Consider the following 60,948-nt stretch of genomic DNA (forward strand, 5'->3'; position numbering starts at 1 on the left):
TCCATCTTGCACTTAGACAAGGGATGCACATTGAGAGGAACTTTTGTGAAACTGACTGGATCACTCTATTTTATCTAGAGATGGATGAAACTTTACATCAGCTATTACAGAACTGGATGGCTGATTTCCAGAACTGACTTTGATTCAAATTTAAACATCTCTAAGATTCACACAAGTTAAACCTCTGAAAGCTTTTTGCTTATTAAGTGTTTTAAACATGTATGAGCACACTCTCCATTTTCTAGCCAAAGCCAGATTGGACATCAGGAGGATTTTCTTCACTGAAAGGGTGGTCAGGCATTGGAAGGCTCTGCTCAAGGAGGAGGTTGGAGTCACCGTCCCTGGAAGTGTTCAAGAAATTACTGTATATGATATTTAGTGCTATGGTTTAGTTGACACGGTGATGTTTGGCCAAAGGGTGGAGTCGATGATCTTGGAGGTCTTTTCCAATTTAATGATTCTATGATTCTATGAAATAACCAACATTTTGTCTCGCAGAACAAATGAAAATATTATACTTAGCATGTACACGTTAAAAATATTCATCAGTTAGAAATAAACATCAGTTTGAAGTGAAAAATCAAAAATTTCTGGTTAGAAACTGGAAATATATTTTGAGTTTCTGTTCTTTTTCCTGCCTTTTTTGACCATAGATATTAGTCTGGTTCAACAAAGATTCTTGAAGCATTGTGGTTAAATTGTAGTTTTGACAAATCAATTTATTATTTGAATTTATGAAAACATGTCACTCAGCCTAATTAGTTGTTAAGATCCATTGTTTTGGAGTCCTTTCACTAGAAAAAATTGCTCATTAAGCTAATCTGCCAAATTCTTGGCTGATGCAAATATCAGCTTGTCTACTAGTGTTCCTGGCAAGATCTCTGTGGTCACCACCATTGCATCACTGCAAAAGCGGGCATATTCCATGTGTAAGGACTATGAGATTAAGCATCATGTAGTAGGTGAGAAGCTGGTTAATAAAGAGCTGGGACAATAAATTATATTAATAACTTGAATTTTAGCTAATTTTTTCTCTGCGACGTATTATTCCATTTTATTTTGTCTGCGTTTTTATTTTCAGCACTAAGACATGACAAGCTGTGAATTATGATCTATTCATTCACACCCAGTTTCAACACAACTGGGTGTGAATTAATACTCCATAATTCATATAGTGGAGCGTCTTATTACAATTATAAAATTTTATTAGAAAATGTTTTTTAATATTTATATTGTTAATTAAATGATGATGAGTCTCATAAATTCTGAACAATGAATTAGGTTGTATTAGGCACTATTCAGATTTCATCTGTTAGCCAATCAAGGTACACAGACTTCTCTATTATTTAATGTGCTTTATAATAGTGTTAGGCTATGAGATTTTTCTTTAGAATGTGGAATTTCTTATTCAAATGAACTTTATCAGAAAATTGTCATTAGTAATTTCTAGACATAAGGATCAGTATGGACATACTGTTTCCTTTTACAGATGTTGATTCATGGACTATAGGAAAGAGCATTTAACTCTTCTTTTGAAAGTTAACCAAACTTCAGATCACATAAGCCTTGTGCAGTTAATCAGTGTTGGTTTTGAGGGTAACAGCAGTCTCTCCTGTCTGCTAACTTTCATAAAGCACTTTAGTCTTCTATATTTTGGATCTAACTCTGCATTTCGTCTCCTCATTGTGAAAGTCTCACTCCAGGTCTGTTTGTGAAAGCATTTAAACATGTATTTAAACTCAAACATATGCTTCAATGTGTCCTAAAAAGCTGAGATCTGCAGTACTCTCAGGCAGATGGAAATTGAAGATGAGGTGCAGTGGGAATTGCAAATCAAGATAGATGTGGATTACATGGCATTACTGGGATAAAGATATCCCAATTCTGATCATTATTTCTGAAATCAGAACCATGCCATCTACATAAATGATGTGGAAAAATGCAGCAGCCTGAGTGAGTTAGATAAAAAAGATTCCTTGTTCAGTAAAAAAAAGTAACCACCTTTACTCATAAAATATTTTTTGATATACACAATGAGAAATAATTTAAATCCATCTGTATCTAGGTAAACATTTTTTAGATTCTCACACATTTTTCTAACTGGTTTCTATGAGAATTTTCATTTGAATTTAACTGTACAAGGTTGCAGATGGATTTAATGCCCACAGAAGCTAAATTACTTTGAGTTAGGTAAAGTGAAGACCTGTAGAGATATATCAATAATTTACCTCCTCTCCAGCCTTTTGATTACATATGGCATAAGGGCCTAATCCCAGACAGAGATTCACTGTGCAAGGAATTCAGGGCTGAGTCCTTTAAAGCAAGGATTATCTGTGGCAACATTCTTCCCCCTCAGGTGTTGCTGTTGCAAGAGTGCAGCCACGGTTGCCTAGTGCTGCTTTATTAATAATGAAACATTCACAGAAATTCCATGCAAAATTGATTTTTTAACAATATATAAGAGTCTAATATGAAGTCTTAAAATGTCATTGAAAAATCTGTTTGTCATTTACTTTGCTGCTAAGAACTTACTACCCCACTATAAACAATTTTACTGTATTTCTTCCCATTAAACAGCAATTTTTTGCATATATGTTCAGCCTTCTTGCTGTGACATGCCACTGTGAGCTGATAGATAGATATTTAAAACCATACATGGGCTATGTTTCTTGTGTTGCCTATTCAAATAGCAAGTGGAGACATCATTTTCATTGCAGTGCAGGTAAGTGGTGTTAATGGTTCATTATCTAATGCAGAATGTTAACTGATGAATTGCAAATGTACTGTTTGGAGAAGAGTGAACATGCTTCTGTGGCTGCAGAAAGGGTTCTTTTTTTAAGCTCTGAAAAAAAAGACTGTCAAGTATAGAGCAAAGATTCCTGGGGCTGAGGCCCAGGGCAGGGGCCTCATTGTTTTGGTTCCGGAGTTTTCTTTGTGTGTTGAAGTATTTTACTAAGCACTCGATTTAACCTTCCATTCACTGACCCAAAACTTTATCTATATAATTGCAAGTGTAACTTTACATGCAACTTTTAATCTTGCCACTGATTAATAATATGCATGTACAAATACACTGTAGAAACTCTTAGCAGTTTTAAAAGGTTGAAGATATTTTTGTGACTAATTTCTTTATCTCAAAAATAGACCAGAAAATATGTTCACTGTTTGCACAGATTCCACAAGTATTCCGCAAATATGTGGCATTGTTATTTTCAGTATGGGTAATTGAAACTTTTTAGATGACAGATCCCCAAGGGAATGGCCTCATTGCTTAATATGGTGTTTCTAGTACTAAAGCATTGAGGAACAGCATCCTTTGAACTTGTTTGTATAGCTGTTCACTCCTCTGTAGCTGAGCTCTGGCTTTTGACTTCATCGGATCCAACAAACCTGTTAGGATTATGAAATTCCAGAACCCCTCCACATTAAAAGATCACAGACATGGTTCTATCAATTAAACCTACTGGTTTTGTAGGAGTATCAAAAAAATTTTGATGGCCCTGTCCAATATTTGCTACTATTTGTATGACTTGGGAGATAGAGATTTAGTTGGAGAGTTGCATGAATGGAGATGTAGAATAAGTTATTTCATATTTTCTGAAGTGTTTCCAACAGAAGGGTTGAAATGTAATAGCTTGGGAAAATATAGGAATTGTAGGAAAAGCTAGCTGGCTTTATATGCTACCTAACCATAGGTTCTTGATCAGCTGGAGGAAGTTGTTTATACAGTAGGAAGTTGTTTGTACTTTTGGATTAATAGCAGAACTTGAACTGGATAAACTTGTGCATGGATATCCAGTTGTTTGCCTTCCAAGGGTAGGCTTTGACACTTGACCTGAAAAGAATATTTCAGAATTATACAATTTTGAAGCTTCACTTCAAAATGGCTTTATTCTGGGTATAAGCAGAAAAAACAGCAAGCCCCTCCACAAACAATTAAAGTATACCTCCAAAACTAGCAGCTTCTAACTGGAAGAGCAAGGCTTATCTTCCAGAAAATGTTTACTACAGGAAACCTCCCCTAGTAGGTTTTGTAGTTTTTACTATAATTATTTTGCAACTTATATTATAAGCTCTTGAATAATGGCTGAGCAACCACTCAGCCTCTCTGATTGCTCCCACATCTGATCACACCTTCCAATCATGGAAGTACATTCAAAGGCCTCTAAAGCAAAAAGAAGTCTAAATTTTCCCAACTGGGGGTTGTTGCTGAGGCACATACCTGACAATGAGGAGTGGTGGTTGCTTTTAACAGGAGGTTGGGTTGTTGGTTACCAACCAGCTAGTTAGCAATGAGTTCAGGAAAGCTATGAGAGAATACATGGATGGCAGAGTAGTTTGCTGAGCAGCATTTCTCTAGGGACAGTGAGGTAGTCAAGTAGATGTGAGGCCTATGAGGGTGACAGGGGTTGAAGAGGGAAATATTGTATGAGAGCATCAGAACTACCGGGTAGCTTAGTAGAAATCCATAGCTATATATGTTTCATAAAGTAATATCTATTACATAAAGACGACCAAAATTTGGAGACACTGCCTGTACGCATTGGTGCTGAATATGAAAATGAAGCAGTACATAAGGAGTTCTGTCTGAAATGGCCTCTATGAACCTACTGTCTGTGCTGCTATATAATCCTTTCTCTGACATGTGTGCCAGGACAATGAGCTTGGTTTCTGTTTCTTCATCAACATTTAGTGCTAGTTATAATGAAATAGGAGTGGGAATGCTACACCTTCGGGATAAATGTCATTTCAGACTTCTAACAAAACTTGGGGGTATGCTTGATAATCAGAGATTAAGGTTTAGTATTTTCTACAAACAGCTATGTCATGCAGAACTGTTTCTTGAGTTTCTGTAATACAACAGGATTTGTTTGTGAAACACAAAAATGACCCTTCATAATGTGTTGTTTCCCCTACCTTTTCACTGAGTTCATTCCTGTCTGTCAGAGAAACCTCTTAATATTTCACACTCTTCCCATTCCTTTACTAGTATAATCTAGGGAAAAACTTACAATGCACTGGACTGGATCTCAGGAGACTTGAGCTCCATTTGAGTGTCTCCCACAGTCTTTTTTGACCTGGGCAAGTCACCCTCCTACACCCACTTCTCACCTGTGTGTTTGGGATAGTAACTATTTGCCTTAATTGCCTAACTAGACCAGGAGCTTGGAATCCAAGCTGTATGTAGACAGTAGCCAATGGAATCTTTATTTTAGTAGACATTTTTAACATCTCCCGTACATAAAAATATGTAACGAAAATGCGAAGCTCTTGTAGAAATGAGGGACTCTTTTCTGTCCTGTGTGAACAGTTCCATAAGAAACATATGGAAGGTACGAGGGGAAAATATTATGGAGTTCCGCTACAAAACCCTGAAAACATAGCTTAGAGTTGAGTCTTACTGTTTTTTTTTTACCTTTCTTCCCTGTTCATGAAAGCAGTAGCTGTTTTTGATGAGTATTAAGAAGTGCTTAGAAGGGATGACTGTATGAATCTGCCTTGTATGCATACTGTTTCTTTCAAGAGTAGGACCAAAAGTCTGAAACTTGACAGGAAAAATACAAGCCATGGCTAGCCTCATGCATATCTTGGCTTCCTGCACTAAAAGATTTGGTGAAACTGAGCAGACCTCTTTTGTTTCCTACAATATTTGATGAGCAAGAAAACCACTAATGTTTGGCTAATCTTTCAAAAACTTTATTGTGCTTTCACTGTTTAGGGAAATTTTTAAGTTAGCATTAGCATGAAAACCTACAGATGTTAGCTGTTTATCCTTTGTCTAAGATCAGATTTATCTGAGTAACCAACATTAAAAATGTGTAAATTTGTGGCAAACACAATGAATCTTGAATATATTAAAGAAACAAACAGATGAACCATCTGGAAACAAGACGTAGATCTGAAATAACTATGCCAGTGGCACAACCCACGCATAATCCCTGGCATAATTTACATAGAGCAACTGTATCAAGAGCTAGAAACTATTCTTTTAGAAGGCTGAGTTTAATAATGACTGCACATTATCATTCCACTTGCTGGGTAAATATTGACAAAGGAGAGACACATGCTGTAGAAATGTATCTACATCCTGAATTCCCTCTAGGGAAACTTCTGCATTCTGAATTTTCAATAAGATTTTTTTTCCTTTTGTTTTTGCTACCCTTCTCTCATCTAAAATGACTGCAGTATGTATAGCTCTGCAACTAAGGGAATCAGTTTATTAACTCTGAAATTATTTTTGATAACTCATATGCACACATTATAGTACATAATTGATTATGCCCACAAATGTTTAATGTTATGTAAAATAGGAACATTTGATAATTGGAGAAAATTTGGACATCAGCATAAAGTAGACCTTGATTTTGCCATATACCATTAAAGATTCACACCTAATGCATCAGCTTTTCTCCTTCTGTTATCACCTGAAAAGATTTCACATTCTCACATAATCCCCGTGCAAACTACTCATGATGGAAAGCAGTAGATTTTACTGTTATGTGACTAACTAATGTGTTTCAGCTGGGTGTGTTTTCCCGTGGCACTGGAATGTTTTGGCAGCCTCCAATTTCATTGGTCGTGATCATGGAACAACACAAATTAGATCTTGTATTCTTTACATCTTTACATTGCTGGCAAAGGTGAAACACCTCAACAAACAATGCATCTTGAAAAATGTTTTCAGGGTATTTTAATGGTGAATGTATTGCAAACCTGCATAGAAACTAGGTTGCAGTATATCTTCGGTGACTGATTTAAACCTATACCTAATGTATCTTGTAGGTTAGCATTAATTTGACTTGCTGAGTGGATGGAATTTATGGGTATAATGCATTGCACTAGGCAAATAAAATCGTCTTCCTTCAGTAATAAAGGTGAAGGCAGGCTCCATACTGGCAATCCAGGCAGTCTTCAAAGCTTTAGCTGTGTAATATCCATCTTCTGTGGCACAGTGATGCAACACATTGCAAACAACCCATCAGGAAATACCATTCTGCAATTTGACTTCAAGCTTAGATTATTTTTATTTTTTTTTTAAAATCTCCACTCAGCACTTGTCTCTTCAATACCATTCCCATTTTCCTCATCTTTTTCTGCTCCCAACTTTTTTACTGTTCCTAGCATCTTAGCTTTCTACTCCCTCAGGTATTTCAAATTACCTTATTTCAGAAGGTTTGATCACCTTCCTCACTTTTGTTCTGGTCTGGCTTAGTTCTATAACATATAACAGCAAGCAACACTAAAATATTTGTGCTAGTACTTACTAGAAGGTCATGCAAATACCATCACAGCAAGTACGGACTTTGCTCTGGAAAACTTACAGTATTAATTAGGCTTGCAATTTTAATTAGATTTCCAGAACAAACCTTGGAAATAAACATGGAGAAAAGGAAGAGATTTTCCACATTGGTAACAGGGATAGAAATAGAACCTGTCTATATCTTTTGACTTATTACAGTACTTTGTCATTCTACTGGTACTTCTTTTGCCTCTATTCTTGCCATAAAGAAATTGCCTTTACTTTGTCTTTTAGGAAAAGATGATGTGTTGACTGTGAAATCTCTTCTACAAAGGCAAGGGCTTGACTTACTGAAACTGAGGCTCCATTACACTTGGAGCTGAGCCTCTACCAAAGACCTAGTCGGGACTGTATTCAAATTATGAAGTCTTTGCCTGAAATCTAACCTATTGTGTAGTTTGATCCTTCTCTTGAACAGGAGTTTGAGAACGCAGTTAAATAATCAAGATAAAGTTGTTTCAGTCTGTACAAACAGATTGGATGATGGTTTAAACAGGTAGATGAGATTTTTCTTCGTTTGTGAAGAAGCTGTATGAGTCTATTCAAATATTAAAGATGTGTTGAGTATTTTTCTCCCCCTCCCCACCTCCTTTTGTTTTGTTTTTTTTCACTTTCAGAATTATTTTTTAGAGGCTGGCAAGTGTTTGCTCTTTCCAAAATCTGTGGAAATTATGATCTCTGTCTGTCCCTTTGCCTGTGAGGTCAGCCAAAGGATTTTGCCATTGCTGAGACAGATTTTTTTTTTAAGCTCTAAATATTCTACGTCCTAACAAATTAAAAAAACCTTATATCTTGCAAGAATGACCTAGTGCTCTGTGAATCAAAACAGTGCCTTCCTTCACTACCAATGGAAAACCTTTGAGGTTTTGGCAGCTGAGTTTTGTTTGCTTGTTGTTTTGACCCTGAACACTCTTAAGTCTAAACAATTACATCTACTCAAGTGAGCTAAACGAACATACTCAAGCGAATAAAGTTCCACAAAACCTTAAGAGCTTGCTGGCTGACTTTTTGAAAGATATGCTCCAGTTCAGCCACAAATTACTTGGCTAGACACTGGAATTGCTGGGTGAAATTCTATGGTCTGTGTTTTGCAGCACTGCAGACCAGATGATCACAGTGGTCCCTCCTGGCCTTGAAATACGTGATTGGGTGTTAACCTGTGTTAGCAAAGCCAGAGTGAGGAACATAGGAATTGAGGCTTTAGCATATGAAAACTTGTTTGGTCTCTAATTTTACTTTTAGCAAATCCCCTAGTCAAAAGAAACAGGTTTGGAAATAGAAAAATCCTAAAATGTAAGTAATTTAATTAATCCAGAAGTGATAACTGTTGGTGCACCTCTGGTGCTAGTTGCTGTTGCTGATACTGGTGACTATTGTGTGATGTCAGCTCACAATGAAATTTAAAAGCAGTCTAAAAAGCAGTCTGCATAAAACACTTCTGACATCTTATGTCTTCCAGTTGGATGATTGGCTCACTTAAAGGTTGGTCTTGATGTGAATTGTATTTCTGCAACATGAAAGACTTAGTGCTTTTTTCAAATTTTACAATTTTTGTCAAGTAGGTTTTGGTGAAAAGGAAGTATTGGTGATTGTACAGTGATATACAGAAAGATAAAAAGGATGAGGTGTTATATTTTTACCTGCTGACTGTGGTGAGAAATGATAGATAGGTGAGCTCATGGTCTGCATGTTGCTTCACTGTAGCTCATCCCAATACAGGAATACTATGTCTTAGGCTACAGGAGAGCTCTCTAAATCAAGATGCTGTAGTCAAGAACATAAACCGTGTACTTATTGATCAAAACCACACAGAACTGCTTTAAAAGTCTGTCCCTGCATGCACTGAAGTCTTCTTCCTTGATAATTTCAAAGTCCTATTCAACATACTAAAAAAGATTGTGCCTAAATGGAACAGTAATCTAAAAGCTCAGTCTAGATATAGTTGTTAGTTCCAGTAGGAAACAGCTGTCATTAACCCTAAAATAGTGCTTGTGATATTTGTTTTCTTGATTCTTTCATCCTATCCCATTTTCTATTTAAAGTATGAAGCTGTTGCAATCTTAGCCACTTTAACATCATGTAGCAAATGGTACAACTTACACACTTAAAATCTGCTGTACAAAATGGTGTATGAAGTGAAACTCCACCAAAGTCCATAAAAATGGTAATAGAAACTGTGCCGGGTTGATGCTTCTGCTTGATACATTTTATTTGGTCAATGTACTTGAACACTGTGTCAGTGTTTAGTTGCCACAGCCCATTCATACAAAAAAATATTTCCAAGCTGTAGGAGAGCTACCTGTTCTACAAATGAACACAAAATTTTCATGTACACCACTCTTGCAGAAAACAGTAGGGCAGTCATTGCACTCTACTTTCTGCAACATGTTCAGTAGCAAACCATTTCTGCATTTTATTAACCATATTTTTTAAAGAGTGTCCTTGGACACTTTCATACAACTCTTACAACAGTTCTTCATCAAGCAGGAAACTGAATGACTTCTGCAGATGCAATGGGAAGTTCCCATTACCCTTGATCAATACTAGGCTTGAAAGGCACTTATTACTTCTTTTTTCTTCTCTTTGATAAGCAGAAAGAGAGGATTCCCTAAAAGCTTTTAGGTTGCTACAATTGGTCCTCCAATGACAAGGTAGTTACATGTGTTCCACTGCCTTTCAGTTTGCCGGTTCCAGTATAACATGTGCCTGCTCTGGATTGTATATCAGCCAACCAGTTTCATCCAGGCCTCAATCTTGGCTAGACATTGAGGTAAACAGGAAACAACGCAGTCTGAACCTAATGAATAAAAGATGGGGGAGCTGCCAGTGTGTCCTGGTGACATCACAGATTGATCCTTCTGACCCTTTTTGAGGAGACAGTGACAAAGAAGTTAAATGAGAATAGTGACAAACTGAGGATCTTACTATGCTCAGAAATGATTGTTCATTTTCTCTTCATTCCCTCTAGCTTTTGCATTTAGGTCTTGCTGAGTTTGGAAGCTTCTCCCTCTCTTTTTTGGAGGTGAGAAAAGGAATATTCTCAATTCCTTGTGAATTTGTCTATTTAGCATCCCTAATAGTTAGATCCCATTTTCCCACTGATGTACTAAAAGAAGAATGTAATTAACTGCATTATCTCTGTGTAGGAGTTACATATATCTACTTTGGAGAAGACGACTCAATGAGGGGATAATTTCCTCCTTTGATATGTCTGACTCCTATTGATTTGAATGAAAATGTATGTGCATCTGAGGCACAATTTACATAGAAAAGCACCTGAAATAAAATTTCTGGGTTGACCTACTAAATTAGGTAAAAGAGCAGGAGACAAACTTTGCTTCCCATAAAACCTGATTTTGCAAATAGCTGGAAAGTACAAGTAAGTGTTTTTTGAAGTGCATCATGTTAACAGGCTAATTCTGTGATTACTCATGAATTGATACAATTAGGCAGATCAAATACAGTAAATTCTTTATTACTGTAAAACTACTGTAGGGACAAAAGTAGTGATAAATTGTAGGCGTGTGTGTGTGATGTTTTTAAAACTAAGAAGCAAGTAATCTCTTCAATCTGCAACCCTTCACAATCAATGAAGAAGAAACATTCTTAGAAAACATCATTCTCTTGACATTCTCAGTGTTATTACTCATCACAAATTCTTAATTAATCCTGAGATTGGCCATTTTTGCCATTTAACATGCAATACCCCTTCCTTCCCCTCACCCCATGCCTTATCTGTTTTCATAAAGGAAAGCAAGTGACATGAAAACTTTCCTTATCATCTCTGAAATGTGAGAGTGCCCTGGTGCAGGGACTGTGTGTGAGAAGTGTAAATGGCTCTTAGTGCCATTTGAGGAACACACACACTTTATGGAGGCTTTTCCATTTCGCTGCTGACAGAACTGGGAGAGGAGCCCATCGTTCTGCTGTGTGGAACAGCGAGTGCCTCACTGCTCTCCTTACTGCTCTGCACTGTCTGCTCTTCTGCAAGAATCACCTTATCTGCTGGGCCAATGAGACCATTAATGGAAACCCTGTACTGTGCCATCAGAGCTCCACTTCTTGATCAATAGTTATTTACTTCTGAGAGGTCAGAGCTTGGCTAATATAGCTGAATAATTTTATTGATAGATAACATAACAATGAAAAATAAAGTTTAAAATAGAAGATGAATGAATTCAGCACTTTCTTTGGGGATGAATATTATTATTTGAAAATTTTAATAGCTGGTGGAATGCTGAAAGGGCAGACAACAAAAGCTTTGAATAATTGTCCTAGGACTATAATCAGACTTCCATTATTGACCTCTGCTAATATTCTACTGTAACTGTCTGCTAAATTGGTTCCTTGGGGCTTGAAATATACAGTGATGTTATGAGTTCCTATTGTAAATTGCCACACAGAAAAGTAGCAAGTCTCTGAAATAGTGCTGCCCCTAGTTTGATCAATACTCAATTCTAAGCAGTGCAAGAGGCAACTGTTGCCATAGAAACATTGATGTCACCGAGGTTGAACAGTGGCTCTTACAACAAATCATTTCCTTTGAGCAGTTGTAATTGACTATATGTACAGTTTGCTGTCACCTGAGACTATTTACATCAAGACAGTAACAGAGCTGCATTAGTTATTCTGGGAGTAAGAGGGTTAGCTCTTCTTTTTGTGACCTTACAAATACCTAGGAGGATATTGCCATGGCAACCAGAGATATAACAGGATGAACATTAAGGTAGCTACATAATGCAGTGGCATTCTTTTGAAGCATGAGCAGTAGTTTTAATAAACTTTATCTAGCCATTGCATAATATAAACCTTACAATAGATACATCTCTGTCAAAATTTTTGACTTCTAAAAATTTTACCTTTGACATAGACAAAATCAAGAATTTTTGAAACTGACTGCAGAACTTTAACACTATCTGTTTTGTACTGAGATCTTACAGAAACATATTTTTACAGAATTAAGCCATGACTTCAGGATGGAGGGTCTTTTTCTGCTTTCAGATTTAATGGTGCATGTTGATCTTCAGGTAGCGCTTGTTTCAGAATTTGTCTGAATTGTTAAGGTCCACTTTCTCGATTAGCTGGGTATTATCTACAAGTATTTTTTAAACACTAAATCAGCCAGGTGCTTAAATACTTTTGTGTCCTCATATCACAGTCTTTTACCTCAAGGGAGGTTTTAAAGTAGGCACTGTGTAAGTTCCTTTAGTACTTTACCTATTGCATTTGCCTTTGTTCTCTGAATGATTCCTCCAGAGCCAGTGGAACATCATCATACCCTGCATTGATGTGTCATTCCATGGAAGGATGAGATTGGATTTTAAAGTACCTGCAGTGTTCAGCAGCATCCAGGCAGTTAAAAGAAAAACCTCAGTAATGCCTCATTTAGAAGCTTTAAATGCAGATCTATTAGCTTGCCATGAAAGTACATATTATAACACTCCTAAAAGGAATGGTATCTGATATGATAACATAATTACACAAACCTGCTATATTTTACAGTGTAAATACAAATTTAGTCACCTCTCAGTCACATAGACCAACATTCTCTTGTGTATCAATAATAAAAATACTGTGCATATATAAGCTACCAAGTTTCATACACAAATAGCTAGCCTCCATATACCTAAAATTGCATGTATATACACTGTTTTCATACTTCATACTTCATACTGTAAAAATGTAAAATCAATGTGATTGTTTTTTCTAATGGTATGATATAAGGACGTAATAGCCTATATTGTATTGAGGAAATAGATTGTTATGTGGCTTTTTAAAATGCAATGCAAATGAAATCTCCTAGCATTTCAGACCTTCTTTCACAAAATACCACATGCATATGTGAGCTCCTCCTTATGATAATGCATGGCTCATTCATGGAAATTTATATCCACAAGAGATTGAGGCCTCCAAGACCTTTCTAAAAAAACAGGAGCAACAATGCAACAGACAAGGGCTGGTTTTAAAAGTAACATTTATATAAACAGTATATATATAATGAAAAGGGTTTCATATTCTAGGGCATATCTATCTGATGAGAGGGAAGAAACTCTCCTTTGCCTACCGAGAAAGCAATTCAGGTTTTCTTGGATCTTTTTCTGAAATTTCTATTAGTGCTTGCTGTTGTGGACAAAATCCAGGGGAATTTCAGCAGTATGCATTCTGGAATGGTTTAGAATGATATTAGGCCATAGATGTTGTCCATGTCTTCAGGTGGAAGTGTTGTGAAATTTTCTGCTATTTAGAAATACACTTTGTGGAAATGTATTTTACACGAAATCACTGCTGTGCAGTATACAATATGTAAAAGTAACTGAAAATAAAATCCCTGCTGAATTTTTTATTTAGTTACAATAAAATTAATTTGCAGGGAAGTACTAAGGATGCTGCATTTTTTCTTTCCTTCAGTTTCAAACACAGGCTTCTTTCCCTACTCACCCATCTTTTTTTCTAAGGAAGGCTGTGTAACTTTCCTGGGATAAAGAGAACAATCACTAATGCAAGACTATCATTCTTGCTTAGATGAGACTGCCCTTCCTGAAGTGCTTATGATTGGTTTTGAATAGTTTGGAGGAAAAAAGGTGAATAAGAATGATAGATGAGATCAAGAGGGCATTTGTGTTTGGACATTCTAATACTGTGGAAATCCTTGAATTCTGCAAAACATGGTCAAATTATGAACTATAAGCACTGTGATAGCAGCATCAGACACAAAGGAGATTAAAAAACTATTCATGTAACAGGCATGCTTAATGACACAGCCACTGTTTTGGTAACTGAAAGGCTGCTGGTCCTTTGTGTGATCAGAGCAACATATTAGTGGAGACAAATATATGGGGTGCTGAGAGGTTGGCAGAGCAGTGGACATAGAAAAGCAACACAAGTACAAAAAGTTTGAGATTCTGCTGTCTCCTTCTGTACCCTTCCTGATTCACTAACAGTGAAATGCAGACACAGTACTAATAAGCTCTCCGACAAAGCTCAGGGTTTGGGGCAGGAAGAAGTATTTTGTACTTCAGATGTGCTAATGCAGGCCAGGACTGTGAGCTCTGAGTGCAGTATAGCCAAGGGATGGCTCTTGGAGCTTGATGAGCTCTACAAATGTGTGTGTGAAATACTCACTGAAAGTCTCAGGTTGCCAGTAGTCTTTGGCCAGCATTGTATATAAACTTTCCATGACCCACAGAGACAGCTATGCGCAGTGAGAACACAGAAGAGGTTGAAACTGAGGGGAGGATTCTCAGGAGATGGAGGCCTAGAGAAGGAGAGCTAAATTCTCAAAGCTGAATCTTACAGTCTGTAAGATTCCCACAGGTCGAGTAAAATGAACCCAAACCAAAATTTGATCAGCATTGTGTCCTCTGTTCTGGAACAGGAATGTGGCAGATCAATTTTGTTCCTCTCCTTATCATGCCTCTTTTTGCAGTGGATATGCTTCATTGCAACAACTGATTCTTACTGGTTGCTCTATTAAGTGTTGAAAATGTAACACATTTGACCAAATACTTTATCTTTAAGAAGCTTTGGAAAATGCAAAGGTCTCATGGAAAGAAATAAAATTGTTTCCCAAATGCGAATGCAATAGAAAATCAGTAAGGAATTCTTTTGTGGCTCTGAATATTTTTTATGGCCTGTATTTCTGAAAGCTGTTATTCTCTCTCCTTCCCTCTCTGTGAGTAACTTCTCTGAATTCAGCATCAATTCCTCTTGATCAACACTGCTATTAAGTCAAGTCAGAATCAGCTCCATTGTCTTCAGTGGAATTTTCCTTTCCAGTTTTGGCACCTTGTCCTTCCTGGTTCTGTTGTTACATTTTAATTTTGATTTGTTTGTCAGAAATGCAGCCAGTCAGAGCTCTGACATTACTATATTTATGCTCTTAGTTACGACACAAACTACTAAACACTTTGTCTCAGTGAGCAAAAAAAAGTGGTTAGAGAGACTACTCCTTCTGTTAAGGATCTCATAAAAAAATGTCAGTGTCCTGGAGAAACAACCAGCATTAGATTTCTTTCCTAATGTTGGTCAAATGTATGCAGAGTTCTTAATTTCCATGAATTTTTAGATTTTTTTTTACAGAAAGTTTTTCTTAACCTGGCAACAGCTGTAACCCTCCAAAAAATGGTTTTGAGAAATCTGGAAAATGTCTAAATTGCATGTTGAGTATCTGCTAAATCTCTTAGTTAGCCCCTGGAGGGCTAAAGATGACTAATTATATTCAATATGTCATTAGCTATGGTGGTGTGTTTTATGCAAGAGACTGCACTTTGAATGGCTTCAGCAGTAGAAATAGGTTTGATCTCTAAATTGTGCAACTGTGGTAGCAGTAATCCTTAGTGTATATGCAAATCTTTTGACTGGCATGGTTTATTTTGCCTATATGGAATAGTTGTTCCTACCAGTAATAGGTAGAGTTTGGATAGCGTAACTTGGGATCACACTTCCAGCAGACACAGTGACAGTTTCCTGGTAGTCCTACGGTGGTAAAAGCCTCCTATGTGAGGGATCCATCTACCATCATCTAGGATCATCTAGGAGGTTTGAGGTTAGAAATTCTGGTGTCATGATTTATTCTGTGATCCTTGTGATTTAAATCTAATTCTTCAGGGAATCCAATATCTCTGATGTGAGTGGACACATACCAATTTGCTATTAACCAATTGCCTGCCATGAGGCTGTGTGGTATTGTCTGAACTCAAGCAAGTGTTGCAGAGATCTGTCCCACCCTTTAGTTCCTGTATTTCCAGCAGATTCCAAGGGGATTTCCAATTCCCTTTCTCTATGCCAGAGACTTTATGTGGCTGAGTTCCCTTTGAAGTTCTATCTTCTTCCTCATCAGTATGAGTTTCTGGGGTTTGGCTGAGATGTTTCCTCCATGTTCTGGTTACTGACTTTTACTTCCTCTCTCTACTCCTTTAATCAGGTGTATGACTGCTGAATGCCTTTTCTGAGGCTTTCGTTAAGATATAATGGGACTGAAAAAATGAAAGGCTTTCCCATACGACAGTGCCCCAAACTTAACAGAAGACAAAGGGATGAGTGAATGTGAAATATTTTTTCACTAGAGAAATAGTGCTGGAAGTTATAGGTAGGACTGTGTGACAGCTCTTTGTATGGGTTCCAGGTAGAAATTTCTTGATAAATGAGACAGTCACCTTTTGAAGATGAGAAAAAAAACCCAACTCCTGGAGAATTAGAAAGAAGTCACCTTCTTTCTCCACTCTTTCTTAAGATTTATTTTCCATTGATAAAGGTTTGGTATTAGCAAGTATCAGAGATGCATGTTTAGAAGGGCAGATATGCAGTGGTACGCAAGGCTGCCATCCAGCAGGCTGTCACTGGTGGATGGGCATCCAGAGTTAATGGCTTGAGAATGATTGTGGATGGGAAGACTAAGGGAATGAAAGAAGGGAAACTGAGAAAGAGTGCTATTCTCTCTGAGAAAGCTCTGCTAGCACAACAATCTATTTTAATACTGTCTTAAGACCTCTTCGTGCTAGCTAAGATGCCCACAGGCTTTTCTGTGATTGAGTCTTTCATTACTGTGACCCTGACAGTCAGGGTCCAGTTTTCTTTTCCAGCTTTCTGAAAAATATTTATGTTTCTCTGCCTCTGACCATACAATGGACACCGGAGGAAGATAAATCTTTTGTGGCTTGGATATTGCTGAGAAAAGGTTCTATTGGGATTCTTGGGCCTGTGCTATTTGCCTGAGCTGTGCCTTTAAAGAGTAGGGATGCCATGTGTGTCCATGTCTAGGATGACGAGCCCTGACTCCTCTAGGTGCTCTCACCCATTTTTATGAGGAAAATAACGAGTCTCATCTATTTCTGCTGTGTTGACACTAGAAGAATGGGGACAAGCAGAGCAGAGGTGATGTCCTGGGTCTCACAGCCTCGGTCAGGCATTCTGGTCTACTCTGGTTCCCATCACTGCCTGCTGGGTATAGCTCAGCGTTCACGTCCTAGTGCCTGCCCCAGTCCGTGCTGTTTCCCAGCCCTGTGTCATTCTGTTTGAGCAGAGAGCATGGATGTTCATTCAGGCTCTTTTACAGAAGGAAGTTGTGACAGCTATGATGAATGAGTAAGAAGTTCCGAAGAAGCAAGAATCAGGTGGGGAGGTGAGGAGGCAATGATGGGAATAGCTTCAGACTACCTTGCAGGCCTGAGGCTGCTTGGCTGCCTAGGACAATGTGCAAAGCAGGCGTGTTTTCAGAGCTGGATTTTAGCTGTCCACAGCACAACATAAGAGTTATGGAGGGAAATTGGTCAGCTGGCATATCTGTACACATTGGCTGTCTAATACAGAGATATTTTCTTTAGTCTTTAGTGTAGTTATGTCCTACACCAAACTTAGAAATCCAGTGGCAAAATGCACTGATGCAGCCAGTATTTTTCTTTGTTTGTTTGCAAAGCACCTTATCACACCATTTGCTTTATCTCTTTATTAAGACATAGTGGGAGTCCATTTTCCCACCCCTGGCAATACTATTTCTCTTTTACAGTGTTTTTCTTCCTTAAAGGATTTCCTTGACATTCTATTTTTGGATAATTTCCAGTCAATCTTCTCTGCTGATGACAAATATAAGTACTTTTTATATAAAACAGTATTAGGCATTTTTATTGGCACTGTCCTTTTAATGAGTTAACTTTCTTCTCTGACATTCCAATATAAACTGCTCTCTGGCAATGGATGGTAGATTCATCTTAATTTTCAAATTTCTTCTACACAGTTAATATTAACATTTACCATTTTTTTGGTTTAAGTATGCAGATCTCTGACTATGCTATCTTTTACCATACCTGTATAAAAATTTTATGTCTATATTTGTAAACCTGTCCATTCCCAAAATAAGAAATGCTGACCTCAAAACAGTATGACTTATGGATTTCTTTTTGTGGCAATACATGATTGACTTTACCCAGGGTGTAGGAAGACAACATAACAGAAATCATAGTGAAAAAAATGCACTCCATTTGTCCTTCATGCAGAGAAGCGTGGAAATCCTATAGTCATATGTATTGCATCTACCTTGATATCAATATAAGATTATTAGTAGATAATAGTATTAAAGTTCATCATGATTAACGTAATTAACAAGCATGCAGAAAGCAATAAAGATTTTTCTGTGTTACTGGAAATGCTTTTAGATGCCATTATGGTCTCCACCATTGTGTATCTCATTTTTAAGATGCTTCTTTCCTTTAGCTGGAAGCTTCCTTCCCTTGCAAAAAAAAGAGATGGACTGGGCAGTTCATTTGACATAAAATACCTCTGGGCCGGAATACTCATGCAGAGGAAGGAACTTGTTCACTTAAGAAAGTGGTGGGATATTCTGTCTCCTTTCCTGGCCATGCTTATGCTGTTATTAAATAACATAAATAATAATAATAAATTATTAATAGCAAATTATACTTAGCACTTATGTATGCAATTTATTACCAAAAGTTGAAGTTAGGCCTTATTTGATCAGTGCAGTAGGCATTTTCTCAGCATTAAGTTCACTTTTTGTTAAGAGTCAGCCTGGCCTGTTACTGTAGTGTAAAAATTTCCTCCAAAAGCCCAAAACAAGGTAGTTAGAATAGCTTCCACACTTGTCATTCAGTCTGATAATGTCAAGAGTGGCATCATGGATGTTATAGGAAAAAACACACTGTGCTACTGTCACTGTTAGAAGAGAACTTCTGGGAATAGACATATGCAGTCTCTGTTAGAAGGCAGAGTTGGTCTAGGTTAAATTCATTTTTCCACGTCTTTAGTTTATCATAGAGATATTTTGAATTTAGGGGATTGAATATGAACTATGTCAAAAGGGACTGACTTCAGTTAGGAGAATGATAGTCTTGCATTAGTGATGATGGAAAGAACAAGTCAGTAAGCCTGTTGTAAGTCCATTAGTGAAGAGTAGTAGAAGAAATGTTCTAATAAGATAGAGGAAGCTCTTTGGATGTGTTGAAGCATTTGCTCAGCTAGGCTATGTTCCTGTCAGTCAGTACCTCCAGAAGACACAATGACCTTTTTTCTTCAGTACATTTACTTACTCCCATCTTCATCCCTTCCACCAATTCAACATGCAACTCTGACAAATATCCTTTTTAATCAATCCTGGGAAAACTGGACAGCCATGCATTCCAAGCATTCAAATATTGCACTGTTGATCTGTTTTGGTGTTACAGATGGCTTTAGAACAGCTACAACAACAGTTAACTTTTGACACTTTGCAAAAAATCATGAGTTAGGAAGCATGATCGGACCTGCATCACAGGCTTAGTAATAAATGATGTTCATTAGATGCAGGTATATTTGTACAAAGTGAACCCTGTTCTTTACGAGACTGGAATGGGATATGCTATTTTGCAGGGAGAGCCTGACTGATGTGGAGTAAAGCTTAACACATACCTAATTACAGAGCAGACTTCCCCTTTCTGAGATTCAGAGGCGTTAATTAAAGAAAGAAATTTATTGCAGCCTGCTCCATTATCTTCAGTCACCTTTACACAGATGAAAACTAAATTATCTCTCTTTCTAACAGAGTTCTGCACACAGAACTCTAACACTTCAGTAGAGGCTTTCTACATCACATAGGCAAGCAAATCAGGATTTAAGAGAGACGATCCACTTGCTAGATCTACTTTGTAAATCATGTTTCTTCTCTGTCTGCTCTCTGTTTCTGAGAAGTGAGTGTGAGCCCATGAATTAACACCCCTTTTGGAAAATGATATTGGCTCCTGGTCAAGCATCCTGGCAGAGACATTCAGAGCAGATGTCATACTTGTGCAACTGGCACTGGCACCCGGCTCAGGTTGAATACTGTCCAACACATTGTGTGCATGGCACAGGTGTTGGAGGCTGATGCCTTTGAACTCTGTAGTGTCACTCCAACCCGCCTTCCATCACTGTAGCCTGTTAGAGGGTTTACTTTCTTTTCCAGGTGAGAAGGGGCTGATAATTCCGAATGTGGAGGCTAGTTTCATGGTTTTGCATGAAGAATTGACATAGCTCCAGACCAGAAATAAGCATCATTCTTGGGAAGGAAAGTAACTGTACTGAACACCTCCCAGATTGCCACACAGCAGTGGGAAAAGAGCAAGAGGAGACTGCAAAGCTGTCTTACAACAACATCTAGAAGAAAGGCATTCAGTACTGATACAATTCTTAAAAAAAATATTTTCAAGTGTTTCAAAGCATTAGAAAATCTCTTGCTGTCCTCACAGAGACTGTTGGCAAAGGGAACACCCTGAAAGTTAGAACACAGTTTAGACAACTGTGGGTCTGCCTGATGAACAGAATTAAAATACCAGAGAGACTTGATGCATGGGGCCCAGCCTTTCTTTGTGATTAGTTAGAACCAGTTAAGTCAAATTCCACTGACTATTTCCAAACAAGCTATTTATGATGTTATAAAGTTGAGTCAGAAGTTTTTTACAGGAAGCTAGAAGAGAGATCTCTTGCTGAGACCATCCGGAATTCCTCTGAGTCTCAACACAAGAGCCTCAACTACCTCACCCTGATGAAGACAACGAGGGCAAAAAGAGGCCATGCTCTAGCTGGGCACAGACAACAGAGTTCATAGTGCCCTGTAGAACCAGCAGTGTCTTTAAATATAATTGAAACAAAAATAAAGGGGCCTGAGACTCTCAGCTCTTGAAAGTTCAGATCTTGCATACAGCTCATGAGCTGGAGAAGCTGTGTCCAAAATACAGTTTTTAAAAACATGTATTTTAGCTTCCTGCAGGTTGTAGTTGCCAGCCTACCTGCTAACTTGATCCTGTCTTGCCCTTATCCCACTAATGCCAGGCCATTTCCTTCAGTTGGGGTGTGTGCACACCCTCCAGCCTCCCACCTGGCCAGATTGCACAGCACCTCCAAGTATGGTTTGCCTTCCAGTGGCAGGAGGAGGTGGAGGAAAAATATCAGCCATGATGGAAGCCTTCCTTTGTAGCTGGTGACTAGGATCAAACTACACAGCTACACAGTAGTGCCTAGAGGTGCTTGTTATCCTGCTGCTTATGCTTCCAGCATGGACAAATGTTCTTAGGGAGCATGGACACTTGCTGATGTAGCAATCTGACCTGGTGTCCAGTCTCTAGATAAACTATACCCAGTGCTTGCTGTAAGCCCTTACAAGTCCTTTCTTGAGCAACCACAAGCCTGCCTTTTGCATCCTCGTTCTCTTCTAAATGGATAGCGGGAAATTTCCAGGTCCATGCTAGTCTTATCCTTCACTTGATATTACTTCACTGAGAAAACACCACTTAAGACTTTCCTCGCTTACCAAGCTTAGCAGAAAGGGTGCAGGGCCTGCCAGAAGATAGATGTCTGGCAGATGGCATTTGCCTGTGCTTCCTTCATTGCTCACACCAGTCGTTCAGTGCTGTAGCCAGTCAGGGAAGGCTGCTTTATGCGTACACAGCAAACATGAGGACGCTCATGTCAAGTTGTTTCCGTAAGAGCAAACACCAATTCTTCCCTTTTCCCTCTTTGCATAGCTGAGATTAGGTCAGTTGGTTAAAGCATGATGCTAATAATGCCAAGATTGTGGTTTGGTCTCTGAGTGGGCCATTCACTTAAGAGCTGGACTTGATGATCCCAGTGGATTGTTTCCAACTCAGAATACTCTGTGACTGCATGGTATAGGCCTGTCTAGGGATGAATCTGCCTCCTTCTCTTTGCTTAGCCAGTGATGTCCAGGAATACCCTCCCTGATTCTTGACTTGTACTGACTCTTATGTGTGCTGTGGGCAAAGGAAGCAGGCTTCTCTCAAGTGGGCTCTGTATCCTTGAATTCATTGCTCAAGAGGGTCATATGCCATCTTCCTTCTTGGCAGCAAACGACGGCTGTGATCCTCCCTACCCTCAGTCTTTGGGTTCACTATTTTAGGTCTCGCTATTTAACTATCATCTGGTGCCAATCCCAGTTACACTTGTATCTCTGCTGGGACATCTGGGTGTAGCAGACCTTAGCAATCATGGCTGTGAAGCAGATAATTGAAAGCATGAACCTATGTGTTGGTGGCTAAATAGAAAGAAGGTCTTTGCTTCATCCCTGGCCCAGATGACAACTCCTAAGATAACTCCTGCTGGCACAATGGAAGTAACTTTCAGTATCCTCTCTCTTAATATGGCTGTCTTTGTTGTCTCTGCTGTTATGCCTTTGAAACAGCACTGGAGACTGGAGGTAGTGCTTCACAGAGCACAGGGACACTAGAACAATCAGGCCAAAAATTTTTGGAGACACAAGCTGAGGCTGAAATTGGCATCATCTTGACTGCATGAGTGGGCCTCAGATACAGAGTTTGCAAACTCTTCACACAGTTCTCCTGTATTCCCACAAAAGACAAGCACTGTTTATCCCCTAATGAAAAGGGTCTTCAGGCTGATTCTTTCTGGACCAATATTTGCTGCGATGAATAGCAGATTGAACACAGTCATATGCAGGTACTCTCTTTATAGGAGAATGGTATTCCCTCAACACCCCCCCCCCCCCAGCTTATTAGTGTTACAGGGAGCTTGCTTTATTAGCTTGTTCCTAGTTCATCTAATGAATTTTCAGCTTTCAGAGCCCCTCCATACATATATTTCACACTGAAGGGCAAGGAGAATAGTTTTTAAAATTACAGGAGAAGTAAATAATTCTGAGCAGTGTTGAACCCTGCTGTCTAGCCTTATGCTTTATAGATAATTGTTCATTGATCTGTCTGGTGGGAAGGAACTTCTGGATCTCAAATCAACATCCTTTTGATTCTGGGAGTTGGGGTTATTTCCGTCTCTCTTTGGCTTCCAAACTGTACATTTTTTAGATTTCTGTTTTTTGAAAGAATGCCAAATAACAGGCTAAATAGGTCAAAGACTGTAGAAGAGGAGAAACGTGTATGGAAACTTAAAACAGACACAGGGCCAAGGTAAAGAGCCTTGAGGAAAAGGAAATGCATCTTGCAGTTTCATTTCAGCTACAGCATGTTTAGGATGAGTGACTGATGGCATAATTAATGAGTAGGCAGTATTACTGTGGTTATGTGTTGGCGTTTTGTGCAAGTCTGCAGTGATATATTGGATAGGAAGTATAAAGTATCTGAAACCAGAGAATTGTATTAACCTTAGGCAAGTTTCTTTTCCAGTTAGAGCTTTTCTCCTGTTCCAAAAGACAATGTTGCCTTCTTGCTTTGTACTCAGTAGAATGGTATTTTTACCATTCTTTATGACTGAGAGGATAAGTAGGAAGCCCAGGAGCTTTGTTTAATCATTTAGCTAATGATCCTGCTCTGTAATATCTGTTCAGGTGTTTAATTCAGTTTAGATTACTACTCTAATAGTCCTTTCTGGCTGCTGGTTTTGATAGGACTCATTTCTACATGCTGCATCCCCTGAAGAAGGAAGGTCATAGTTCAGCTCTGAGTTTACTGATAGTGTCTGATTTTACTTTGTGCCTCAATGTTGGATATTCAAATATTTATCTTTAGTTTGTATTAATGTATCTATAATTGTGATTAAAGATTTCCTATGTATGTTTTGTGAGTCAAAATATTTAAAACCCCCACAGTTCATAGCACAGCAGCATAACCTGTTACCTTACTTGTAGGGAGGGAGGAAGTGCCACTGCTCCATGCATTAATCACTATTGGTCTGTGTAATCATTTTGTTATGCAGGTAAAAAGCACTCAGACCATGCCACTCTGAATTGTTAAAAAATATGGCTATATAATATGCTGGGGACTTTACAAGGTACAGTTACAAAAAGAACTAGATTAACCTGTGGGCAGATGCAGCAAATGCACCTCATTGTTATTGTTCCAAATCTGAGAGAACCTCAAGCCTTTGATGCTTAGTTTTCTTCTTGTGTATTTGAACATGTTGGGCCAGACTCTTAGCTAGAAATTTAAAGTACCTTCTCTGATGTGCTGCACTTTATATGTGTTGATGCTTTAGGCTGCATTGCTTAAAATGTCTTCTGCCACATCACTGGATTTGTTTTAATCCAGTGTCTAAACACATTATTTTCTGCCTTATTACCTGCCAGTTTTTGACTTAGAGTAAGATATTCTGAGGAAGAATACTGTGATATACTCACATATTATGTTCTTTTGAAACTTCCTAGTAAAAACAAAAGAAAACTAAAATAGCTGGACAAGCATGAATGGAAGACTCCCCAGGTCCCCATTTCACCTCTCATCAAAAAGTCATTACAATTGTGGCTATTCAGCAAATCCAAAATCTAGCACCTGTTTGCCAGATAAGACCCAGCTGCTCTGTATGTATATTATTTAATCCACCTGCGATTTGCATACCACGTGCAGTACCATTTTTCAAGTTGCTTTGCTCAAGGTGTTTTGGAATATTGGGTTTTTATCAAAGGTGAAAGACTGATGGAATAGAGTGAAATTTGTAGTAAGACTTTGTGATATCAGTGTCTTGAAATCTTGAAATTACATGAGGATTGAATTTTTGACTTTGGAGTTTTTATTTCTTTATTTTTTCATTTCAATGACAAAAGAAAGTGAGTTACCTTTTTTGATCTAAACATGTATTTCACCTTTTAGCTTATTTCTTCGTTGGCTTTGATTAGGTCATGACTTACTGAAGTGAAAAGAATTCTTCTTGTTTTTCTTCCAAAACAGTTATAAAAAGACAAGTTCCCTGGGCAAGCCAGTCTGTTTAATATTCATAAGACATTCCTGTGATATGGAGTTCATTTTGAAATTGTTCCCCTGCCTGTAAAACAGAACTGGTGTGTAGAACTACTTTCACTTTTTCTGAAAATTATTGTTCTCTGAAGTGTCTGGAATTCCAAAACTGAAGTCATAGAAAATCTTTCTTGTCTGATTTCAACCTAGTGGCATTTTCTGCCATTCTGCATTTTGTTCATATATATTGATTAAGGTCAATAAAGTTTTTCACAGCCTGTGAGGTAAGACAGGTTTATTTCAGTGGCAGTCTAAAATGTCATGAGAATATGGACAATGCTAGAGAACTTATATCCTAGGCCTTTATCAGACAATGGGATAGGAGTGGAGTTCGGTCTCGATTTCGTACTGGATAGCACAATACTTGACATTCCTCATCATATCTAATATTATGTTAAGAGTAAGTTTTCACTAAGCTGCAAAATTACTGATTGTAAAATTGTACATTTATTTGTGATATTCAATCCAAAAGAAAGGGTACGTTGTGGGGTTAGTAGGATTTCAGTGCTTCGTAGATTTCGATTCAGGTTTTGGGGCTTCTATAGATTTACTGTACATTCTTGGGCAAGTTGCTTATTTCCTTTGTGGCTAATTTTCATCCTGTAAAAAAGTAGAAAGGGTAATACTTGTTTACTCTTACCCACCATGATCAAAATGGTGATACTTTATTACTTACCTGATATGTATGATGCAGCCATAATCTTCGGTTTATGGCTTGAGGTTATCTGTCAAACTGTAGAAAATTAGCAGAAACTAATCTTAGATGTTCTGAGTGTTTCCTAACACCTTCTATTCCATACCACTTTTATGGAAATCCATATTGTTTCACAAGGTGAGGGTATAACTGATAGAATTGTAAGTGATTCAGAGTTATTACACCACTGGTGCAGTAATTATGATCTGATGATTCTTAGAAATTTTATGTTGTGCTGGCTTTTCCTCTTTCTTTCATGGTGCTAAATTTTTTTGAACAACCATAAATCCTTTCCTGATATCTACTTTGCATATAGGGAATTTCTATGTAATTATTGCAGAGCTGTTTGTCAAGAAGGGAAGAAGCAGGTGATCTGCATACCAGTACACTGGTTTGTGTCACAGCTCTGGCATTAAATATGGGCTTGGTGATTCAGCACCATGAAACAAATTCCAGTTATTAACAGGTAATGGGCAATTGCTACACGTATGTCTCAGTCAGTAACTTTCTGTAATAGCATAAATTTACATAAGTTCATCTCTGTCAGCTTAGACAAAAAAACCCCTCTATTTAAACATTTTTTTTTCCCCAAAACTCATCCTATTTTATTTTACAGCAAATTCTTCTAAAAATCTGTGTTAGATGTAGCAATCTTAATCAATGTCTATTTAAATTTTATTTTCACAAGGTAATATTTGAAAAAGCTTTTCTTATTTAAAAGCCAGTTTCTACTACATACAGTTTATTCTTGATCTCCTTGTACAAGCACAGAATAGTAACTTCTGCGATGACACTGGTGCTTTCTTAGAAAAGATATTTGAGCTAAACAGAAGGGCAAAACAAGGTCACTGTCATTATACATCTACAGTGAACTTTAAGAAATGAGTCAGAATCACAGATGGAATGATAGTTTGCCTTGTCATGAGAACACACATCTTCAAAAGGTTCCTGCTTTGGAAAAATAAAGTAAAACCATAAGGAACCACTTAAGGAGGCTGCATAAATAATTTGCCATTTGTGAGCAATATATGCAAAACGATAGGACTGCAAGGACTGTATTTGATGGAAAAGCTTCTAACCATTTAAACTGCCATCCTGGTGTTTATTACCTGAATCACCTCCGGGAGTCTGATAAACACCTGTGCTCTGCTGGTAATTCAGGAAAGGAAGCAGCACTCTGCATGACCTGCTTTTTTTCTCTCGAGCAGTCATGGTGTAATAAACAGTGTACAGTGATTTTGAACATGCAAAGAATATATTTAGACAAGTTAAGGCTACTGCTCTCGGTTTAATGCTTAACAAAGCTAACAGCAGAAAGTGGTTTAGTACCTCAATATGGTGTACATAGAAGCGGAGGGAGAGAGCAAAAGACAATAGGAGGTAGTGGCACTTGGAAGGTAATTCAGTCATTTCATTTGAAAATGAGGGTAAATGGTAAATACCTCAAAGAGAAATAGAGGAATAAGCAGGCATTTCTTTCAGCCTCTAAGTTTTTAAAGTTACTACATGACCAGTAAAGTAATAATTTCCTGGAAAGCAATATTTAAATATATCCATCATCATTTAGAACTTGGACACATACTTAAATATTATTGATTATTTGCAATTGTGTGCATCCGTGTGTAGGTATATTAAACAAAAAAGTAATAGTAGCATGTCAGTGATTGGGATAAAGTGCAAAAATGGAACTGGAGTCTCTAATTACTAGTTGTTTGGGTTTCTTTTTTTTTAATTAAGAAAGCCACAAGCAAATTATAAACATCCAGTTTATAGCATTGCAATCTTACAGGCTTGCTCTCATGAATATGGTAATTTTTTATTTTATGTCCTCTTGAGATGTCTTGTTAAAAACATTTTATTGGTGATCCTAAAATTCAGTAAATTTGAAGCCCTTGGCACCCTGAAGATAGTTAAAGTTCTTCAAAAAATGTCAGCAATAAATATTTGGCAAATATAAAGAATATGCACATTTTCCCAAGTGGGTGATATATTTTTTTCCCAGTTCTTATAGTCGAGTGATGACACTGCAGTTCAGAATATAAGTGCATATTGATATTTTTCTTCCAGAAACTGCATGTGTTGCTTAGAGTACTTCTCCCACAGAGTTATTTTTGTGCAGACACCTGGAAGTGGTTATATACTTGCTCCAGCTTGCAGACTAGTTTTGGACAGTCAGGTGTATGTATAAGCAAGTGGTCTTTATTTGGAGCAATTAAAATTCTTACATTCTCCTCTCTTGACATGCAATTACTAGAGCTCTGCTGTTCCCACTAATTGCTCTTGCTGGGGACATTGGTGAGGAGCCAATGATTTTGATGGGTAGTGGATTATCATTTTTACTCTGCTACCTGAGAAAAAAAATCATTTGCAAAATCCCATGTGTAATTAGCAAGACTCATGATTAATTGTCCTGCAAAATTAGCTTCACTGTTGCTTTTATTTTACTGCTTCAAATATTAATTAATGTTAACTCCTTTCCTTCAGTCCTTGCTTTTGAATATTCAACGTGGCTTTGAAAAATTAGTTAGGGCTTCTACTTGCATTAACATGCTGGAGCTTTGATTTCTGAATAAGTATTCTGATTTAAAAGATCACACATGGGTCATAAATAATTTTTATAGGAGGACAAACAAAGCATCAAAGCATCATGGGAAGGCATTCATGCACTAACTGAAAGTAAATTGTTTCAGTAATGATTCATTCCCCCAGTGCTTTTGGGGAAACATCAGCAAATATGCAAAACACTGCATTGTGTGGGGCAAGACAATTATTTAGTGCAGCAATCAATGTATATATTTTCAAACGTAGCACAGTGAAAGGGGTAAAAATATTGGTGGAGTTTGAGCAGTTGCAGTATCTGTTTCTAGGAATTGCTGGTTGTCATGTTTTGATGGTGTGAGGTGGAAAATGATGACTGTATGTCAATGCCATCTGCCTTAGTACTCTCAAAATTCTTATGCATTTACTGTTATTACTATGGCAGGGTCAGGAAGCACAGGAAGGACCTAGCAAAGTTCTTGGGTCATTGGGATGCCGATGAATTGAATTCACAGGACAGCTCATTAAAACCAGCAGCAAGATATCCTGACACCCCAAAGAGCCTTGGCTTCTGGTTTAGCTGTGTTTTCATTGTGCCAGAACAACTCACACAACTCAGAAGAGAGCTGTTTTCCAGGAACTGCTGGTTCCTCCCAGTGCAGCTGTAGCACCACACGTAGAGAGCACCTGCACACCAGTATAGGCTGAATTTTGCCCTCCCATCAGTTCTTGCTTTATTTCTTCTCTGTGTTTTCAATGTGCAGCTAGATGAGTTTCTTCATACTTCATCAGAAGAGCCCTTGCCCTCCTTATGCAATAATCTCGCTGTAATCTTGTTATAAAACTCAAAGGCGACCACAGGAGAGAACAGCAGGGGTAAAGGTGACAGCATGGTGTATTGGGCAACATACTTGGCTTCTTTATCAAACATTACAGGCAAAGCAAATTTTGGAAGTTCTGTCTCACTCTTCTCATTGAAGTGTACAGTGCTTCTGGCAGCTTTTGACAGGCTTTTGTAGTGCAGTGCAAGACCCAGAAAACTATATATATTTTATGATTTTAGTTATTTCAGACTTCTGTAACTGAGCACTGATTTTGGCCTTGTTTGCCTAGAAAATGGCAATACAGACAGTTTGCCCGTTTTCTGTGCAAGCAGTTCTGTTCTCCACATCCCCACATGTGAAACAACCAAAGAAATTCTTTCCTCATTTCTTGCAAATTAGTGCTTGCCCCAGAGCTGCACAGTAGTTGCCACTGTTGAGCATTCTGCTCTTAGCAGCAACTGCCTCTAGTCTTGCTATCTATTTCTGATTTCTCTCTGTTCACGAGTGTATATATCACACTGAGAGAAAGCATTTCTCCATTGAACCACATAGTTGATTCTACTTACTTTTTTTGATCAAGTGAATGAGTTCTTTTAACTGTTTTTCTAATATTGACTTAGGAGATCAATGACAGAAAAATAGTGTTACTTTTATAAGTTGAATCAGTTTAAAAATCCAACTTGAAACCAGATCTTTGTTTGGTCACATTGTGCACAAATAGGGATTCAAGAATTCTTTACAAGCTCATTAAAGAGCTTGTGTCTTCCTTCACATCTTTTTATATAACCTTCTCAAATCTCAGTTTTAGTGAGTGGCTTCAGAGTAAAAGCCTTTTGGCCCTGTTAATAGGCTCAGACATGTCCTTCTCTTCTCTACATTAGAAAGGCCATTGTATAGACATATTAATTCAAAATTTCTGTAGAGCCTTGGAATGTCTTCATAAATGAGTGAAGACTAAGAAATAAATTCTAATCTGGATGCAAACATCAAGAAAGGTTTCAAATTTTACTTGGAACTCTGGAGAGCTTTGAATAAATAAAAGGATCTGTAAGCCTTCTGCTGTTCATCTGTAATTGCTTAGTCAGACTAAGGTGCAACCATGAAGCCAAAATTGATTCACATGCTTTTCTAATTTCAAGAGAAACAGTCATGTATAGTAGTGGTTGCAGAGAAGGAAGCGGGAACACTTTGCAGATGTGCATGTGTGGGATGCTTGCTAGAAAAATGCTAATTTTGTCTCTGTCATCCGCTCTTAGAAGTCTTTTCTACATGGAAAACTACTGTCATCTATTCTGATAAGAACACATCATTCTTCCTGTGTAATCACAGCTATAGAGACAATATTTTCTGAAGTAATAGATAGCCTTCTTGCTCTTAAAAATACCATTTTAAAAAGTGACATGCTGTGTTTAAAGACCCTCGTACACTGGGTCTGCAGTAGATGCTGCAGCAATCTACTTGAGAGTAACAAAGTGATTTGGATCACAGGTAGGGTCTGGGGGAATGAGGGTCATTTAGGAATTTAAATAGGAAATATTTCAGATTTGGTCCTTTACAAAAATGAAGGTTTTGGTCTGCTAAATTGAGAGAAATTAATGAAGCAAAAAAGAGAAGCTGAGATACAGGAATTGTGAAGGTTGAGACCTTTCTATTTCCACAGCTGTCATATTTAGTGGTCAGGTATCCCCAGAGGCAATTCTCCATGGGCAGCAGGTTTTCCTGCAAAATGGAAACAAAAGAGAGAGAGGTCATTTAATCTTCAAACTTATAATGCAGCAAGTAGCACTGTGCTAGCACAATCTTCCATCTATGAAAGAATTCATAAATCTCCAACATCAACAGACTGCTATGTTGAAGTTTCTAGACTACACATGATGCTGCACTCTTCATCTTCCAGTGATGTCCAGAGGATTTGCATATTTGTAATTCTACAGGAACAAAGGCTTCAGGTTTAGAGTCACAGGCACAGTGGTCATTATCCAAGTTTCCTAATTAGTAGACAAGTATTTTGAGAGACCGAAAAACTGATTTTGCAAGGATCTATTTAGGTACAGTTGCTTAGGGAAATTTAAGGCCTTGCAGAATCTGGCTGTGAAACAAAAAGGAAGCTAAAAAGTTCAACCTTTCCACATTCTTTTACAGTATTTTTTTCTAATCTATATTTGCATATAACACCCCTTTACAGAATGGGGATTTGCATCTGTGACTATTCTGTTGTTTGAAGGCCAGATTCCATTTTTAGTCACTTTTTTTTAGTTTTACTTCTCTTGAGAATGCAGCATTAATAGCTGTGGATTTGGCTGTGCTGTATAAAAACACTTCTTCAAGAAGGTCAGGGGTAACCCATGCTGTGGAGCATATGCAGAGTTCCAGCCATCACAATGCTGCCTCTGAGCCACCTGCTGCATTACAAACATACTGAATAGCCTTTGGGAAGGCTTGTTTTCCCTTTTCCACTTATCTTTTATTCTCTATTTTTTTCTTTCTTCAAAAAAAACCCCAAAACCAACCTATAGGCAGAGAATTATGGCCTTGTCTTTCTCTTCTTAGCAACTATCCCTTTAGCTTTTTCCACTGATCAGAATTCTTTTAGATGTTAGCAAGAAATACAAACACTTTAAGATTTTTTAACAAATAAAATAAATTACTATTTGATGTGTGGGGAAGGACAGAGGGGAATGAAAGATTTTTCTCTACCTCTTATGAATTAAATACAGCTGCTTCTTTCAAATTGGCCTCTACCAGGAGGCTAAAATATCCTGAAGGTTAGCTACAGCCTTATCTGCTGCTGAGATAGTATTTACTGGATGATGAATATATTAGTTAAAATTTAAATTGATTCTATGGATGGGTAATGTTGATACCGTATTTACTGCTGTGTTTCAATAGTGTAGGCCAATCATTAGCGTGGAGAGAGCTGGAAGAAAATAACTTAAAGGTGACACTGTCTGAAACGCAGGAAATGAACAGTGTTTTATAAATAATATATTTCCCCTATTATGTTAATTTTTCAAAATAAGTTTAGAGTTAAGTGTAATGTTCGATCAGTAGGTACATCTATACTAGCATATTATTAGTCTGTTTAGTCACATCTAGAAATATGTTCTTCATATTTGCGGTTGCCAAAGTAAATAGAAATCAATGAAAGTAGCAAAAGTGCTGAAGTCATTTCAATAAGTGAAACGGTCATTAATTTAAATTTCACACTTGACATTGTTACGGACTAATCATGGAAAATAAGACATTGACTTCTAAATATGTTCCAAGACACAGAGGAATCCTGCAACTTTGTTTTCAAAGTGGCATTGACATTAGAAGGAAAGACCTCTGACTGCAGCAGTTTAGGCAGATGGTAATGATATGGTAACCCTTCTCAAAGCCTGAAGTCCATTCATATGGATGACATAAGCTTGAGGAGTTAGCAAGCAAACAATATTGAGACACTGGGACTGAACATGTTCTGAAACATCAAAAAGCTCTTCCTGCAGTTTTCAAACATCTAAAAATATATGTGAAGCCTGTTCACAATTTAATGGGAGATAGACAGAGAGCTGGGGGTGGTTATACAGGAAATTAGAAAAGCCTCATCTCATCAGAGTGAAATAAATATGCCATCCTATAAGAAAAGTAATTGGAGGGGTGTGTTAGTTCTGTTGATGTCAAGCAGGTGTTCATAAATTAGAATAAATGTTTATAATTGATATTAGTGATAAGAAAGTATTTTAAATTATCCTGAAGAGAGATACCTAACTTGTCTTTCTCACTCCTTTTTTTCATTTAAAAAACAGAGGTTTGGAAAACGCCATTTCCCCCAGCTATCTTATCTAGTGTAGGCTGATGCTCTACTCACCTGCTTTTCTGTGATGTATCCAAATCACATTGCACAATGCAGCATGTGGTGGAAGTAACTTGGAAGGAAGACTGCATTGCAGTTGCAGTAAGTAGCTCTACTTTTAGGTAGTGGAAGGCAGGTAGGTGACATTGAATTGGTGACTTCTGTTTGATAGGTGCAAGGATGCTGTCTCATTTCTCTTTGTTGTCTAATCAGTTCCTTAGTCACAGAGAACTCCCATTAATGAAGAATGAATGTACTTCATTCTCCCTTCCCTTGAGAACATCCTCTCTTGCTTAGAAAATTCAAGAGAATTCAGAATTCCTTAGCACCCCTGACACAGATGCTGTAAGAGTCATGGCATAAGAATGCTTTACTGTCAACCCTTTTAAAAGAGCTAACTTTGCTCAGACTTGCTCTGAATGCAAGACCCTGCCTGAGTGTGGTCCACTGCAAATAAGATGCTACTAACTGTTGTGAAAATCTTTTCTGATATATGAATCATGACTAAGAGTTTAAATATTAATTTTGTGGTGTGTACACAATAAGTTTTAGAACAAACTTATTTTTTGCTGTTACAATTCTTGCTTAACACAGGAAGAAATTGGTAGTAATGGTAAGAACAGCCTTACATGAGAACATGGTGTGCATTTGCATGTATTGCTAGGACATCTGAAGTCTACTATTTACTGAAATATTTGATAATGGACACAGTATTTCCTGATCAAGAAGCAGAGGACTATAAAAATGAACATGATGTTTAAGTGGCCTACCATATTACAGCTCTATGTGGACTATTTTTTCACCAGTTTCCAGTGTAAACTGGGTAAACTATAATGATATCAATATGAATTGGTGACCAAACCTGGTTGAAAATTTGACCTTTAATTTAGTTTTATGTATCTGCTTAATATTACTATCGAATTTTGGATTGATTATTTGGATGGGGTTTTCTTTTTCCACTAAAAAAAAATTTCAATAGCAATTTTGACTTTGAATTTACATCCTTTTTGAACTTAAATTTTTGTACAAAACTATCACACCCTTCGACCTAGTGATTGTTTTATCTTTGCTTAGTAGAACTTGAAGTTATTATGTAGTAACTGTACATTTTACAAACCTGTGCAGTTCCAGTCTGATAGAAAATGGTAGTAAAACAGATTCCTCTTGGAAGGGTTCATACAGTATTTATAATGAAGGATTACATTCAGAAAGCAAGCTACTATGGTGAACTCTCCTACTGAATGAAACAGTTGGGAAGGTGATATACCAAAGGGCTTAAATCAGAGCAAGGTGGTGGTTTGCCTTCTTTTTGACCGATGTGCCTTTGGGGGATAAATATTTCTGTTGTAATTTGCAAGCTGCTGTAAGTTTTCTCATAAACATTAAAAACCCCAGCCTTCTTTTCCTGTGAAGTTGTCAGTCCTTTTTTTCCTTTAGAATCTTCCAACTAATTGTAAAAAGAAAAGCATTTATTGTAGGAAACCCAAAGACATATCATTGGTGTTTAATACATTATGCCAAAATGATATTTAATTTGCCATAAACCTTTCATCAGATAATATGTCTGTGGGGAAAAAGCTGAAGAGTCCTATTCTACACTTCTGATTGAACTTATGAACCTTTCCTGGCCTTCGCGTGGAGTTACACATGAAGCATTGACTAACTCTATCTCTGTTTACACATGTGTATGTATTTGGGGCTTCTGTTCTGTGCATCCCTGAATAAATATCCTAAACTGTGACAGCACTGGGCTTGATGAGGAGAAAGAAGGTTGCAATAAGGGTTCCTAGGTCCTCAAGTCCTGATCTTACACTACCCCTCTTTTCAAGTCGGTATAAGACTTCAGTGTGAGGTAGTACTTCTATCCCAAAGCTTGGCTCATGCAAACTTATTTTTGCACCACGTATAAGCTTTGAGAACACATTATGTTTTGGCAAAGAGTGTGCAACAGCTTCAGTATCCTTAAAATAAGAGTCTGGAATGAAAAGGGGTGATGCGGGGTGGGCAGGAACAGAAAAGGCCTTGGAGGAGACAAAATGATCTGAACCATCTGCAAGAGAAGGTAAGCAAACAGCTGCAATGGGGAGGGGACACACAGGCAGGGAATGTGTGCAATTAGAGTCTGTTTCATATTTGGGGACTATAATTTCGTTTTATGACTGTGTTGACAATCCTCTCATTTCTTTTTTATTGTGAATGACGTCATCAATACTATCAAATGGTTCACTAACAGATGGCTTTGTACCATTTCCAGTATGATACCCAGCATATCATGTTATATTTACCTGCTTTCTGTAGAGTATTTTATCTGGAAGAACTTCACTGTGTAAGAATACATTTATCTGAGGGTCCTATGTAGCTCTCAGTGGGACATAAGGCAATAAACAAAACTTGGATAACATTTTGCTAACTAGTTAAGGAAGAAAGTGAATTAAAGTGTTTTGAATTTACTTGTTCGTTTACTTGTTCAATCTTCTAGGAAGGAAAGGATGTCTCTTGATTGGAACACAGTTGCAATTGAAATGGGGAAAAGGAAGACCGTGACACTGCGTGGTGTGCTAAAGAGTGAGAGAAAGCTCTTCTAAGTCCTTTCTTTCTTCCTGTAAATCTGTTTTCTATTCTTTTGCCAGCTTAATGTTCAAATAATTTTTAACTTCTCTTGTGATTTATAGGTAATTTTAACACTTGACACTTTTGACACTGATACCTGTATGCAAGTACAGCTGGAACCTTTACTGTGAAGAGTCTATGCCCAAGGTCTGCCCATCATTAAGGTTTTAAGGCAATATCATATGGTGAAGTGTAATTATTCTCTAGTGGTTATGGAAGAACTTGCTGTGGATGGTTGCTCTGAAAATAGTTCCTTTGAATTCTCTAAAGGGATTTTATAAAATGAAGGAGAGGAGGAAGGGATTCTATAGAATAAAGATCTATATTCATAATATTTGCATTTACTTCCAGACTCACATATCTGTATCTCTAAGTCAATGTACTCTCCTTATAGATAGTATTTTCTGCTATATATCTAGATCTACCATTTGGGTTTTTTGTGTTCTATTTAAAACCTAGCAATGCACCTAGCTTTGCATGAAAGGTCATCAGTTGAATACAAAGTTAATCCTATAGTGCCAGTTGCTTTTGACCATTCAGGTTAACGGTTGGACTTGATGGTCTTGGAGCTCTTTTCCAAATAAAATTATTCTATGATTCTATTCAGCCCAATAATATGGGTTACAGTAGCAGCTTCATATATTTGGTCTTCTGCAGGAAAAAACTGTCAGAGAAGTACTCTGGTTTGGTAACACATTCAGGGTTAACGACTCAGCTCCCAAACATGCAGTACTTGGAGTGAAAATGCTGCATGAAGGAAGACTGCACACTTAGGCTTTTTGTGAAACAACGAAGAAAACTAGGATAAGATTAGTAGGAAAATAGATTGCTAATAGTATTCTGCAGCAGAAACCAGAGGATGGGGTGGATCCTTTATGCTGTGGATATCAGATCTTTGGAAATTGTTACCAGAGCATCTTGTAGATACTTACACTACAGTGGCTAAAAAGGGGAGTGGTTCATCTATACAAAATGTATAGGAATGACTTCTGCTTCAGAATGTCCCCACACTGAAAATAGAAAGAGGTTGGAGAATATGAGAGGGAAGTATGTTTCCCCTCTTCTTGTTCTTCTATAGGCATCTTCTTATGACCTTGGAGGCAGAGTAAAGCAGTAGCTGGACCTGCTGAGCTGAAGCAGTTTGGCTCTTCTGAAACACAGCAGAGTCTAATAACGAAATCTTTTAATAACAACATGCTAATAGGTTTTCTGGTGTACAAAGTGAGAATAAAATCTATCTGCCCTATTGTAAGCTGGTTTGGGTGTATCTAAGTCGTTTCCTCACTTATTTTTACAAGGTGATAAACTTACAGACGGAAATTCTTTTAAGCCATAAATACCACGCATGCTGTCATGCCTAGAAGTACAGATAAAGCCAATGGGATGCTAAAAACAGTTGGAGTGCATTCCTTCTCTACCTGGTTTGCTCAGCTGAAACTGTCTGCTATCATTTTAGGTGAACAGTGTTTGACCCTTGCTTGTAGACACAGAGCTCCCATCACTTAGTCACCATGCACTGAGTGACAAATTTGTCCACAGCAGTTGACCTGAAAAGTGGAGGCTTAACCTCACACAGAAGCCTCTGAAGTTTCTTGTATCTGCTTTATCTCTGTAAACATTCTCCAGTCTTTTGCCATTCTTTACAGACAAGACTCCTATAGTTGCAGACCTTGTCTCTGAATTTTATGTTCTGTTACACTCGTATTTCGTGTTTGTCACATTATGTAGCTCTGGAGTAAAAGGATTGAGTAACACCCATCATTATTTGCTTGAGTTTGTGCTACTATTGTCTTGAATCAAACAAACTAATTTTTTTAAATTTTCATTTCATGTGTCATGATGTGCATTCTATGCATATTTTTTTATCCTTCCACAGTATTTGCAATGTTACTTTAAGGTTTTCCGATAGCAAATTTGAGTAAAATAGGTAATAAATTGTAGAATCAGGTAGTGCCTGATTGAAATAAAAAGTTGTGCGTATAATACTGAGAAGTGATATGTACACTCATTATCTTCTACTGATCATCAGATTCACAGTGCAAGAAATCACCTCCACAGTGTGAAACCAAAGGCAAAATACAATTGATGTACATTCTATTAAATTTCCTGAATATGGAATTTGCATTTGTATATGGAATTATCAAATCTAGTCTTTTCATCGCACTAAACAGAAAGAGAACAGAACAAATCACTTCTGGAGTCAGTATCTTAAGCCTCCAACACTAAACAACTACAAAAAGAGATATTATTTCTTCTTATAGAAGAAGAAATTCTTCTTTTTTCTATAACTCCCTACTGAGTATAGAAATGCCAATAGTAATACCATATTCAAAAAATGTGGAAATTCAGGGATGAATCACAAATAGTTTGTAAATTGGGATCATTGATTGAACTCATGCTGAGAAAATTTGTATTTTACATCTAGTGCATTATTTGTCAAAATCTTTCCTGTTCCCCTGGGCAAAGGCGAGAGGCAGAGTGTGATGTATCATCATCATTCAGTTCTGTTGTATAATTTCATTCTTAGAAATAAGTCACTCTCAATTTCATATATAAATCAAGAGATTAGAATATTATTGCATTTCATTTATTCAGGTGAAAGAATTTTTCCTCTATCTGTTTCCTTGCTGTATGCTGTAGATTTTTTGGGGCGTTTTGAACTACATCCCACAGACTAAAACTGAAGGATTCCAAGCTAGAAGGCTGAAGAAACTCTGTGTGTTTTGGGCAGGTTCCTGAAAAAATTTCTATACTTCTTTTGCTTTCCAATAAGGGAAAAGGTCAGCCCGAACTATTTCCACAGCTGCTTGTTCAAATTTAGAGAGAGAGTAAACAGACACAGTTACATTCTTCAGTTCAATTCCAGCAGATTTTTCTGCAAAATCATGATGAGGAGTTGGAGTGGGGACTTGACTGTTTATCTTGAAGTTTTTATCTTCCTGTTTGTTGTACTGAGTAGAGCATGAGTAACTAGGGAAAAACATCACCAAATTTCTTCATCAGCTTTTCATTTCTGTGGACCATGGTAAATATATCACTTAGAGGAGAATAGTCCTGTTCCCCTTCCTATGTATGCTTATGACTATCTTACACATTTTTATAGCAATTTTGGCTGTTTATTAAAGTGATTTATTTGCATATAACATAAGAGGAAATGGATAGTCTGTACTACATTAGATCAAGTATCTTGTCTATGCCTGGGTAAGACCAAAAGCACAAAACAAGACTGTAGTGAATATTCCCAGAACATTCTTAGTGTATCGCCTGAGCTGTGGTGCATCTTCCATGAGCGTATCTAACCTTTCAAAACACATGCAAGCATTCTGCAGCCTTGATGTCACCATGAATAATTGCATATAAAAGACCAGAATTTTGTGTTTACTACAGAAATTACCTAATTACTGCAAAAAGTCTGGGGTTATGATCCCACTTAGAAAGTTCTGATTTATCTTCTTGAAGGTTGAGAACTTTAGGTTTGAAGTCCCTGTGGAAGCTAGAATTGATGTACCTGTATCTCAGAGAGACAGGCCTTCCTGTTCTCTTTTCAACTTGACAAGTCACTGTAATGACTTTCAACAAGGTAATGCAGAAGGAGGATCACATTAGAAATCCCCCTCCATCTCTCCCTCCTTGCACGCACAAGCCCTTGCCTGAGAAACAAATTCTCTCAACTTCATCTAAACAGGATCAAACACCTTCTGCTGTTGTTCCCAGGCATTGTTAATTGTTGTTAATTTCTAACACCTCATTAATTATTTTCTATTAAAGATGTGAGTGAGGCAAATGTCCTTCACTCATGGATAGTCACAAGAACGGATCATTAATAACTACAAAAAATTTTTACTTTTGAAGTTGAAAAGGAGCTTGTATGAAAGTCACTTTGTTTGCAGGAAAAACCTGGTGCAGCATCAGAGTGTCATTTCATAAAGTGCTGGGTGTGAACAATGCCTTGACATGCAAAAGAAACAAAACAGGGAACAGCAATAAAACTGGAGTTGATGTAATCAACAGTGGTTAGAAGTAGTGACCTTCTCTCTGCAGTCCTTCTTGTTTAACTTGTTTTAAAAAGGATAATTTTTATTCAATACATACTGGTGACACTTCCCATATCTAAAAGTTTTAAATTCTATAAAAATTCACAGTAATGTTTATTTAGTATGCAAAACAGCACATTCTTATTATGATAAATCTGAGAAGCCTGAGACAGGACTAGGACTACGAACAAAAGTAGTAGTAGGACAGTCTCCTATCAAGGAATTCACAGTGCAGATAGCTTGAACAGTCATCAGAAGTATGGATGTGTTTCCTAAGGTGATGATCAGGAATTGTGCTTTATCTTAGGAGCTGGGAGAGGATGCTTATTATTTTCATTATAGTAGCATAGCAGAAAAGGACTTTCTTTTGCTCCTTTCCAGCTTGTGTTCAAAACTGAGCTTGTCAGAGATGTTTCCACAACAGCAAGGTTTGACCTTCTTAAACAAAATTCTGACTAAATCTACAGATAGTGCCCAATAACCTCTTCACTGTTGGCCTCGACTTGTGGTCTGCTGTACCTTAGCCGTGCAGCTGCTGTCAGAAATCCATTAGATGTCATTCTGGGACATGTTTTGTCTTTGGCTGTTGGTGCCTGATACTCAGGTGAGGTGGAAAGCTTTAAGGCTGTTACTTCCCTCCCTTCTCTGTTCTGGTAAAGGTGCCATCAAGGTAATCTTAAAATATATCCATTATGCGGCTTCTCTTTTTACCTCTGTCAGGTTTCACTTTTATCTAGAACATTTTGTCACTCACTGCGCAGACATTTGGTAATGACAGCTCCAAGGCCAGCTGAAAATCAGTGTTAGATTATAGCCTGAAAACCAGATTTGGATAATAGGATAATAATAAGCTTTCACCATTTTGATGACAGTGACTGAGTAACAAAGAGGTGCAGTAACTTTTGCTGCTGCAGCAGCTAAGTCCAAGTAGGGCTGTGAATCAAAGCCATCATTTGCCATTGTTCACAGCCTGGTATATAACTTTAATTAACTTTTTTTTTTCTTTTTTTTTTTTTTTTAAAGACACTAATATATAAGACAATGAATTGCAGCAGCTGGGAAGTTTGCACACTACCCCTCTGTGCTTCTTTAATGGGCTCCACACATTCTTCAGAGAGCGAGTGGTTGTAGTTTCCATAATTTCTACAGAATAGAGGTTTCTTTAACTGCTGCATCTTATTCCAAAAGGGATTGTGAGGCAGACCCAAGATGTTACCTGGGCAAAGACTAAAAAATCCTGTTCTCTTAAGGCAAGTTACTTATAAAAATGGTTCCATATAGTATCCATTGCACAGGAAATCTGTAGCAGAGCAAAGAAATGTATCCTCGTCTTCTGAGCTATATCACATCTTTTAATATCAGAGATATCTTCCAAAGCTAGACTTGAATTCAATGAGTTGAGCCTCAGACATTACCTTACAAACTAGTCAGTGCAGGGTAGTTCAGACTTCCTCCTAACTGCAGACCCCCTGATGCTGCAGAAGCTCCTGTCCTCTCCTCTGAGAGAAGAATAGGGATTTATAACACTGTTGGATCTCAGCTAATTAGGATAGTACCTAAGTAGTGCTACTTTTTTCTATTTTTCTTTGCTCTGCGATGTGAAATGATGGAGTAAATAACACAGACTTAAATATTTTCTTCTTTAAAACCTTCCATGCATATTATAAATCTAAACAATGCTAACCTTGAAGGCTGACAAGGGCCAGTAGATCATCTGTTTATTTCTACAGACTGTGAAATTTCATCTCTCCTGACATTGTCTCACACCTTTTAGTGGACCGTGGGATCTTCTCTGTAGGCATCCAGCTTTGCTTTGAAGAGATCAATAGGCAAGACATCCACCACTGTCCTGATTATTTTTCCCTTATAGCTGATAAGCCTCAGTGATTAACGATTTGGTAGTCAAAAATAAATGTTTTCTGTAAAAAATACAGGGACTTTGCAAACACTTAAATGTTATCCTCAAAAAATACACAGTGCATATTGTGAACTGAGGATTCGATTAAAACACTAAATTACATCCTATAGCCTTGTCTTGAGTTTCACATTAGAACAGATAAAACCTTCCCAGGAAGCGTTTTCACCAGATGCCAGATCTGTATTTGTTTAAGAAGAGCTGAAGTATAATGAAGTACCTGACTTAAGACTTTACAAGATAAGAAGTGCCTGGCTGGTGCTAAAGCTTCATTTTTAATTCATTCTTTATTATGGGAGTTGTTCTCTCTGGGAGTGTGAGCTGTGATCAGGAGCACAGCCAGGACAGATAAGGCACATGAACCCTGGCCTGAAAGCTGACAAACTACCACAGCTGAGCAGTCAGTTATACTGGAGACAGATCTCTTTCAGGGACTAGTTCAAGCCGAATTTATTCTCAGTCACCTCCAAGAAAGACTCACTAAAAATGGAATGCACCACAATGATATATAACTTTTAAAAGTTTATAATCTATGTGCCTACAGGTTTCTCTCAGGAGGTAAGAAGAAAAGAGAAGACAACAAAACTTTCCTCTATACATGTGCATACCAGCAAGTACACATGGTAATACAGACATAGAAACTCATATGTATATATAAAATGATAATTACATATGACAGGATTTATTACAATGGAATTCAGACTTAAACAAAACCACAATCAACTGGATTTAATGAATTAGAAAAAACTAAACACAACAAAAACATGAAGTCATATGGGTATTCTCTTTAACATGTAACATGTTTTGTTGGAAAAACTTTATATTTGGGTTGAAAATGAAATTTATGATCCCAATTTGGGTTTTTATGTGCTCTCCTGTGAAAATTGTTTTCTTGGTTTTCATAATGACCAACATGTACTGATTAGTGCTTTGTGTTTACTTTGCTTGTATTGCAATGCAATTCCTTTGTGGAGGAAGCAATGTGCCATTGCTTTATTAGATTATCCCATGCCTAGTGTGGTGGTCCTGAATGCTCCTGTATGCTACTTCAGTATAACTAATGTATGGTCATGATGCTTCTATTTCTCTGTTTCTATATGTGCTGGAAACTGATTTAATTCATGACTCCTGTACGGTTGATGAAAGTTTAATATTAGGCAGTCCTGAGGCTGGAAAATCTTGTGTTTCTGCGTTGAAGAGACATCAAGAGTAAGAAACAAACAAAGAAACAGAATTTAAAAAGGGAACAAAATTCCTAGAGATCAGGCATACCTATCAAATGTCTAAATGGAGATATTTGCATACACAAATAGGATAGCTGTGTCTCCAAACAGTATAGACAAAAACACACGTCTGTAAATCAAATTGTAAATTGATTGTGATGGACCAAAAACTTGGTTCTTTATATCCTATGAATATATTATTTTTTATGTTGAGGATGTGTTTAGCTTTAATCTGACCCAAGAAAGTTAAGTCTGTTTTTTAATTATCAGTATAACATTTTATAATTCTTTAGTTGCGAGCAAAACTCTCTCTTCATTGCACAACAAAAGCAGAAATCTTGCAGCCAGTGTATTTATTTCTCTTCAGGGGCTGGGGGTTAATATCCAATACCTCATAACATCTTTATTATAATGCATTTATAATGATATACTGGAATGATTCTGTAGCTAAGTATCTAATGTCAAAGACTAGATTTGGTGTGGTGGAAAATGTCGTATCCTTGGGTAGCTCTAGGGAAAATGAAGCCTCAGCCAGTGCTTTCTGTGTAATTCTACTAACTGTAATAAGAATAGGGGTAATTGCATTAATGTCAATTAAGCTATTAATAATGTCCATCTTGTCATTCCTAAATATAGCAGTCACTCATACATGCTACTGTCGCCTGTAAAGATTGTAGGCAAATGAGATCTTGGCTTATTTATGCTTTAAAACCTGGCTGACAGCCAGTCTTGTATCTCATGTATACCATCAAAATATTATTTTGGAGGGAAACAACCTAAGCTACTTAAAGAGCCCATGTCCTGCAGCTGTGATGTTGTTCACCTCATGGTAAATACACAGCTCCTTCGTAATTTACAGACCCCCCAGGATACCATCAGGGCACTCTGTGTCACTTCCATTCATGCCACAGGAAGTTTTCTCATGACTGACAATGAAGTTCTTTAGAGTAATGCTTGAAGAATCTCTGTTCACTTGAAGAAATGTCATCTCTGTTGACAACTTCAGGTTTCCTGTGATAGGCCATAACTTGTTGTGTAACTGCCCTTGCTAATCATCTGTTGTGGGCTCTACTATTTTATCTGCATTTGTGAAACGAAATTCTGTTTCTAAAGCCATTTAGAGAGTATTAATTTGTCTTAAGTAGGATTCTCACTAGACAAATTAAAGACAGAGTGCTGGAGTAATGCAAATGGGCGTGCAATCTCCATAAAACATGCACAGATATATATTTAATAAAACAGTTCCCGTAAATTGATGCAATAGTTTAACAAAATCAAAGCCTAACTGATGTGTTGTGCAGTGCTTCAAAGATGGTGGTCAAGTGTTCATCATCAGCTGGAGTGTGCAGAAAACCATCATTAGCAAATTTCAAGGGCTACCAAAGGTGTCAAAGGTGTCACTGTCAGAATTGTACTGTCCTTCGGACAAGAGGAGATAAAAATATGAGAGGAACTTTTCAGTCAGAGCTCATGATAAATAAGAGGCCCTGGACAATTCCCACAGGAAGACAAGAGAGAGGTACCATGATCTGCCCACATCAAGGAGCAGGAAAGGAGGCAACAGATGATAAATACGTATTAAGGGCGAGAGAGGAAAGGGAAGTGAGAATGAGACTGGAATTGTTTGTGAACTCCTCTTGATATTCTAATGCTGCTTAACCCCCTCCCATCTCCAGAGAGTCTAGGGTAGGGTTATAATAGGTGAAGTTGTTTTTGCAATAAAGTTGGCTGTAGCTCTAGGCCATAAATCATGGGCTCAAGTGCTCAAACTTATACATTTCTCTCTTGACTCACTCTCTCTTTCTGTTTATACTTTGATTTGGATGAGTCACTGAATTGAAGGCAGGAAGAGTGTATAATTCTTTCATCCCTATAGAAAATAATACATTTACATATGACTTAGGCTTGTTTTTTGAAGAGTTACATTCTATTTTCTTCTACCAAAGGAAAATACAATTTCAATGAACCTGCTACTGTTTCCATCTTATTTTAACTGACTTCCTACCACAAGGCTTTAATGAGTCTATGACTGCTGTGAATGCTAGCCATTAGATGGACTGCCTCTGCAAGATCATATCCTACGTAGCTGAATCTTACTCCTGACTCAGCTTTCCTTTATTCCTTCCTTACTCGTTTATTTCTTGTTCCAGTGAAGTTATAATACCCCAGTAATGCACTGTGTCTCAAAACATGTAAAATAAAAGAAAATAAACAGCCATCTTTACAATTATTAGCATTTTAAGAACAGCTTTGATGTATCTTGTCCATTGTTGTCCCTTTTGCATCAAAACTTTGTCACCTCTGTTAACTAGGCATATTTGAAACAGCTATTTAAACCCTCTTCCCTCATTTTAATTTCTTTCATAACTTCTCCCTTTTAAGTACAGCCCAGTAAAAAAATGGCTTCTCTGTTTAAATAAGGGTCCAATGCAGAATGAGAACGAATGTTGTCATATGAAGTGCATTTCAAATGTAATAAAGCAGAAAGGAGTTCCTGGCCCCTGTGTCAGTTGGAAGAGGGTGCATAGTGCGATCACTATAGCTCAGTGGCTGCAAAGCAGAAAATGAAGATTGTAAAAACGTCACATAAAGAAAAAATGCACAGTGGATTCGTTTTGCGATGCTCATAATTCAGTAATGCCTTTAAGTAGCTAGAAGAAATATAATAAATGTTTTTCCACAACATTGATCATACTGTATCAGAGGAAATATTAGTGTGCAGGGAGCCATGATTATGCTGGTAGTAATTCTCGGTACAGAAAACTCCTAGAAGATGGGACCCTTTATGGGCTGAACTTTTATTGGCTGCAGTTATTTACCTTTAAGAATACGCCTAATACACTGTCCTATAGCTAAATATTTTTGTGAAAACTCAAACCAGCAACTGTCAGTAAATCAGAAAACCTGCTACCACTTTATAGAATTTATGTTTTCTTATGGACAGTCTGATATGTTCTGAGATACAAAAAATGACCAATCGACCATTTAAAACAAATTTTCCTGCTGTGTTCCAAAATCTGGATTTGGTCAGACAGGTTTATTGTGCATGATCCCATCAAACCATAGCCTGTAAGTATAAATTATCCTCAAGAAATGTAATGCAATGTTAGATTAGGCAATAGATTAAAGTATACAGTTATCTCAAGGTTATGAGCAAACATACATGGACCACTATGGATGACCTCTTTACTGTACTACCAAACCCACCCAAGGTCACCAAAACAGATCTGGGCTTTGGGCCGTGAGGAGGAGCCCAGCGTGGGTTCCCAGTGCTGGTCTCTTGCTCCTCAGGCCAGCAGGACACGATAGCACTGGAGCAGAGTGTGAGTTAACCCTGCTGGGGGGGAACCACTGGGCATCTGGGCAGGCCAATCCAGCTCTGCCCAGCCTCAGGGAAGGCACATAGGTATGGGAGATCAAGGAAGGAAAGCAGAGAATGAAGTGAGGAAAGTGGAGGGTACTAAAAGTTTATTCCATGGATGCTGAGATGTCCCTTTCCCTGAACTGGAGGGGTTGGAGAGGCAGAATATGATGTGAGGAGAGCTTGTCTGCCAAAGCGCATGTTAGTGGCCTCTGGGCTCTGAAATATCCTGTTCTCTCTAGAGCAGGCACTAAAATGTTCATGTTCATTTATCATTATACTCCTTTTCAAAAGGATGGTTGAACATGGTTATAACTTTAAGCAAGGAACTATGCATACTTACTTCCAAAGTGTTGCTCATAAGCCTAATGCAGCATTCCTGCAATAGGATCTACTAGACTGGGGCCTGAATAAGCAAGTTCACTGTGCTGATCATTGGCTCAGGCCCTGAAGAGTATCTGGTCTCAGATGATAGGGATTGGGGTTTTTTTCCTTGATAGACGTTTTAGGCAAAAGTTTAATACGATTGTTCCCCCAAGCAGATGCTCCCTCAGTCTTGAAAGTTTTTGCAGCCTTTTTCTTGAAACACACTCTGTCATTTTTCTTACATTTAAAATAACAAGGGGGTGTATTTTCTTGCTTAGAATAAAAAAGACAATCACACTTCCTACCATGGGCTAGTAGCCTGGGTTGGAGACTAAAGGTCAGTATCAGTGGCTGTATCAGTGTTTTGTGACAGGATCTTGAGCAACTCATTTAGACTTTCTGTATTTTAGTCTATCCATCCTTGAATGATTAAAATAGTAAGCACTTCTATCAGCAGTTATCACACAGGAATTAAATAGTTAAAGGCCTTGGACAGGTTGTGTCACAACAAGGAAACTGTGCAAGGGTGAGAATTATCAAATGCATGATTTCTGTTGTGCATATATGTTCATATAACTCTTTTAAGCAATGGGGGGGTATTTAATGCTCTTGTAAATGAATTACTATGGCAATACTTTATTCTGTGTAGCTTTATATAGAATGAATACCTGTACGTCAATCTGGAGGGGGGGAGGGGTATTTGCATATGAATATTAGAGTTTTAAATGCAGTGTTCAAGAGTGTTACCTTAGTACAAAGTACAGCTGTTGCTATCACTTGAAAGAAACTCAGTGTCATATAGGAGAAGGAGGAGTGGGATTTTAGGGTCCTAAACCAGCAGCCCTAAATGGCAATTAATGCCAGGATTAGTCACAGTCTTGCTTCAGTGGTGAATATATACTTTAGGTAAGGTGTGATCTAGCGCCAGGCCTGTTCAGCTCTGCACACTTTAGAAGGCTCTCAGCCTGGAGCTCAGTGCTCTCACCTCCACGGGGCATTGCCCCAATCCTGCACAGCCCCCAGACACAGAAAAGAGCACTCTGGTTTGTATGGTTAAAATCTGCCCATGGATACAATGAGAGGATTTTACAGCAACTGAAGATGTGTTGCTCTGTGGTTAACAGTTAACATGAAGGCAGCTTGCCACCTATGGGGGGTGGGAGTGTTCATTCATTTTATTTATAAGTAGTAATTTTGTTGGATTCCTAGAGGTTATCCGGATGTGAATAGGAAGAGCTGCCACTGGATGGCACTGTTGCACATGGCTGGCTGGAAAAACTGACCTCTGGAAGCCCCGGCTGGAAAACGCGGGCTGGGGCAGCCGCACGCACCTGTGGGTGTGGGGTCACCGGGCACGCAAACTGCGGAGGTGTCAAAGCCTGAGTGTTCATAAATTACTGTAATAACCTCAGTAGCTGTCCTAGCACTTGCATATGCCCTTGCTAAGAAAAAAAAAAAAAATTAAAAACCCACATATTTTACGATAGATTTTTTCATTTATTTTAATCTAACTTAATTTGGGTTTATGTAAAACGAATCATCAGTAAACTCAAATGTTTTAGTTTCTCTGCACACCTCTATCTGCCCACATGAATGGTGAGGAAGCTGAATTGGTCACAAAACTCATGGTCAATGGGACCTAATTTAAAATCAGCTAGACCAAACCATTTTCATTTTCACTACAAATATAGATGGGAATGGTGGTTTTGAAAAGAGTTTGGTTTTTTTAAAATATTTTTGCTTCTTTTATTTTAAATCACGGATGAAAGTTTGCATTTAACTTCATTGGCTACTGTATTTGTGCTTGCTACTGTATTTTAGGAAACAGTAAAAAATGGGAAGATTGGTTTTTTTCTTTGATTCTAGAACAAATATGAGGCAGACATTGTAATTTCTTGTTCAATTGTGGGGAAAAATAAAAAAGGGTGTTTTCTTTGAATTATATTGAGAAATTGCCCATTGGTATGAATTCAACTGGACCTCTACATTGTTTATTCCCATTTTTTTTCCTTTTCTTGAATGTTAGAGTACACAAATTGTAGAACAATTAGAGACTTAGATTCTAGCTATGGGATTTCTTTCTGTTCATGTACATTATCACAAAATTATGTTGCCTGCCATCTATGGGATGCTTTGATCCAAAATTTCAGTCATTGTTTCCACATTTAGGGGCTGGAATGAACATCAAAGAAGAGGGTGTACTGAAGTTGCTGAATGCCAAAGCAGTACAATAACATGCAAAGGATATAAGCAAATCCCAAAGGTAAAATGTGCTGCCAAATCTTGCACATAATAGAAGCTCTAAAGTGACAGTCTGTCTTTGACAAATGCATAATGATATCAATGCCAAGGGAAGGAACTAGAATGCTGAAAGGTGAATAAAAGAGTTGGGAACAATTCACTACATTTACACATTTCCTCAGTGTGTTTTCACACAACAAGGAAAGCAGATGAGACAAATGTATTAGGTAATCATTGGAGAAGACCATAAACCTGCTGAGTTTTTTTAGTAACCTGGATATTTCCTTGGCTTGTAATGAGTTTTCAAAAACAAAACATGGTTAGAAATAATTCATATTCTGAAAGAAAAAAATGCAGGCCACAAGGAATGTAAAAAATAGTTAATTCTCTTTTCCTTTGACAAGATCACATTTAATGCCCATATGGTAGTTGCAATATGCTGTTCTCTTTTCTGGTTGATGGATTCCTAAATGCTTCAAATAGTTGCAAAGGCAAGTTAAGGGTTCCATATGTATTCACTAGGTTTTCCAACACTGAGAACTAACAGGGTGATTTAAATGAGTACAATAATGTAAAAACATGAGAATCATGCAGAAAACCTATCAATTTATCTTGTAAAAGATCTGAAACCTACTTGTTAAATTCATTTTATTTTCCTTTCTTTGAAAACAAAACAAAACCCAAAGCAAATAACAGCTGTAAAACCTGTAACAAAAGGCTTCCTTCCACAGTATGTACAACACTTAGCAGAGGCGAGTCTCGGGTTATTTAGCAGATCCTAGTGTGTTCTGGAGTATAGAGGTTTTTCCCAAGCCTGCATGTTAATGTTCATCAGAGGGAGTCTGACAGAGGCCCACTGAAGTGCAGCACTCCTGCTGCACCCAGTCAAATATTCAGAAGGAAGTTCTGTTGTAATAAAACTTCAAAGAGATAACGATCGAGGACCTGCTCTTCCCCCATTAGTTTTCTACCCTGCCTCTGGCAGCTGAAGAGTCACCTCCAGTTTTCATATGACTGATGACTGAAAGCATGGCTGCCACATGTCAACAGTGCTGCTCAGGTGGTAGGTACCTAGCCAGTTAGCCCGCATTTTAGCCAGGTGATAGCCATATTCTAGTCATATGATAAAAAAAAGACTATTCCATCTTTGACAAAGAGAATGTCAGCCTTCTGCAGGAAAAAGTGGCATATTCTTGCCTGGTCTGTGGTTCCTGTACTCCAGGTACAGAGGTCTAAAGAGCAGTTTAATAAGTCTAGGCAGGGTAACATTCCTCCTGCTCAGTAACTGAGGAAAAAGCTTCTGACTGGCATGGGGCTACGTTGAGTCAGGAAGGGAGTGTTTCCATAGCCTAATTACATGGATTTTCAGTTGCTATTGACTTTGGGGCAGCCCATTAACACCTCAGGGTGCACTATAACTTAGTTACTTGGGCTCTTGAAACATCCCACAGAGACACATATATGGTTTAAAGCTGCCTCTGTCTTGCTCTTCCTCCCCCTTTTCTCTTCCACCCTGAATCTATAGGTTTTCTACTATGCTTTGGTGAAGTGCAGCAAATAATGTAATTCTTTATACATATAACATCCTGGTTTGTGCAAGCAATTAGGAAACTGAATACCGTGCCCAGATGGGGATCTGATCCTGTATGCCTTGGCTCCGGTCCTGCATTAGATTTGTAGGGAGTGTGACCTACATTCTCTTCCAAAGAAGGCTGGGTAGGAAAGGACATCTGGTTTGCATTGTGGTTGCTACTAAAATCTCTTATGAAGCAGGGAAAAGAGCTTCAAGTGGTCAGGTAGAGACGCATCTGTTATCATAAAACAGGGTACATACAATCACGACTGAAAAAACTAGACAAACAGATATTGTAAACTAGATTAGGTGATGTCCAGTACTGAAGGAAGGAATGTATAGTCTATCGCATTTTGTAAGCGAAGTGTCTGACCTCATGCCAGCCACCTGCCAACATTGAGAACAACCCTTTTCTGGCCACAATAAGATTGTCTCAGTGATAATGGGGGAAAAGCCAAAACCATGAAGAGCTGTGAGATTCATGGACAGGCAGCCATTTTGCCAGAAAGGGAAAAAAGTTCATCCCATCACTTTCAGGACAGTATTAACATCTCCTGAATGTCCCCAAAGAACTACTCCTTCTCACCAGTCTGGGTCAAAATATCACTAGTTCTCCAACTCATCTGCCTCATTGGTCTCTTCTATTGTATCCTCTTCTCCTGTCACAGAGATACTGTTGGAAGCAATGCTGGGCAGATCAAAAGGTTTGCAGAAAAGGGACGGAGATGTGGACATCAGAAACTCAGGTGGAACTCATGCAAAACCTCCTATCTGACAATCAAATCACAGCCTGAAGATGAACACTATGACACTGAAAGGATGCTAATTTACCTTGACTATTAGTGATATTCTATAAGTCACTGGGCAAACATTGGGCCCACACTAAAAGAAGAAAAAAATACTTCAACAGTCATTTGCTATCCTGGAAAGAATGAATTTAGTCTAAAAGTTAAGGAGAGAGCTGGCAAAACTCCATGTACTAAAATAATCACCACCAACTTGCATGAGGTTAAAAAACTTCATGTAATAGAGAAATGTTTGTTCCTAATAAAGTCACAAGGACAAGGAGCAAAACACCAGGTCAGTCATGAGTATTATAAATAATTAAACTGAAGAATATAAAAAATAAACAAGGAAAACTGAAAATCTAAGTAATTGGTTATGATTATAGCTGAATTGGAGTAACAGAGACTTGGTGAGAGAATTCATATGGCTGGAATATTAATATAAAGGATATAAAGGATATAGATTCTTCAGGAAGGAGAAGCAGGTTAAAAACAAGGAAGGTTATCACATGCTCAGTTGTCCAGAATGGAGCTCAAAGAATATGTATGATGGTGAAGAAGAAACAGACATAGGCAATATCACCATTTGGGTCTCCTACAAAGCATTAAATCTGGAAGTTCAAGTGAGGGATAATTTTTATATTTAGGTAGTAGACTCTTCTGAAGCCCTGAAATCTATGTTCTTTAACAATCAAACTGTTGGCAAAGGCACTGGTCAGCAAATTCTTTGTTGATGAGAGTTAAAAGGGAAGAATTGAAGGTGAATCAGTTTTCCAAAACAGTTGAAGCTTGTGGGGTTTTTTCCTAGAGGCTGTTTTCCAATTTTTTGAGAGACTTTTTCAGATACTCACGTTTTACCTTGTCAAAAAGGTCTTTCGGACTTGCTGAACAGGTCCCAGGCATCCTCTCAGGTCTGGTGATACCTGTGATTTGCTTGAAGCATGGACAACAAAGACAATGGGGAATTCATCTTCTCTAATGTGTTGTACTGAATAATGAAAGCGTAAGGTCTGTGTTTAAAGCTCAGTGAAGATCAGACTCATTTTAATCTGGATTAAGTTTAGCTGCAGAGTCCTTGTGTTTGGACTTTTAATTCAGAGCCAGACCTACCTTAAATTTTGCCTTCATCAGAGAAATTATTCTTGTCAGACATCTTTTCAGTTCTATAACTTAATCAGACCTCTCAGCCAGGACTAGATAACTCACAACTCATCTTCCTCAATTTCCTGGTTGGGGGGCCTATTCCACATTACTTCCTTTGTTTTGCTCCCTTTTCCAGGCTGCCTCCATACATGCTGTACACTGTGATCAGGGGTGCACACTGTGACTGTGCCTTAACTCTTTAAAAGCCTGAAAGAGGTAATATCTCAGGGACACATTGTCAGACAGATAATGTTGAGTGCTTATAAGTTTCTGTTTTACTTAGTGAAGTAGTTTGTTTCTGATTTTCTTGGACATTCAAAGGGCCTGAGCAAATGTTCAATACTTTCTTCGATGTGAATAGTAAGAAACCAAGGTCTGAGGAATGTGCATAAGATATGACACTATTCCATTGCAGAACATTGAAGGCAGCAGCACTTGTGGCAGACAGACATGTGCGGGCAGCAGCACTTGTGATTGTGACAGACAGAACTCACAATGCATAGGAAGAGAGAAAGGTAAAGCAGCAAAAGTAAAATGATAGTCTTCAGGAAGAGAAAGTCTTCTGAAGTTAGACAACTGGGAAGCAAGCTCAAGAGAAAAGGATATGTGATGCTGCGACAGCTGAAATATTTTGTACTTTTTATTGGACCAGATTCTACTAAATACATCAACTGTAGCAGCTGGCTAGTGTAATTAACACCACCTAAAAAGGGTAAAGCCTCTGCCTAGAGTAACATAAGGGCAAGACAAATGTTTTTCATATTCTTGACACACTTCCTAATTATCACAGAATCAAGTTCATTGTGGTCACCTCAAATTTGCTAGCAATTGTTTGGAGGACACTGGGAAGACCAAAGAGAAAAATTGTAAAAAGTTAAATGTGATGTCTTCTTTCAGAAAGGGGGAGAAAGAGAAAAGGAATTCTGGCTAGCCACATCTATTTATTCAAAGTTTTTTTCTGTAATTCATAACAAAATTCAAGCCCTAAAAGATGAGAAGGAAATAAGTAGCAGCCGATATGAATTTGTGAAATTCATTCACTTGATGAATAGGAATTTGTCAGTAACTAATCATGTCAAATTGATTTCACTCCCTTATAAAACTGGTCACAAGTAAAGTGGAAAGATGATAGGTCACAGGTATTCTGACTGTTTGACACCATGTTGCATGATATTGTCTTGAACAACTATTTCAGTACTGTTTAAGGCCTGTGTTATATCAGGTTTTGGGGTGCCAAAGTTCTGGAAAGATACAAAGGTAGTTAGAGCCCAGGGGAGAATAACCAGGTCACAACAACATGACATATATGAAAAATAGGAAGAAGTGTATTGTATTTCTTTCTCTAGAATAAAGAAGACTGATGGGCCAGGAGAACAGCCTTTGATTTTATTTACAGCAGCCTTTTACAGGAATTATTTGTTCTCTATGGTAGATGGAAAAGATTTGCTCTGGCAAATTCAAATTAGACCTTAGAAAACAGCTTTCTGACTCTAAAGATAGGAAAGTTGATTTTTTGAGAGGGCTGTGGAGTCTTCATCACTGAAAATGTTTAAGAATGGGTTTAAGAGGAACATCTCTCAAATTAAACTTGCCTAGAGAGAGGGCAGACCTCCCAAGGGAATCTTATTTTCCACTGATTCCTGGACACAAAGTCAGATGCCTGTAAGCTGCGGTTTCTGTGCCATCCAGGGTAGGAGACCTCTTTGCAGTGCTAGAGAATATCCATACTTTACCTCCTGTGGGTAGCAGCAGCAACTGAGGGGGGCTAGAAGCTGAAGTGTCTGGCCAGGTTCCCTCATGTGCTCTGGTTTTAGCCTGGCTACCTAACACTATTCTTCATCATCTGTGCTGCAGTCAGTCTTCTCTTGTACAGTCAGTCTTTTCATGTGGAAACGCAGAGTGGTAAATAATTTTTTTACCAAGTGCTTTAGTGCTTTACTATCCTTGTGTTTTCTCCATTCCTATGCATCATTCTACAGCTGATAGTGAGTAATGATGAAATTTAGCTTAGCAGAAAGTTTTGCCTGAATATATAATCTTTTGGAATTGTGATTAGAGTTCCCAGAGTCCCTGGTAAATTAGGCCATTTGGCTTTTTCATTGTTTCAGAATTAATTATTGAAGTAGCTAAATGTTCAAGAACATAAAAATGTACAAATGGGTGTTAGTTGAATGGATGTAGTAAGATTTTTTCTGGCATGAAAAGCACAGTATTTATGACTTAATTTAATCAGAGAAGAAAAATATTGAGTAGGTGACGAAGTAAAAATGATGACTGTGTATTATGTTTTTGCCATGCAGCTGAACAAACACATTCAATGACAGACTTTGGCAGGAGCTGCAAAGATGTTCTTGACAATGGCATGAATAAATATTAGGTGCTGTACACAATTCGCTGCATTCCAGGCCTTGAGCAAAACCAGGTGAGCTTTGCCTGGAAAATCTGGAAGAAACAATGTAAGAATGTTGGGAAAATGTAAACATATACAGTATTCTCCGCAGCTGCTTTGCTGTAACATTTTCATTTGCATCAACAACAACTCTGTCATTTTTTATGTTCTCTGCTTCCATTGCACTTTTAGGAATCAATTAAACTCCCAGCTGCTTTAGAGTTCATGGTAGGCACTTCAGTAATATTGTCTAAATGAAGGACTTTATACCTGCTAAACAAAATACACTGATCAAGCTTAATTTCCATTGTTGCAACTAGTTTACAAAAATAAAAAGGAAAATAAATATTTTGATATTCTTAGTGGTCAATACAGAAGCAGAGAGATATCTCCCAGTGATTTAAAGTGGAAACTAGAGGAAACTAGAGAGAGGCTGTACGACATGGATGTGGGCTATGATAAATAACTACTTGTAAGACACAGGTTGGTCAATATATCTATTTAAAGAATGATTATGACAATATGGAGGAGAATTTCCTTCTAAAGATTATTTTTTCTCCATGGACAGTTTACATCTGTAGTCTCTTGCTAGAACCTACGGCAGTTTCAGTAGCTCAAGCACAGTTGACTGCTGAGGAGAAAAGAGAGATGGGAATATTCTGCAGTGCTCTATTCTTTATTCTGACTCCACTGAGTGAAATTTAATTCAAGGTTGGTCCTCAGATCTTCAGTGTTCAGAGGGATAGTGTTGACAGTACTGCTTTTTCATCTTCACTTTTTGTAATCCTGAGAATATTCTTAATTAATGTTGGAACAATAGTTTGCACTGACAAATAAAAATTAAACTTAATGTGGAATTTTCATTAGTTCTATTCTCTACTGATCTCATTTGCAAGTGTGCAATGTTCATTTCAGAGGTAGTGTTCTTAACTGTATGCCTCCTGTGTCACTTCAGAAAGCAATGGGGACAGTCTACTGCGAGCCTTAAAGATTAAGCTGTTGTGGCCTGATGATTCTACAAGGGATAACAGTGTCTCTCCTTATTTACATCATGAAGCCTGGGATTCTTCAGTGAGTCCCAGGAAGAATAAGACTGCAACAGAGAAATCATTGGCATAGCTGGGAAGGAGAGAGACAGTTCATGTCATTTCTGCAGGTTTTTTTCTGGAATGAGTCCCAGATATAACTCAGAGCAGCTTCAGACTGCTTGACCATCTATAGCCTCATAGGTGTGTTTTAGAAGCTAAGGACAGATGCGATATTTAGCTGCTTGCCCAGAGCTCCCCTTATTTACTTGTTCTCCCTGTTCTGTGAGGGATGTGAGAGTTTGTGAGAATGTGTATGACCTTCCTGTAAGAACTTCAAAGGGACCGGGCCTGGCACATTTTATTTATGCCATATTTTTTTTACTGGAGTTAAACAGAACAAAGTAAAAATCCATCTTCTCTGTTTGGCTTTCTCTCTTCTGAACCTTTCAGAAGTGAAACCAATGGACACAAAACCTTAAAACACTGAGTGGGGCAGCAAAGAGCATACGGTAACATACTGGTGAAAAAGTCTAAAGACTATTTTTCTTGTCATCTTTACATATCAAGATGATAGATATTAAAGAAGGAGTAAAAATAGGTCTCCAGCCTAGAACAGTTTTGGTAGCTGAGGATTTATGCTGTATTTCTGTCTGTAATTATAATTTTGCATCTGAGTATGTGCCTTCTGGCTTTCTCCTCTAAGTTTGTAGAGATGGTTGATTTGCTTGAAATGACCAATATATCTCTTGTATTATACTTGTTCCTTAGCTGTTGTCTGTTATTATTAAACAAGTAATAATTATTAACAAAATAATTTTCTGCCTCAAAAGGATCCCAGAAAGGGAGATCAAGAGATATCATTATTTGTTTGCAACTGCATATTTTATAAGGAAAGTGGAGAGATTATTCTGAGCCTCAGTTGAGAGATGATCTCATCACACCATTATTATACCTATTAGAACTATTTCCAAATACTTATTACTAGAGGAAGTTCTCCTGCTTGAATTGTATCTCACCTATGGACATACATGGATGTATTTTTCAGGCAAGCTGAGAATTTGGCTTCTTTAAAAAAACTCACGTATACTTTGGGAATTCTAGTCCTAACTACAATTTTTGTGAAAAGATTGAAAAGTTGGGGCCCAGAGCCTGAATTAGATAATATAGTGTTTGCTTCATTTATTACATTAGATGTCTAGAGATCCATCCCTTGTGTCATATCTTACCAGGACCTCGACAATAGAGATAGCAGTCTGGGAACAGCAGCAGCAGGTACATGGTATCTGTGATTGCCGGACGTGTTTTGGACACGCAGAAAAAGCACTGATTTGAGCCACCTTTTCTGAGATATTTGGCAAGCTTCACCCATCTGTTGCTATGTAGGAGGTCAAAGCATATCCCAGCTGAAAGAATTCCTCACTAAGAGGGGACTTCTGTGCTTTGGTTAATTATTGTGAATCAGCTAGAGGAAAAACAATAAAATATTCCCATACATGAATCTTGGGGCAGAGGTTGCTATCCCATTTTTAACAAATTGTAAGTGAAACATCATTTAAAAAAAAAAGTATAGTGGGATATCTCTAGCTGGCTATCTAGTTCCAAATCTTGAATACAGTCATGGTTTGAGAGCCCCAAAATCCTGAGTTGCAGATCTTTGCCTTTATACTGTAATTCTTAATTGCAGAACTTTACCACATCTAGAGGCAAAATTTTGAACAAATAAAGCTATGGTTCAGCATAAGTATGTTTTCAGGGGAGTAAACAATTATTGATGAAAAACTAATTTAAATTTCAATAAATGTTGATGAAAGCTGTGTCGGTAAGTTAGAAGGTAAGCAGACTGAGAGAATAGGAGCAACTCAGATTAAGTGAGCACTTTGATTAGGGGAGATATGAATACCCTCAGGACGTGAAAGGGGCAAGGGACAATTGCTCAGTCATTTTGGTAAACCCATATTTAGTCATTCAATCTACTTTCTCCTGGAGACATTGCTTAGATATTGATATTTCTCTTGTCTTGTTTCTTGTATGTCATCTACGTCAACACTCAAAAAAAATTGATAGGAGAATAGATGCTCTTTTTTTAATCTTATGGTTATACTAGTAGGATCAACTAATTATGGAGAAAATAATTTTTAGTTATTTTTTCATCAAATATTACAAACAGTTTCAGAAAGCTCTTAAATGCAGTATTTAAACAGCTTTAGCTTTAGTTATTGCATCTGCAGGTACATAGCTTTTTTCAGGGGCATATCCATGTTTTGAAAGACTGTGAAAGTTAACTCCTGATTTTATTGCAAGGTATTTAAAATTACAGTTAAGACTTGTAATGAAGCCTGCTCCTTTGATTAACCTTGGTACTGACTAGGATTTAAATGTGATTACACTGCCAGAATGAAAAGTTCTTGTCTCTTTATGATTCTTCTGTATTTCTACAGAATTAGAGAAATGGTTCAATTACTGAAAATATAAGAACTGCTGACCTGTATTCAGATCTTCTAACCTGCACATTTTTGTGGTGAAGGATTTTGTTGAGTCAATGACTGCATTGTGTTCAATGAACTGATTATAGTTACTTTGGGCTCATATTTACAAAACTCCTATAGCAACAACTTTTTTAGATATTGCTCAGGAATATTATATACATAAGCATTAGTAGTGACTTAGTTAATGATACATGGCTGATCACGGTACAGGAAAGGCTAGTTCTTGGTCTTTCTGTTGTACTCTTTAAGAGATACAGGCAAATAAACCCCTGTAGCTGATAGATTGTGAGCTGTATGAACAGAGAAGGAATGTTAGAAATATGAAAAACAATTTCTGTCACATTATTACATGAATCCCTCTTTAAGGATTTTAGTCTGAAAAATTATTCTGTGTTACCTTTAACATTTAATAAATTTAAGCCAAATTTTTATGTCCAAAAGAGAAATTTTATAAAACATGTGGATTCCCAGTTTCATAAGTTCCTGTGATGGTCTGGACTACTAAGCCATAGAAAAAAACATTCAATTTCTCTAAGCCACTACAGAGTTTCTTGGCAACTGATGGTAAACAGACACTGCTTGTTAGGAAATCTGTCTGCCTTTTTTTCTTTCTTATTTTAGATGTAATCTGGGATGAAAACCAGTGCTGTCATACAGGCTCCAAAAATAACAAATCAAATAATATTTATAATATACTTGGGATGTAATATTAAATTAAGTCTTTAGGCTTAGCCATATTGCAGAAAAAGTTGTAACATAAGTTTTCCAATTCCCAGCAACAATGGCAAAAAAACCCCAAACCCAGACTCCAGGCAGTGCCTCCCTCCTGCCCATTTGCTCCTCGATGAGAACAGAATGCTTTGAAGCTGCTGTGATACATGGCAATATGAAAGTCTAAGACAGCTTTGGATCCCTGTCTCAGATCCTTCTAGATTTAATAAACAGAGAAGGGAAGCATGTTTTGTTACTTGTCTTAATAAACACAGGGCACTACCCTTTATGAGAGCTGGAACTACCTGAATAGGAACTTAGAGTCAAAGTGAAAATTTTATGAACCTTCTCATTAGCACCATCAAAACCAATATATGGATATCGATAGACACATATAAAAAGAGAGAGAAGCTGATATTTGAGTCAAGTGGCAATACCTAGGAAAAACTAAGCCATATAGACACCAGTCATAAATCCAGATTCTAGGGAATTTTTTCATAATCAGATATGTTAGCAAAGAAAAACCAGCAAATAAGGAAAGATGCAGGCAGACATTAAGAGAGAGCTCAGAAGCAGAACCCCTTGGGGTAGGGAATTGAGTGAAAGGCCAGATTAGAAAAATGGGCACAAAGAGAGTATTTGTACTTATTCTGCTGATTTTGGATTAATTCTTCATAAGCGTGGTTGTTTGGAACAATATATTCTGAACAATATGAATTCCTCCCTTTGACAGAAATGAATCTTAAGTTCATTTAGAAATGAACCTAAAGTTCCTAAAAGTCAGGCAATTTTAGCTACTGTTTCAGTCTTTGGGAGAATTTCAACTGGATTAAGTGCCTGAATATCATCAATTAAAAAATTTCACTAGAATTTAATGTTAGTGATTTTGTGATCCAATTAAATTAATTTGGTACAGGAACCGGTATAATTATGTTTTCCATGTCTTCTGGTAAAGATTTTTTTCTGTATTCTGAAGTAATTAAAATATTCACCAAATCCTAAAGACACTTCTTTTTTGCTGCCTTGGATTCTAACACTCCTATGAGGTGTCCTAGCAGGATATTAGGTATTTTAAAATGTAGCCAAATACAGATGTAGATTTTGAAAAATAAGGCCTAAGCAGCTAAGTAATTATTGATGAATAATACTGTGTAAAAATCCTAAATACGCTATTCTAATGGAACCAAACCCTGAGAACTTTATTTGAGTAAATCATGAATTAACTGTGAAATATGTGAAATAAAGTGACTCAGAATCTAATCCGTATATTCTTACTGACAATTAATCTTGAAGAGCTATGGAAAAACTGAAGAAACAGCAAAGGATCTGCTCAGTAGACCAGTATTTTCTAGGAAAACCTTTGTTCTCTGCCAAAAGTTTCCCATAAAACTATTTTCATCTTTCTTTAAGGCGTAGATTGTCTTCCCATCTTGAAGTGCAATTTAATACAAATTTTCTCCCACAGAACTGAGTTTGTTACAGGTGGGTAATTCTATCATGTAATAATACTTTTTCTGAGGGAAAAAAGCCTTCAAACAAACAAACAAAAAAAGGCTAAAAAGCAAAGTTATTGCACAGTAGCAAGAACAAATAATTAATAAAACTGTAAAGTAAAATAGTCCCCTGCAGGCCCTAAAACAAATAAATTCATCATAAGCATAAAAAATTCTGCAAGAAAATAACATTAAAATTAGTAATTATTTGAAATGCACTTACAGTTCCTGCAGTTCCTTTGTTTAATGAATACATTTCAAACACCAGTGGCACTCTTGAAGATTGACTTGATCTCCCTCTTTGCATTGCTTTGAAGTTAATGGCAAACAGGGCTTTAACCTCACCTCCCAAGCTCTGTATTACTTCTTCTTTAACTAGCTAAATAATACCTGGTACTGTTTAACAGTGCAGTTTCACATTCTTCTTGTTCAGCAACAACATTTAGAGGTTTCAGTCCTCAGTTGATTTTTTCTGACCTGCACCTGCCTCTCTAGTTGTTTTGATACAAATCTTTTAAAAGAGGTGTAGGAAAATAGGTAAGGGAGCAGGTTCAGATTAAAACATTCCTCTGCTTTTATCTACTTTTCCAGTGCTATTTTAAATTGAAACCTATTTCCTTGAGCCAGCTCCTATGTCCCTAAAAACAATCATGTTAGCACAAGGGAAAGGATGGGACAGGAATGAGGGCTGTGAGCAGAGGGAGAGGTAGTTCCTTAC

At 37.6% G+C, this 60,948-nt stretch overlaps 1 long non-coding RNA gene across 1 annotated transcript; it reads right to left on the reverse strand.

Annotated features, from left to right (window-relative positions):
- Nucleotides 1-25,199: 25,199 nt before the first annotated feature.
- On the reverse strand, nt 25,200-60,552 carry LOC135417112 (uncharacterized). The gene is made up of 3 exons (XR_010431900.1): nt 60,454-60,552; nt 30,682-30,756; nt 25,200-25,581 (listed from the first exon to the last, which is right to left on the reverse strand). It is a non-coding gene; the product is annotated as an uncharacterized LOC135417112 (long non-coding RNA).
- Nucleotides 60,553-60,948: the final 396 nt, after the last annotated feature.

Source organism: Pseudopipra pipra, chromosome 7 (genome assembly GCF_036250125.1).
Source record: "Pseudopipra pipra isolate bDixPip1 chromosome 7, bDixPip1.hap1, whole genome shotgun sequence".
In the NCBI taxonomy this organism is placed as follows: Eukaryota; Metazoa; Chordata; class Aves; order Passeriformes; family Pipridae; genus Pseudopipra; species Pseudopipra pipra.